Here is a 72,089-nt window from a genome sequence, read left to right as displayed (position 1 = left end):
ACAAGAGCTCTTGTATCGAATAGATACTTTCACAATTTTCTGCAGTTGGTCAACGAGCAACAACAGCAGCAACAGCACCACCTAACAGCATCGGCATCGGCATCGCCATTGTTGACAACTTCAAATTGTAACACACAAATTCTAAGGTGTGTCAAGACGGCCATTTAGATTGTGAACAAGAATTATCTGTCCGTCTCCATGAGCTTGAGGTGTCCAAGTCGACCGCTTGTTGTGGCTGCTGCCGCCGCCGCCGACAGGGAAGGCCAAGAATTTGTCTGCTACTTAATAGAGAGAATGGCTGCGGCGGCACTTAATGATGCCAACTTCTGTCGCACCAACAAATAAATCAATAACACCAACAACAACATCAAAAACATATGCAACATGCAACAAAACTATTCACAAACACATACATAAACAGGTATATACATACATACATATGCTGCTCATGTGTATGCACTTGTTTTACTTTATTTTGAGGCTGATTTTCATTAGATACATACATATTGTTCATTTTTGCAAATTCAAAACTCTTCTCTAATTCATTTACAAAGGGAGAGAAGGACCTTAAATTGATGTAACTTGAGCAACTTTATATTGTATTATCCCTTTTCATGACCTTGGTATCTTCATGTGAATATTACTATCATCTCGTTATCAAAAATGACCTATGTATGTGGAATTACTTCCTTTCTGCATATAAAAGAAGCATCGGCTATAAATATTTACATTAAATGTTGTCATCATTCTTTAGGCTATTGTTGGTCTTTATAAATATTTACATTAAATGTTGTCATCATTCTTTAGGCTATTGTTGGTCTTTAATATACCAAAAATATATTCGCCTCTTTCTTGAAGATTAAAATATAATCAAATGATTAAAAAGATAAAAGATTGTGTTAACATTGAGTTATCTTGCTCTTTATAAGTTTGATATCAATCGAAAAGTTCATCAAAACAAACAGCTTAAAAGAAAACATGAAAACAATATTTTGGAACAATATATTGAAGCAATTGCAAATATTTATTGAAGTTCAATTACTCTACATTATGAAATAAAGTCTTAAGACTAAATGCAGTCAAAATATTCAATCGATGACAAATAGGAAGACAAGTTGAACGTCTTCTTTCCTTCGGAAAGCTCAGGGTTTTGGACGTGTTTTAAGAGAAATAAATAATCTTACTCAACCTTAGCCAGCCTCCTTAAATACTTTGACTATCATAATATTTAGATGCAGGATCCTAATAACTAAATCTTACACAAGTATTCGTTGACTAGGACTCTAATGGCCTTTCTCAAACCCATCTCTATCGTAAGATCCCTGGATTGCCCACTGATAAGCAGAGGAAAACACTTTTAGGTTTTGTTTTGTTTGAAATGAAATATCAAAGATCGATTCAAAGTAAGCGAAATTATTTCGGTTTGTGTGCTATGGAGAACTCCATAAACTCTTATTTATGTTAAGGGTCTTTTTTTATCCTTTCGTATATCTTTAAGTAGTTTCTCTTACTTTTGTTCTTGGACACTGTAACTGTCCAACTATTTCTTTTAAAATCACCATCTAATTAAGTATTAGTCTGGTTACTATTATATGGTTAGGAAAAAGAAAAGAATATTTATTCTTATTTAATCTACATTTGTTTTAAGTAAAGCAAGAGAAGACTCTGAGCAGATAATCACAGCAAAAGATCCTTAAAAGTTCATGCCAGTCATGATAAGTAGAACATCGACTTATTCTAAGACCTAAAGAGATAAACGGATGCCTATTGTACTAACAGATCTTACTAGTCTTATCTAAAAGAAGTCCACTAGAATATTCAGTGTATTTAAATAACATTGGTCTAATCGTCCTTCTCATAATTGGTACTTAAAGAACTTTTTCCACTTCATTTACTCTAACTATGCCATACTTATGGAATATCTCATTAATTTATGTAGAATTGGATTCAATATTATTTAAGGATGTGATTTCCTTATTTAAACTTTTTTATTATTTATTAACAATGTTTCTTTGTGTTAAGAATACATATATTTATTAATTATTATAATGGCCTTAGCGACAAATTTGGGTGTGCGATGTGATCGAGGCGAGAGTACGATTGCGAGTGCTTTCCGATCGACGCTTCTGCTTTATTTTCATGAGTGAGTCGACCAGATAGGTACGGCCGCTGCGTGTCGTTCTGTCTCGCTCACTCGGTACCAAACGATTGCCATGATTATGCCTGCCTGACACTTCATTTCCTACAATCGGCTGTCCTGACAAGTCATTCGACCCGAATGATCCTAGCCAAGGTTTCATGAACTCAGCCACTGTTGAGGTCTTACAAGGTCCTTCACCGTCGCCAACCTTCTCGACGTCGTATCGACCGTGCCTATTCACCTTCGTAACTTTATATGGTCCTAAGTATTTACCTCTCAACTTTAGACCTGTCCCATACTGCGTACGTTTAATCGCCACTAACTCGTTTAAATTGTATTTTCTTTCACATTTCCTGTTTTTGTCGAACGTTCTTTTCATTTCCTGCTGTATTTCATCGATATTCTTTCGAGCCTCCGCTCTAATCTCATCACGACCACAGTCTAATTCTTCTATTAACGAATCGGTTATCAGCTTTCTCATTTTGGGATCATCAGGACTACGCATCTCTATTCCTGTCAAAATCTTAAAAGGTGTAACTCTTGTACTTCTTGGAGCAGTATTATTAATAAATTGTTGCACACGACCTACATACTTGTACCAGTTTCCCTCATTCTCTTGACTTAACTTTGAAATCATTGGAACTATTATCTTATGCATCCTTTCTACTTGGCCGTTGCCACGGGGTACACCTGTTGCTATCAGTAAATGCTGTATATCCTGTCTGTTACATTTAAACCACAATCCCCCCCAAAATATTTCATCGGGTACCAAAAATAGCCCCTTCAAAACTAAGTACTTCCTCGACTCCTGTTCCACGAGTCGGATACAACCATACAAACTTAGAGAACCCATCAACAATAACAAGTATATGATTGTAACGCTTTGTTGTGACCTCCATCGGGCCAACGTGATCAATGTGATATGTCATCAATGGCTGATCTCCTTTACTTATTGGCATCAAATATCCTTCCTTTTTGCCGGTCTTGGCATTAACAATAAGACATTCCACGCAACACTCAACAACACGGACTACCTTCTCTTTTAATTTTGGAATATAATACGATTTTTCTACGATATCCTGAGTCTTTCTAGCTCCAAAATGTCCTTGTTTATGTGCAATCTGTATTATTTCCTTTTCCATCTGCGAGGGAACGACAATAAGTTCTCGATTAGGGTCCTTTAACAATATTTCGTTATCAATGTAAAAATCTTCATATCCTTTCTGTTGAACTAAGCTCCTAATCAATTTAGTCCAATCATCTGACAACTGTGCTTCCCTTAATTTATGGGTTATAGTGTCAGTTAGCAGAAAACAAGATAAACGGCTCAAGGCATCCACATGCCGCATCTTTGAACCTGAACGATGTTCGATCTGATAATCGAAATCTTGTAGGTACATTGCCCAACGTGCTACACGCAACGGAACCTCTTTCTTTTTCATTGTCATCGTGAACGCATTACAATCTGTGACAATCTTAAATCTCAATCCTAACACATATATACGCCACTTTATTAATGCTCCAATAACTGCTAAAACCTCAAGTTCATATGAATCATACTTCTCTTCGCAAGGTTTAGTTTTCCGACTCATATATTGTACCGGATGGAATAAACCATCTTCTGAATCTTTCTGTAAAAGCGCAGCTCCGAAACCGTGTTTCGAGGCATCAGTGTGAATTTCAGTCTCTAGCTTAGGATTGTATAGCTTTAAAACAGGACCTTTGATCAATGCTAACTTCAATTGCTCAAACGCTACCATTTGCAATTCTTTAAACTCAAACTTGTTGTCCTTTCGCAAAATGTCAGTCAAGGGCTTAGCTGTTACTGCGTATCCTTCGATAAATTTACGGAAATACGATGTTAACCCTAAAAATCGTTGAACTGACTTCTTATCATGTGGGATCGGGAATCTTGAAACGGCATCAGTCTTCTCCTTACTTGGCTTAATACTTCCATTTTCAACTATATAGCCCAAAAATTTACTTTACTCTGCAGTATCTGACATTTCTCCCAGTTTATTCTCAACCCATTTTCCGCAACTATCTTCAACACCCTTTTAAGTTTAATTAGACCATCATTCACGCTAACACTTGGTATAATTATATCGTCCATATACACCACTGCATCTCCATTCTTTACTGATTCTCTCATTACTGCCATTATAAATCTGGTAAAAACTGCTGGAGAGTTGGAAATTCCGAATGGTACGTACAGGAATTCATACTGACCATTCTGAGTTACGAATGCAGTGTACTTCTGAGATTTTTCCTCAACAGGAACATGGAAAAACCCGTTTGTTAGATCTAAAGTAGTGTAAACCAACGCACTTTGAAGTTTTTCTAATACGGTGTCCATCTGTGGCATAGGAAAATTATCTCGGACCTCTTTCTCATTTAGCTTTCTGTAATCGCAGCACAGACGCTTTTTCCCATTCTTCTTTGTTACAAGTGCAACAGGGCGCAGCATATTCGGAAAAACTTGGCCTTATTATCTTCTCCTCTAACCATTCTTGTACTATACTATCAATGATTTTCTGATCAGACTCTGCTAGACGCCTTGGATGCTGATAAACTGGCAACTCATCCGTTAGTACAATCTTCATTTCTATTCATTCATTTCTATAGGAGTATTTGTATTTCTAATAGGTTTGTAACTATTAATCAACTTCTTGACTTCACTACCGATTTCTGCACTGATATGTGACAATTCACTCTTGATTTCCAATTTATTCTGTTCTGCACTGTGCATACACATACTTTCAAATTCCTCAAACAACTCAGCACAAGATTTATTCGCGTTACACAGTGATTCTTTTCTGTTGATGCTCACAAACTTTGTACCTTTCTTGGTAACAACCAAATCGACGTGATCTAATATGGTTCTACCCAAAATTGCCTCATATGCCATGTCTTCATCAGGAACGATATGAAACTCGACTTCCATCTCAATGCCATCTATCTTGACAGTTATGCTAAAACTACCGAAGGTCATCACATGACTTCCACCAATGCCTGTAAGAGTCTTCGAATATCCAGTTAGTGACTTAATTCCGAGTTTAACAAACACGCTTTTACGTATGAGACTCAAATTTGCTCCTGTATCAATTAGACCGTTGAACTTAATCGATTTATAAGTTACTTCTTTCAACTCCAAACCCGAATCAGTAAATTTACCTGATGCTTTTATTAATTTATTATCTACAACATTGGTGCTTTCAACTTTGGTGGTATCTTTATCTTTACATTCAAACGAACGATGGCCTGTTTTGCCACATTTAAAACAAGTAAACGTTTTCTTGTTACAGTCTCTCATCATGTGTGAAGGATCACCACACTTAAAACATTTGCGATCATCTTTTGTTGTCGAATTTTTCTCTCTATTATCTCTACCTTGCTTGTGAACAGATGACTCGAATGTTGTTTTCTTTGACGACTTTCTAGGATCATAGGATTTTAAGTAGGTCTCTATTTGAACTTTTAACGCATCCACTGTTCTCGCCTGATACAATAATGCCTTATTTGCTCTCATGTCTGGTATACCTTCTACGAAATACTCAATTAAACTTTCGTCATCCAAATCGATTGGCTTTGCGATTTCCATTAACGAATACAAAAACTCATACAAGTTCTCACCTCTCTTTAACTGTCGATTGCTCAGTCTTCTATGAACTTCTGCTGATGAAACCTTTACTCTAAATTCGTTTTTCAAAGCTACTTTCAGGGACTCCCAACTACAAATATCTCTCTTACTACGTATAAACGATAATGCAGCTCCCTTTAACAATTGTTTTTCATACACAAAAAGCTGTAACTGACTCCACTGTACGGTTAAAGCGCATTCTTCTAGCTCCCTAATCCATTGTACAACATCAATCGAACCTAAACCGCAAAACTCTGAAACGCTTCCCTCCACATCTTTTAGTGTGAACCATGACCTTTGCCCATCTGTGTTCGGGACTTCTCGAATTGTTCTAGCCGAGGCGAAATCTGCCTCCTGCCCGTCATTCTCAATTTCTATTAGATCGTAGTGAGCGAGTAGACGCGTTTGCAGCTCTGCTTTAAGGCCTGTAGTCTCTAGCCCTAACTCTCTCAATTTAGTGCGCAACTCCTCAATACGCAACGTTAGAATCTCACCTCGATCCATTTCACTCAATTACAGTTATATTGCTTAACAAGATTGGTATAGTAATATATAGGTAGTATTAATCAATCAAATTTGTTACGACTTAACAAGATTTACACACTATGTTAATGTAGGTCAAATTGTGTTAGGTTATGGTTTAATTCAGACGATTCTTAGAAATGTGCTCTCTGCAGCTCGCATCAATTTCATCAATATTTTTGCTACCAGTCTGGTTTCGTTGTGCAAGCAAAGTAACTCACACTCAAGACAATAATTAAACAGCTCACCCAACTATAGTCGTCCTGCTCTATGGAGCCACTCAATATCTCTGTAGCAACTGTTCGGTTCGCTCTCTGTTGCCACTCACTCTGTTGTCGCTACTCACTCGGCTGTTTTCCACTCGTTCTCGTGAATTCTCTTTGTCGCTTCCACACCAATTGTCTCAACTTCGTGTCTGCTGCCTTCTCGTTTGGTCTTGTCGGCGTCGTCTGCTTTTGTAACGGTTTCTGTTCTCCGCTTTCTGTTCTCCTTTGGTTTTCCGTTTCCACAGTGAACACTAGTTATCACCAACTTCGTGCTCTCTGTCTGCTCTCTCCGTCTGTCTGCTTCCACAGTGAACACTGGTTATCATCAACTTCGTGCCCTCTGTCTGCTCTCTCCGTCTGTCTGCTTCCACAGTGAACACTGGTTATCATCAACTTAGTGCCACCTGTCTGCTCTCTCCGTCTGTTTGCTTTCACAGTGACCACTAATTTTCATCAACTTCGTGTCCGCTGTCTGCTATCTCCGTCTGTCTGCTTCCACAGTGACCACTAATTATCATCAACTTCGTGTCCGCTGTCTGCTCTCTTCGTCTGTCTGCTTCCACAGTGAACACTGGTAATCATCAACTTCGTGTCCGCTGTCTGCTCTCTCCGTCTGTCTGCTTCCACAGTGAACACTGGTTATCATCAACTTCGTGCCCTCTGTCTGCTCTCTCCGTCTGTTTGCTTCCACAGTGACCACTAATTTTCATCAACTTCGTGTCCGCTGTCTGCTATCTCCGTCTGTCTGCTTCCACAGTGACCACTAATTATCATCAACTTCGTGTCCGCTGTCTGCTCTCTCCGTCTGTCTGCTTCCACAGTGAACACTGGTTATCATCAACTTCGTGTCCGCTGTCTGCTCTCTCCGTCTGTCTGCTTCCACAGTGAACACTGGTTATCATCAACTTCGTGCCCTCTGTCTGCTCTCTCCGTCAGTTTGCTTCCACAGTGACCACTAATTTTCATCAACTTCGTGTCCGCTGTTTGCTATCTCCGTCTGTCTGCTTCCACAGTGACCACTAATTATCATCAACTTCGTGTCCGCTGTCTGCTCTCTCCGTCTGTCTGCTTCCACAGTGAACACTGGTTATCATCAACTTCGTGTCCGCTGTCTGCTCTCTCCGTCTGTCTGCTTCCACAGTGAACACTGGTTATCATCAACTTCGTGCCCTCTGTCTGCTCTCTCCGTCTGTTTGCTTCCACAGTGACCACTAATTTTCATCAACTTCGTGTCCGCTGTCTGCTATCTCCGTCTGTCTGCTTCCACAGTGAACACTGGTTATCATCAACTTCGTGCCCTCTGTCTGCTCTCCGTCTGTCTGCTTCCACAGTGACCACTAATTTTCATCAACTTCGTGTCCGCTGTCTGCTATCTCCGTCTGTCTACTTCCACAGTGACCACTAATTATCATCAACTTCGTGTCCGCTGTCTGCTCTCTCCGTCTGTCTTCTTCCACAGTGAACACTGGTTATCATCAACTTCGTGTCCGCTGTCTGCTCTCTCCGTCTGTCTGCTTCCACAGTGAACACTGGTTATCATCAACTTCGTGTCCGCTGTCTGCCCTCTCCGTCTGTCTGCTTCCACAGTGAACACTAATTTTCATCAATTTCGTGTCCGCTGTCTGCTTTCTCTTTTCCCCTCGAGTCACCACCCTTCTCGAGCTGCTCTCAACTTCAGCCGCCGACTTTTGCCGAAACGGCGCGAAAATTCTGGGTGACGCTCTTCTTGCGTCGTCCGACCGCTCACCGTCTCACCGTCCACTCGTCGCCTCTCGTACAGTCACGCCAACTTCCACTAGTTTTTGAGCTTGTAGTGGTTGCGTCTTTTGAAATTCGTTCACCAACAACCTTGACTTTGTATATATATTACACGTTAATGCATGCAATTTTAACAATTTTCTGTTCATTTGCGAACTTCACACACACACACACACACGATTTTCACTAATTGTCTTGGGCCAGAAATCTCGGTTGAGCCCCCAGTTTGTAGAATTGGAATATTCCTGGTTATTTAATTCAATATTATTTAAGGATGTGATTTCCTTATTTAAACTTTTTTATTATTTATTAACAATGTTTCTTTGTGTTAAGATTACATATATTTATTAATTATTATAATGGCCTTAGCGACAAATTTGGGTGTGCTATGTGATCGAGGCGGGGAGAGGGTACGATTGCGAGTGCTTTCCGATCGACGCTTCTGCTTTATTTTCATGAGTGAGTCGACCAGATAGGTACGGCCGCTGCGTGTCGTTCTGTCTCGCTCACTCGGTACCAAACGATTGCCATGATTATGCCTGCCTGACACTTCATTTCCTACATGTATATTCGCAGTAGTGGACGGGTTTACAAAGTTCGTTAGACTATATACGACAAGGACAACGAGTACCAAAGAGGTGATAGAAGCATTAAAAACATATTTCAGGAGTTATAGTAGGCCAAGATGTATAGTTTCCGACAGGGGTAGTTGTTTCACTTCATCAGAATTCGAGACGTTTTTAGATAGTCAGGGTGTGCAACATGTAAAGATAGCGACAGGATCCCCGCAAGCCAACGGGCAAGTAGAAAGGCTAAACCGAAGTATGGGACCTATGATAGCAAAGTTAGCAGAACCAGACAAGGGAAATCATTGGGACACAGTTGTCGAGGATGTAGAACACGCACAGAACAACACTTTTCACAGAAGCATCAAGCAATACCCCAGCATAATGTTATTCGGAATAGCTCAAAGAGGAAACGTTATAGACGAATTTAGAGAAAAGATTGAAGAATTGGATAGTACAGAAAGCCCAATAGACTTAGAAGAGATAAGAAGATTATGAGCTTCACACATTCACACAAGAATATAACGAAGGGCTCTACAACAGCAAAAGAACTTCAGCAAGAGAGTATAAAGAAGGCGACTATGTTATGGTTAAGAACTTTGACAGCACAGCAGGTATATCTCGTAAGCCTATCCCAAAAAGCAAGGGACCATACGTCATACAAAAGGTTCTAAGGAATGATAGGTTTTTATTAAAAGATGTAGAAGGATTCCAACTTTCCAGAAACCCATATCAAGGAGTATGGAGTGGACAAAACATAAAACCATGGATAGGAGACGTATAAAAGAAATAACATAAGTATATCTTATAATAGTATATGTTAAATTTTAATCCTGAATTGTATAGCGTATATGAACAGTAAGATCAGGAGATCTTATATTGTCAGGACGGCCGAATTGTAGCAGGCTCTCTCTCTCTCTCTTTCTCTCTCTCTGTGACCACTCTGGCATATTTCTCAGAGAGCGAACGATTATGAGATCTGCGAGAGTTATGAGAGAGAGCAAGCGTGGCATTCTAAGCAAAACGGTTGAACAAGACGGTTGTGTAATTAATTCTAAGTTCACCCATTGTGTACCTAACCTAACCGTGAATAAGAACTGTGTTACTAAAAGAACATTCATATAAACCCTCAATTGAACTAAACTAATAAAGATACCTAAAGCTAAACTCCTAGTGGCATCCTATCATAATACTTATACTTAAGCGCCAGCCTACGTGCTGGGAAATTAACCGTTGCATCTTGCGCTTTAAGCTTACATGTTAGGTTCTATGCTTGTTACTAAGCGGCGGACAGAACAGTTTGGTTACAACCAAGGGCGAGTAAGGGCGATTGATTTATAGCGGGTCAACTACCGGCTCGTTCGCTCACCATACACACACCCACTTAGCCTACCATTAGCATAAGAAAACACGTGAAAGAAATAAATGAAGTATCACGTGAAAAGTGAAGTGTTTCTTGTGGGCCCGCTAAAACATCGAACCTTACCGCCAAACTCAACAGGTATATTTAATTGGAAAATTTCGTGCCTAATTGATGAGAATCTTTTGTAGCGCGTTCGAAAAATTGGTTTGACGGAACTGAGCACGCTAAGAACCGAACTTTCATCAAACACAGGGTCTAAAATGCAATTAGACGATTGCAAGTGATGAGTGAAATGAATTCCAGAAATAAAACGAAAACCGCACACATTAAACCTTGAACTCTAGAGTCTTTTTCTGATTTTGACTTTCAACAAAATTATGTGGAAAGAGATATGACAAACACAAACGCAAAAATATGTTGTAAATATTTAGTGGGCCGAGTCTATGCTAATTTAGTTAAACACTTAAACACACTTAACAATGCTTTGCTTTTTTAAAATATATCTTCTTTATGTTAAGAGTTAATCATCAAATTCAAAGTGATGTTTAAAAAACAACTTTGTTAAGTCAAAAAACCTCAAAAAAGTACTTATGCGTTTTACGGAAGTTCTTAAAAGTTTAAATAAATAGTTAAAGACACAAATTACAATTGAGATTTTTCAAATCAATTAAGCAATCTAGCAAAGCAGTCAATAGCCAATTCCATAAGTGCATAGTTGTTAATAATTCAAATTGAATTAGATAATAAAATACAAATAAAATTTTAAAGAACTTAACTATCAATTGTCCTCTTCACGATCACTCTTAATGAAGAGGATTTCAGCACCGCAAACTAAAAAACGATCTTCATCTCTTGAATTCAAAATATGAACTTTATTAACAAACGTATGTGTATATAAGATCGAATGACTATATCATTTAGCTCTCATATAAACGATTGGTCATAAAATCATTGTGGTCGTACACATTGTTTTTACTAAGTAATTAATTGACGCATATATTTATCTATGAATCTGGAAATGTTTTATTAAAACTTGATAACGATATTTTATAGCTCTCATATAACCAAACAATAAAAATATATTATGCTACAGGTGCCGCACTGCAGTAAGTTGATTATGTGGTCCGTTCTTTGACCTGACGAAGAGTAACAGAAAAACATGAAAGGCTATACTAACTTTAGCATGGCCGAAATTGGCCCCGGTTCTCTAGTTTAATTGTTAAAAACTAACAGCTTGAAACTTCAATTGAATCTAGCACCCCCAGACAGGGCTTCACTCAAGACAATAAACAAACAGCATTGATTTATAACCTGGGGTATTTTCCTTGTAAGTTAATACTTATCAAGAAAGAGGGAAAGAGTTTTGTGTTCCTATTTGTTCTACTAAATTCTATAATAAAAGATTTATTATTTTTTTATGACGCAACTTTTCAATATCAATTTAAGAGATATTTGATTTGCCAGATACTTTCACTCAACGGCAAAGTGGGCCAATGTTTAGCTTATGAACATGCCAAATTGCCTGTAAGGCATTCATATATATGTACAAACATATATTATGTGTACATAAGTGAACAGACCGACATGGCAACATGGTGCACTATATGCACATATTCTCTTGCCACACTCGATGACATTCTGCGGCAGCGATATCTTGATTATAGCCAAGTGCCGCAAGCATTTCGCTTGGCCTTTAGATATTTTCATTGCATTCACTTGAGCAACTTTCGCTTGGCTGCGCATTTCAATTGCCCGGTGGCCATAGTGGTTGGAAAGGGCGTCGGGCGCAATAGAGAGGAGGCGTTGTGAAAGCAACAACCCAATGACATAGATTTTGCCGCTAGTAACAATAATTTTTATTATTATGAGACCACCTCGAGTAGCTTGCGCCATGTAGATGAGCTGATGCCACAGCCAGAGCCACACTGGCACACACTTCTCTCAGTTAGCAAATAACATTTCCACAATATGACCTCAAAACACACACACACACACACACACACAAGAGCCAGGACAACCAAAACGAAGGGAAGAGTTAGCAGCAGAGGCAGAAACAGAGACAGACTCTAGTCAATAAAATCGAACAGCTGCCATTAAAATCATTTAAATGTTATTGTCTCTGTGCCCTGCCGCAAGTTATTTCTACTTTGGTCCTGCTGCCTCCCAGTGGCTTTTTCTTGCTGACTCAGAGAAACATAAGGATGTAGCTACTGCCTGCAAGTGGAGCTATAACTGGAAATGAAGCTGGAGACGGAGACTGAGCGAGAGCCAGAGCCACTGCCTGAAGTCACTAGGCTCTAATTTAAGAGTAGATTCAACAAATATATATTAAAAGTTAAAAAAAAAAAAAACTATAAAATATGAACAATCTCTTTTTCAGTCTTTTCAGAAAAAAACCCATTTCTGTACAAAATCTGCATTAAATTCTTTTTCTTTAATTTTTCAAGCCAACAGAAACTAATCAGAAAATTTGAAGCTTTTTTAATAAAAACTTTTGCAAAATTCGTAAAAATCTGTTCTGATTTTTTTGTGTACGATTTTTCAGTCGCATGTATCTTAAAAATGTATAAAATTATAAAATTAAATCTATACAGAAAGTGGGCATTTTATTCGCTTTATTCACAGATATTAAGAGTTTCAAATACTTAATTATAATCTTGACTATAATCTAGCTTGTTTAAATAATCAATTTTCATCAGATATTAGGTAAATGAAGTTTGGCAATTGAAACATTGCGTCATTTGGCCCTTAAAATAGAATGAAAATTTGCATTAAAAATAAAAACAATAAAATAAAAAATAAAGTGTAGCACATTTAGTTGTTGGCAATCGAAACATTTTTCATATTCACGAAATTCATAAATATGAAATCGATGTGTTAAACCTAAATGAAATGCTCTTAGCTTTATGTAAGTTAAGCACTTCTATCATAACAAGGAGTCAAGTACTTATACCATAAAACCCAAGTCCGTCAACACATGCCCATTGGCCGATCCTATTTCATCATCACAAGCAATTCCCATTGGTCAACCCCACCCAGTCGTCACACGCCCATTTGTCGCATGATCGCCTGTCTCAAATAACAGTCCGATAGCTAGGATAAACAACAAGTCACCCCACTCAATCGTCAGATGCCAATTTGTCGCATGATCGCCTATCCCCAGCAACAGTCCGATCGTTAGGATAAACAACAAACCTGATACCCAGAATCACCCCACAAATTTCGGCAATAAACAAAGAATGGTCCTGAACACTTGTGTAAACAAAGAATGGTCCCACGCTCTTAGTGGACTATTGGACTCAGCCAACGCCGCCGCCTGCGACGACGTCAATTATCCAAGCCTTCATCCAACATAATCAAATCATAGAAAATCAGTCTTAAGCCTTAGTCGAAACCATCCGGTAAAACTTCGCTTTAGCTCCGCGGAATTCACTCAGTCAGAATCTTTCAGTTATCATTAAGTTGTAATTGTAAAGTGACTTTAAATAAAAATTATATTTTTTTATACCGTGAGTGAAGGAAGTGTTTAATTGGCGCCCGAGCAGGGACCCTGCTAAATAAAACTTGATCGAGTGTTAGTGAAAGATATCAGTGGTCGTGACCGAGAAAACGCGTTAAATGCCTTAAAGTGTCAACGAAATAAAAACACTATATTGAACTACACTAAGAATCAGACAGGGTCAAATTTATCGCTGCAATTTCCTCCAAGATCCGTTCAGAGGAAAACTGATAACCCAAACGTGTTTGACCAGGAGCGTTAGTACCTTCAACGTTGGAAAAGCGAGCCCTCCTACAAGCCGATCAGTACAAGCACCGAAGATGTTATTAATAATGTAAGTTAAGCAAAATAATTCTAAGTGAAAGAAAATCAAGAAAAGAAAAAAGAATTTGTGTAAACACAGTGAGAAAAAATTTTGTGAACCAAAACCAAAAGTTTAAATTTAAAAAGAAAAAAGAAAAACACAAGCTAAAATATTTATAAAATCCTTAATTAAATTTTTTCTCACTCAAGAAAAAAGAATCAAAAATTGAAAAAGAAACTAGTAATAAGTAATCCCAAAAAAAAAAGGGAAAGAAATAATTCAAAATTTAAAAAAAAAAAAAAAATTTTTTGTAAAAAAGAGAATAATTATTTAATATTGAAAAATTTGCATAATACCACAAATTAAGATTTAAAAAAATAAATTTTGAAAAAAAGAGAATAATCATCTAATATTGAAAAATTTGCATAATACCACAAACTAAGTATTTAAGTACCAAAAACCATTTCCACCAAGATTAGCGGACATACCGCTATACCTTTGTCAATATAAACTAAAATCCAATTTTCGCGGCATTATATCGTTCGTGACGTCATAACATTCGCGATATCGTAACACTTATTTCCTTGAAAGAAACCTGGTTCGAAATATTTTTTCCAAAATGACTAATGACAACTGGGTTAAAGCAGCAGTCCTCCAGCAGGGTGGTAGTCAGGCAGCAGCTTCCGATGCTCCGACAGCATCCACCTCAGGTGCAGCAGCCGTAAATAGAATAGAGGCACTGTCGATACAAGGATTAGATGTAGCTATCCAAACAATTTTGTCATCTCAGCTACAGGAAATAGTGAAACAATTAAATTTTTCCCAGCCAGGACACATTTCCTTTGGGGACCAGACAGCTAGCGTCCAGGATAACTGGCATGAATTAGACAAAGTGCCAGATATCGTAAAAAATCTTGACAAATTCTCAGGTAGTCGTGAAGAATTCTCAACATGGTTTGCTTCCGCCACACGTTTGATGGAATTGTATGCTCCCATTCAGGGAACACCCAAATACTTTGCAATTCTGGTAACCATTCGAGGCAAAATTACAGGCCATGCGAATACACTGTTGAAAGTATATCGCACTGCTTTACATTGGGGTGCAATCTCTCAGTGTCTGTTATCTGAGTACTCAGACAAACGAGATTTAAGCACTCTAGAATATCAGCTATTCACCATGACCCAGAAAGGCGCATCCATTCATCAATTTTACTTCGCCGTTTACCAACAGATGTCTTTAATACTAGACCAAATCGAAACACTGGGTTACACTCCCGAGACTATGGAAGCCATGGCAAAACAGGTCAGAGATAGGGCTCTAGATACCTTCATCAGAGGTCTTAACGGAGATCTATCAGACAGAATGAGCTTAGCTCAACCCAGAGATCTGAGGCATGCATTGCAACTGTGCGAGATGTTGGACAATAAAAGGGCTAGGAACAATATCAGCCATCGTGACACTCGTCCACCAGTAGGACCAAAACCCCCGCATTATGCAAAAAATTACTTGCAACCTCAACAATCATACATACCGGCAATTCCACCAAAACCTTATAATAACAACAACTTTTATAATCAAAAACCAATGCAAAACGTGTTCATTCCCCAAAATAAATTTCCTTAAACGAAAAACCCCATGTTTTTCAATGCACCACCGAGGCCATTTGCTCCGAAGCCTCAGCCGGCACCAACTCCTATGGATGTCGACGGCTCTATTCTAACAAAAAAAGTTGACTACATGAACAAGCCAAACGCTAATTCACCACAACAATTTGCTCTCAAAAGAGTCAACCAGTCCACCGGAAATTTTCCCAATAAAGTTCAGAGGCAATTCCATATCGAAACCGGTATGTCAGGTGAACAATATATCACCATACCGCCTCAAGAAGAGCATTACTCCGATATGTCCGATTATCAGTCTGCTTACCAAGGCCAAGAAGACCTTTACGAATTAGTCCCATATTCTGAGGTTCGTGAATATCAACAGCAGGAGGAATATTTTACCTCACAAGGTGACAACTCAGAGTTAGTCCCGCAGAATAAAGAGGAAACCAAATCACAATCACAGGAATCTCAACAGCCACAAATTGAGGACACCGTTAATTTTTTAGGTTAAAGTGTTCCTCTTTGCCGTACTTTGTTGTCCGGGACAAAGACGGAACCGCATACAATTTCTTAATAGACACCGGCTCCAACAAAAACTATGTCCAACCAGAAATAGCCAAAAACGTCAAAACAAATGAACACAAGTTTTACGCGAACACCGTAAGTGGTAGCATTCTAATCACTAGCCATATCCATTTGGGTTTATTTAACGAGCCCAACAAACCTATAACTTTCTTCTTATTACCTAATTTGAATCCGTTCCATGGGATTCTAGGTAATGACACACTAAGAGAATTAAACGCCATTATTGATATAGGGAAAGATCTATTATTTGTCAACAACTCTCACGTTGTTAAAGTAAAGCAGATGCGAGCTCATCAGGTCCATACGATCGAATCAGAGGAGCTCACCAATCAGCAGAAACTAGGGTTAAAGGCACTCCAAGAGGAGTACGAATCGCTTTTCGCAGACCCAAATAAGAAGTTGACTTATGCTACTAATGTCCAAGGAGAAATCCGAACGACAACAGACACTCCAGTCTACACCAAACATTATCCGTACCCAGCTTCTCTCAAAGAAGTAGTAGAAGACCAGCTACAAGAATTACTACGAGATGGTATAATACGACCCTCACGGTCGCCCCATAATTCCCCTGTATGGATAGTCCCTAAAAAGAGCGATAGCCTTGGGAATAAGAAATATAGGATGGTCATTGATTACAGAAAGCTCAATGCAGTTACAGTTTCGGATAAGTATCCTATCCCTGAAATCGGAGAAATGGTTGCGCAGTTGGGCAACAATAAGTATTTCTCTGTTCTTGATCTAAAGAGCGGATTTCATCAGATTTCCCTTAAGGAATCTGATATTGAAAAAACAGCATTTTCTGTAAATGGAGGGAAATACGAGTTTACAAGACTCCCCTTTGGTCTAAAAAATTCCCCATCAATATTCCAAAGAGCTCTCGATGACATCTTGAGAGACCTCATCGGAAAAATTTGCTATGTCTACATTGATGATATAATAATATTCAGTAAATCTGAGGAAGAGCATTTCCGACATCTAGCTCTAGTATTTTCTACCTTGTCCAAAGCAAATATGAAGGTCCAAGTAGATAAATGCTATTCCTAAGACACAGTGTTGACTTCCTAGGCGTAGTTATCTCAAGGGAAGGAGTTAAAACCAATCCAGAGAAAATTCAAGCCATTAAAAAGTTCCCCATACCAAAGAACCTAAAACAACTAAGGTCCTTCCTGGGATTAGCTAGTTATTACAGAAGATTTATCAAAGATTTTGCTAAGTTAGCTAGACCCTTGACGGCGTTATTGAGAGGAGAACATGGCAGAGCTAAAAAGAATGTCTCAAGCAAGATTGAAATCCGATTCGGTGAAGCCGAACTCGATGCCTTTGAGAAAGTAAAAAATGCACTAGTATCACAAGATGTGATGTTAGCATACCCTGATTTTAAACAAGAGTTCCATCTAACCACTGATGCTTCAAACTTTGCATTAGGAGCTTCTCTAGAACAGAACGGTAGACCCATTACATTCCTTTCCCGTGCGTTATCCAAGGCCGAAGAAAATTATGCTACAAATGAAAGAGAAATGCTAGCAATAGTATGGGCATTGGATAAGTTAAGGATGTATTTATACGGCAAATCCAAAGTGATCATTTACACTGACCACCAGACTCTCACTTATGCTCTCAGCCCGAAAAATAACAACACAAAGCTGAAAAAATGGAAAAGTTACCTGGAGGAATATAACTACGAGTTGAAATATAAGCCGGGTAGCTCAAATGTGGTAGCAGACGCACTCTCTAGAAACCCTACCAGCATAAATGCTAGCAGTACGTCAGCTACAGCCCATAGTGATGAAAGCTCAGGTCATGAACTCATTCCAGCAATGGAAATTCCCATCAATGTCTTTAAAAACCAATTGTTTATCCTCACTGGTGATAACGAATCCACTACCTTTGAAATACCGTTCCCTACATATCATAGACATACAATAGTGAGAAGCAATTATTCCGAAGAAGATCTTGTAACCATCTTGAAAGAAAAAATGGATCCTAGAATAGTTAATGGTATTTTTTACTTCTGAAAGTATCATGGGAAAAATCCAAGAAATATTTCCAGAGCATTTTAGGAATTACAAGGCAAGATTCACGCATATTCAAACTATAGATGTCCATGATTCTTCAGATCCAACAACAAGATATCATAATAAAAGAACACCTCAGAGCACATAGAAATTCCGTTGAAAATAAAAAACAAATTTTATCTGAATATTTTTTCCCCGGTATGAAGAAAAAGATAGAAGCAATAGTAAACTCTTGCCAAACGTGCAAACTCTCTAAATACCAAAGACACCCTCCGAACCAAGAAATACAACCAACCCCTATTCCGAAATATCCAGGTGAAATTATTCATATAGATTTATATTCCACCCAAAATAAGATTATTTTAACCGCAATAGACAAATTTTCTAAATACGCGCAAGTTAAACTCGTAAACTCAAAAGCAGCAGAACATCTTAAAGTACCCTTACGTGAGTTGTTAATAGCCTTCGGTATGACAAAAACCGTGGTGATGGATAACGAAAAGGCTTTAAATTCTGCATCAATAAAATTTCTTTTGAATAATCAGTTAGGTATACAAGTCCACACTACTCCACCATATACTTCGTCTAGCAACGGCCAAGTAGAAAGATTTCATTCAACATATACAGAAATAATGAGATGCTTGAAGCTAGAGCACCCCGAAATGGAATTCGAGGATTTAATATTCAAAGCCGTTGACGAATACAATAAAACCATCCATAGTACCACCAACAAAAAGCCAATAGAAGCATTTTTTGGAACAAATTTAATCCATACTCCAGAAAAATTAGCACTTGAAAGGGAAAAGATTGCAGAAACCATTTTAAAGAAGCAAAATAAGGACCTAGATTACCATAATAAAACAAAAAAAACCCGTCAAAATCTATGATCCAGGTGAAATCATCTACGTTAGGATTAATAAACGGCTAGGCTCGAAACTAACGTCTAGATATAAAAAAGAAATAGTAGCCGAAGATCTTAATACCAAGATTAAAACCAGGTCAGGAAGGATAGTTCATAAAAACCACTTGAAGTATTGATAAACATCCTCTTCCGACAGATTGCTCATGTTACCACTTTGCTGGGGTCACACAACCATATTAGACTATACTAAGTCAAGAGTGGTCATGTTGGAAACCGGGTTAGCCGCGCGCCAGAACGGAACGTTTAAAATCATTCACGTCATCGAATTAGAAAAATATCAAATGGCCATATCCGTTCTAAAAGAAGTCGTTAAGAATTCATCAAACCTTAGTCCGTATCAACCTTTTTTTGGCCTATGAGATAACTCGGATACAGAATGAATTAAGGAGGCTTCAGCCGATGAAATTCAGAAACAAAAGATCGCTTGATATACTTGGCACGGCTTGGAAATGGTTAGCGGGCACACCTGATCACGAGGATCATAAGATTGTGGTAGATAAGATCAATGAACAATTGGAAAACAATAATCGGCAGGTCATTATTAATAATCTAATAGAGAATAAGATAAACGATTTAATTAAGATAACTAATACCATATTAATTAGAGGTAAACCCGAATATAATAATAAGACAGAAGAAATCGAAATAACCAAATTTAAATTGAGTCTTTTAAGAGAAGAAATAACAAATATTATTTACGCAATTGATTGGGCTAAGGCCAATACCGTAAACTCATTAATACTGTCCTCTGCTGAAATAGATTTTATTGACACAATTAAAGAAGAGAGCCTAACATTTGTAAACATTGAAGAACTAATAGAGTTTGCCGAGGTCAGCATAGCCTCAGACGGTAAATCACTCCTTTATATTGTTAGCCTACCCAGAGTAATTAATGAAATTTGTAAACAAATCCTTGCAATAGCAATTAAATATCAAAAATTTATAGAAGAAATAGACTATGAGAATATCATGAAATGTAACAAGAAATACTTCGGGTTAATCAATAAGAATAAATGTAATATTCATAATGGTAAGACAATCTGTAAACTGGAAGATCTGACTAATTTAGAAAACAGTAAATGTGTAGGAGCCTACTTGCAAAGAAAGAATCCACAATGTAAGGTCATCAACAACCAGCACGTAAAATCCCATTCGGAAATAATGCCCGGTACCTTGCTGCTGAACCAATTCCAAGGAGACATCAACATCAATGGAGAAAACATTACCCTAGAAGGCACCTTCATAATTCAAGCGGAAAACGCGACAATCGTCATAGAAGACTCCTGGTATATTGTGAAGACACGCTTTGAAGTCGAGGTTCAACCGCCGCTGTTGCAATTACTATCAGATAAGCAGCAAAGAGGTGAAAGGTTATCTCTGGAAATGATCAAGGAACTACACATCAATAATACTAATAATCTGGAGAGAATCCAAAGAAACAACTTGATTATGTCTTCGTCAAGCTGGATTATTCTAACCCTTCTGGCAGCCGCAGTGATAATATATTACATCATCAAAAAATTCTGCAGCCACGAAACAGGCAACCATGGTCCACCAATGGAAGTCTCAATCGCGCCAGTTCAATATGTTGTTGCGACCGAGGACGTCCGCACTTAAAGGGGGAGGAGTTAAGCACTTCTATCATAACAAGGAGTCAAGTACTTATACCATAAAACCCAAGTCCGTCAACACATGCCCATTGGCCGATCTTATTTCATCATCACAAGCAATTCCCATTGGTCAACCCCACCCAGTCGTCACATGCCCATTTGTCGCATGATCGCCTGTCTCAAATAACAGTCCGATAGCTAGGATAAACAACAAGTCACCCCACTCAATCGTCAGATGCCAATTTGTCGCATGATCGCCTATCCCCAGCAACAGTCCGATCGTTAGGATAAACAACAAACCTGATACCCAGAATCACCCCACAAATTTCGGCAATAAACAAAGAATGGTCCTGAACACTTGTGTAAACAAAGAATGGTCCCACGCTCTTAGTGGACTATTGGACTCAGCCAACGCCGCCGCCTGCGACGACGTCAATTATCCAAGCCTTCATCCAACATAATCAAATCATAGAAAATCAGTCTTAAGCCTTAGTCGAAACCATCCGGTAAAACTTCGCTTTAGCTCCGCGGAATTCACTCAGTCAGAATCTTTCAGTTATCATTAAGTTGTAATTGTAAAGTGACTTTAAATAAAAATTATATTTTTTTATACCGTGAGTGAAGGAAGTGTTTAATTTGTATATCCATCTCTATTTTATGAATATCCAACGAATTAATCAATCAAAATGAACATTCCTTTTGCTGGATGTTTCAGCATGGTTTTGTGCAACATTTATATCATGCAATCAAATAAAGCTTAAAAAGTATCATCTACAAAAAATTGCATATAGAAATACAATTTACTGGCACAAAATGTTGGCAAAATGAGAAGAAAGAAAACAGCAAAAATGGGCATACGGGCTACCAGTAGATCGGTAAATAAAGAAATAAAACTAAAGTGAAACACGAAATTTGTGGCAAATTTGTTTTTAATTTTCCGCTCTACTTAAAACTGAAAATTGCAAAGAACAAGTCAACAAGGAAATGCGACGAGTTAGATAAAGAAGCTGCTTACTAACGTAAGGAAAATTGGAAAAACTCACTATCCCTTTCTACCTCTGTATCATCCATGCGATAGACTCAAACAGATGGAGGCCGAGTGAGAGGGGGAGGAAGAGAAGGATAAGCTAGCAAGTATGTGCGACTTTTGCTTTAAAAAATCGAATTTGCATATGCATTTGGCTCCTTTGTAAGTTGCAGACAACAACAAACAGTACAGCCAGCAAAACAACGAGCAGAACCTGCTAAAAGTCAGCGAATCCTCTAGCCTGGCCATGAAAATGGAATTTTTGTAATCCTGTTTGTTGCTGGGTGTTTTTTAACCTTTGTCAGCACTTTATTTTTTGTTGCTATCATTTTTTGCTTATGAAATTGTTCATAGATAGACGCAAAGAAGAAAATATTCTGTTGGCTACCACAAATATGCAATGTGGCATGAAAAGGAAATTATAACAAATTTTGTCAAATATTCATTACATACATACACACATACCGAAGTGGCTAGAAGTTTCTAACAGTTACCTTGAATTCAAATGGTTCACATTTGGAAACCCATTTAAAAGGGAACCCACAATTCGAATACTCTGTATATGATCTGCTTTGCCTCAGTCGGACCTCTAGAATTGTCAATTTTGATGCAACATCCACCCAAAACCCACACCCATGACAGGCAAATGAAAAGTAAAGGACCTCAATGTGGCTGAGCTTCTGTTGCAGCTGCAAGTTGAACCAAAACTGGCAAGCAAACACTTTGGCAATTTGACTTTTGGTCAGCAGTGTCAACAGCATCATCAACACACACACACATTATACAAACGATGGCACACACTCCCATTCAACGAAATGGAGTTGGGGATAAGCCATGTTTGATTCATTCATTAATTTTACCACAAATTTTTGCAATTAAAGTTTGCTGTTTGCTTTATCTGTGTTTTGGCTTAACTTGACTTGACTTGACTTTGCATGGCTCGGATGGACTAGCGTGAGTTGCGTAGTGCCGATTTGGGTTAAGAATGGATGAAACATGAAGTCAATAAAACTTTGTCGCTACTTAATGCGAATTTATAGTGTAAACACACATATACATACACAAAGAAAGACTGTGTGTAGGAGAGACAGACATGGTCGTGGAGTAAAGGGGTAATATTTAAATAGAAAAGGTTCATATACAACAACAAAAACAGCCAAACAACAACAAAATTTGATTGTCAACTTTCTTAAGCTTTAAAAATTTTACTTCCTTTAAAGTATCAGATATTTGGCTACGCCCATGGGAATACAGATAGTGAGAGATAGTGAGAGATCCGTGGCAGGACAAAATTGTGTTACCAACAATTGCATAACAATTATTTCAAGTTTTCCGCAAATTGTAAAAAAAAAACTTTTTATTGTTATTATGAACAACAGCAAAAGCAAAAACAAATATATGTAAACGTTCTGGGAGGCCGAATTGCGGTATATACATATACATATATACATTAATTTGTTTCTCTGTATGTGTGTGTGTATATAAAACAAAATGGCCGCACATCCTTTTGCCAGCGCTCATTTTGGCACCCCAAAAATTATGCAAAATTGTTGTCGTTGTCGTTGCCGTTGCTGTTTTGTTTAGCTTTTGATTTTGTTTGTGCATATGACTTTGCTTGGAGGTCGCCGGGTGTAGGAGGCTGACAGACTATCCCAATGGTTGGGTAGATGGTTGAGTCGGTTGCTGGTGCCTCAATTGCGGTCCGTTTTGCGGTTTCCGTTTGTTACTTGCAATTTTCCTTTTGCTGGTGGCCAACAACAACAATAACAGCAGCAGCAACATCAACTGAAACAGAAACAATAACTGCGGATGTCTGCCATCAGCTGACAACTTTGCTTGGACAACTTTTACAACTTGGCTCCGGCATTTTGCTTTTGTTGTTGACTTTTGTTGGGGGCTGATGATTTTTTAATTGCATACGCTTTTTCGGTTTTACCCACAAAGTTCCCTGAAGTTTTTTTTTTTCTCCAACATCTCCCGCTGTCTTTTCTTGCTCCTCTTTTTCGCTTCATTAATGTGGTTATGTTCATCATTTTCCTCCAATTGTTTGTGGTCTAATGCTGTTTAAAAATAAAAATAATAATATAAATTTGTTGACCTTAATACCAAAGGTAGCAAATGTTTCAACTATTTTTATGGTATCCAGCGCCTTATTCGTTGTCACGACTTTTAAATTAACTCGACGTAACTCGAATGAAATCTACATTTCATCAAGTTCATTTGATTTTTCACCTGCGTATCTTTTGTGTGCATATGCATAAAAAGTAATCTTTGTCACCGTGGATCAAATTTGTTCCAATACTCAATCCGTCTGGAGAAATTTAGATATACAAACTGTAAGCAACACCTACACAAATTGTTTTGTCTAAATAAAAACCTTTAAAATATTATAAGAGAACCTTAATAGGGCATTCCTCTGTAATTTTTCTGCGCGAAATATGAATCAATATTTGAGCCAACACTGAAAAACCAATCTGTGGTCTTTCGGATTGTCTTATTTAGTACACTATGCTCTATTTCGATAACGACTACCAGTATGTTATCCCTATTAGGAATAAGATTGTCTCTAATATCAATTATATTTGGTAAGTTTTTAATTTGAAATGAACATAAGTTAAGTAATTTACAAATAATAATACTCCAAACTACATTAACTATTTATTTTATAATGTAAACACTAGGAATATTTTAAATAAGCCCGCTCCTCGTCTCAGTGAATTTCCCCGATAACCGAATTTGGGCACACTAAAAGGGTATAATACGCTAAGGCGGGGTACGGGCTCACTCGCTTGGATATAGTCAATAAGACCGCATGTGCACTTAATTTGAAAATAAAAAAATCCGGAAATATAGAATCAATCCCAAGGGATTAATTACTTTAAAAAGTAGAGAGTTTACAAATCAGGTGTGGGGTTTGCCCTAAAGAACGTATTTTCATGAAATACACCGAGATTATTAAATTAAACAAAACCGCATTGTTTGAGTTGCTAGCGGCCAAGGAGTACCTTGCGACAAAGAAGCGTCAATTTACCAATTGCGAGCATTGGTAAAACAAGTCATGGCACAGAATCAGTCTGGAGAGAGTGATGTACCCGAAGAGCAGGCAGTCAGCCCAGCAGTGTCTGCAAATGTGCTTGCCGGACAACTTGTGGATGTTGGTCCGGAGCCTCTTATTGAGCAGCGCGGCGTGGGAAACATTGAGCAGCCAAGTACACCGGATCAAGTGGGTGCTAACCAGTCGCCGACTATGTCTCGTGAGACCTCTGTAGGGCCAGACGCGAACGTGCATGTACGTGAAAGCGCACAAGCGAGCGAAACCGACGAATTGTCTTCGATTCTTAGTAGCATCGAATTGTATACAGCACGTAAAAACCTGGCGGAGCTAAAAACACGTGTTATGGAGCTGGAGGAGAACTTAGGCGGACCGGAGTATAATTGCCGCATGAACTTGAAAGATGTCGAAACTACTGTACCTAAATTCTCTGGTGATGGTGATCTGTCCGTTTAGAACCGTTTATGTCGAAGAAGTTAACGACAGCTCAACGAAATTATAGCGTGACAGAACGCGAGTGCTTGGCTGCTTTGGAAGCAATAGAAAAATTCCGCTGTTATCTTGAACTACAAGAATTCGAAGTTATAACCGATCACGCCAGTTTAGTTTGGTTAATGCGACAATCGGACTTAAGAGGAAGACTTGCGAGATGGGCGATGAAGCTGCAAGGGTACAAGTTTGAAGTAAGTCACCGAAGAAGTCAAGATAATGTAGTACCAGACGCATTGTCCAGAATGTTTTCGGAAGATTTGTGTGCTTTGGAGGAACTCCGCCCCTTAGTCGATTTGAACTCACCTAGTTTCAATGACGACGAATATCAACAACTGAGAGAGAAAATTGAAAAAGAACAAGACAGATATCCGGATTTGAATATAATGGATCAGTTTGTATATATACGCACGGAACATGATGATGGAACAGAGTTCAGCCAAATCAATATTTGGAAACTATGGATTCCACAAAGTTTATCAAAGAAGTTATCAAAAGAGCGCATGAAGATAAAATATCTGCACATGGCGGGATGGCAAAAACTTTGGAGCTCATACGTCGTACATTCATTGGCCCGGCATGGTGATACAAGTGCGCGATTATATCCGGAATTGCGAGACGTGCAAGTCAACGAAAGCTCCCAACCAAATCTTAAAGCCACCGATGGGTAAAGCTGTAGTATCAGAGAGACCTTTTCAACGATTATATATTGATCTTTGGGACCATATCCGAGAAGCAAACGTGGCCACATCGGACTTCTGATAGTGGTTGATCATTTATCTAAGTATCATTGGCTTCAACCCCTTAAAGTATTTAAGAGCAATTTGATTCAAGAGTATCTGCAAGATAATATATTCTTTCGATATGGAGTTCCCGAGATATTGGATAGCGACAATGGTTCACAATTCAAGGCAAGCGAATTTAATGCATGGTTAACGACATTGGGCATAAAACATGTGTATACAGCAATTTATTCCCCACAGTCGAATGCCTCTGAGAGAGTGAACAGATCTATCATTGCAGCAATCCGCGCCTATCTCAAAGAGGACCAGCGCGAATGGGATCTACATATACCCGCTATAAGCTGTGCACTAAGGAATTCGTATCATCAGAGTATAGGATGCTCTCCTTTCCATGCTTTGTTTGGCTTTGACATGGCCACACATGGTTCCCAATACACTCTTCTCGAAAGGATAAATATGCTAAATGAACCGAATAACGTATTACGAAAGGACGATCAGTTAGCACTACGGCGTAATTTACTCAAGAAGAATATAGCCCAGGCAGCGGAGCATAATGCAAAGGTATATAACTTGAGAACCAAGGAGGTTACTTTCAAGGTTGGACAAGAAGTCTTTAGACGTAATTTTGGTCAAAGCAACTTACAAAAATGTGTTAATGCCAAATTGAATTTGCTATGGTTAAAGTCTCGAGTAAGAGAGAGACTAGGAAACTGTTATTACGTGTTGGAAGATTTGAATGGCAAACTGTTAGGAACTTATCATGCTAAGGACATTAGGCAGTAACTGTCTTTTTCAGGTTAATACTCCGAAGCAAGCTCTAGTATTATCCTGTGGTTGTAGTGCCCAGTTTCTGCCGTTAGTTTTATTTTTAAAAATTAAGGCGTTAATTTGAATTTCAGTAAGGGTTGGGTAAGTGCGTCGATAATAATGATCAGCTGAGCTTAGAAGTTCGATAGTTCTACTAGTGCAACCCTAGCGAATAGGTATCATGCGCGATCGCATGCATTGGTCACACTCTTTTCTGACGAACTTCCGCCCTGGCTAGACGCCTAAACCACGCCGCTCCTCAAGAAAAAATATATAAATTTAAATCTGAAATTTTCTCGGCCATCAAGCCTAATGATTAACTTTATACTAATTTGGAGCAGAAAGGACAACTATTATTATAGAGTTTTGTGAATCTTATTATCGTAAGTTATATTTTTTGTGGATATTTGAATCATTGTAAATTTCTAACAAGTTCGTTTGAAAATTAGCCATAATTGATTTGTATTTTGGAAACCTGGAAAAAGGAATCACAGTTGGAATTCTGTAAATTTTACAAAAGATATTTTTCTGTTGAGACACGGCTCAAAAGCTGCACACCGTGAAGGGCACAGAGACTTTTTGAGGAAGTTAATTAACTTGGAATAGCCGCCCGAATCGGATACGGGCAGAGAACATTTTTTCGTTGCGGATTGAGAGTCCCGTGGACCGAATTTGTTGCATAGGAATGCCAGTCGCTTGATTTAACCTAATATTTTATTCCTAAGCATCATCCAGCGGACGACGAAGGCCTTCGACGGACCGGACGGATGGGTAAGTCCTAAGTTCTAAACCATAAATCATAATCGATCTGGTATTTTCCCTGTTTTTTTTTTATGCAAAAAGAAAGAGAGTTCATTGTCAATTAATCTGCAAATAAGAAAAACCATCTCGAGTACAGTAAAGTTAAAAAAGTATTGGAAGTATTGAAAAGAAAAGGAAATTGTCAATCCTTGTGTTAAACTTAAATCACTATCGATAATCGCCTTTGACTGTGTGAGCAGAGTCGCCATTTATATTTGAAATCATAATTTAAATTGAAGATTTACAAATTTCAATTGACATTTTTATTTTTGAATATCTATAATTTTATATATATCCACCTTACAATTAAGATTCAACAAAACAAAACATATTATTCCCAATTTGGCTTTTGGATGCCTGAAATGATCCAAATATTTAATTTGAGTATCGTTTATTATAATAATCATCATTTTAGTTTAGTTTACTTGGATTATGTTTCCGACTTATCGAAGTATTTTAGTATTCCGTAACCCTCATTGGTTGGGTGGGTTAAGACGCAAAGCTACAATAACATCTTAGTAGCTTCCCTATTCGTGCGATACTAATATCCCTTTTTTTTCTATCTCTTAGTTCATTTCTTTCAATTGAGTAATTGTGTAATATTAGTGCAACTGGGACTTTGTTTTATTTTATGTAATACGGGTGTGTTGAGAACATGTTGGTCCAAAGAACCCCCCCAAAGACTGTATGCTAGCCGACAGCCAGAAGTCCCAACCGGATCCAAACTTCTCGTATGTGTTGGCTTCGGCCTGATTTGTGGTGCTCTTGCCTATCGTAACATCTGATGTACAGGGACTGCAAGAGAGAGGCCACCTATTTAGGCCGAACCCGACCACCTCTTTGATCAAGATAGATTTATTTTTTTTTGACTAAGAGGGGATGTACATGATCTGGAATTATTTCCGGTTGTGTACATTACAAATTTCTAGGCCGTTTTTACTCACAATCAATCAGTTTTATTCAACATTATTTCTTTATACATTTATCTTTTAATTACCACATAACTACACTCTTCTTATTCGAGCAGCCACGAGGAACACACCCGGTCGACACAACTTGACGCCATAAAACTCTTTTCTCAATTGATATGGATGGTTTGTCATCGATATCGTTGATAAACTTTAAATTATGCACCTCTGAACTGGTTCAGTACAATCGACCACTTCTCGTCTCTCGACCCATTCCCACATATATATATATATATATATATATATATATATTTGTGGTTAGGGTATTTAAAGGTCGCATATAGTTTTCTTTGCAAGCTACAGTTACAGTCGAAAAAAAGAGACAGGGACACGCGAGCGGCGAGTAAAAATGAGAGTTGACAGCTCGCCGTTTGATTTGGTGCGTGTGTGTGAGCTACGAGCATTCTCTTGCCATTTCTCTCTCACTCTTACACACAGCTTTGATTCAACCGTTTTTTTTTTTTGTCATTCCTTCATTCCGACTGATTTGCAAGTACAGTCGCGCGTTGAGTTTCGTGTTAGTGTATTTTTTTTTTTTTTGTGCCTAAAAAAAAAAAAAAAACAGAGGGCCGGGGCTAACTTTGACCGCGTCAAAGTTTGTATACCCTTGAACCTTTTTTGGTAACTCTTTCCTTATCTATTAGCCATCAATGTGGAAGAACGTTTTATCTAAAAAGACTTATGCTTGCCTACTGTTCACGCCACCGGGTAAACAGCAGAGAGTGAGGGGTAGGGTTTTTCCCAAAACCGAATTCGGTCATACTGAGGAGGGTGACGAAGGGGTTCTCCTGTAAATCGCCATATTCAATCTAATCAGAGTTTTTCACCCGAACACCTGTTCCTTCTCTTCAGAATTTTCTATCTCGAAAATTTGTATACTTTTAACCCGAAACATTTCGTGTGTGTCGGCCACCTGTGCATTTAATAAAGCATAAGTTTTTTAACCGAAGTTATCGCGCGTTATTAATTGACCTCGCTCACCCATAAAAAATTGGCACCCGCCAACCACTTGTAATTTATTTGGATCCTTCCGCCCCTCCACGAACATTGGTCCTTCGAGCCGGATATCCTTCCGCTATTCCAGCTTGCATCGGCGGAATCCCTGATAGGTACAACATTTCTTATTAAAAATCTCATTCACATTATATTCCATTACAAACTTAAAAAGTGTGAGGTTTCCCGCTCTTCCATAGCGACCTACACACTTTTGTATACTTGTATGTACATACCTGACCTGTTCCAAGGGTTACATGGAATTTCCCGATCATTTTTGTGTTTATGAATTTTTTTTTTCCATTCTTCGAAATTCTGATTGTCCAAAAGTCCAATTGCATAGCAATACATACATATGTATGTACATATATACACACATATACATTCCTCCTGCAAGTAGAGGTGCTTAATAATCGAGAATTTATAAAGTGCCACTTACCTTTACTTAAAGTGTACAGCACACTCCACGGACTGATCATTAGTCCATCGGCATAAATTATTTATGTCAAATAATTTTTACATCCATACATACTTATGTATGTACATATGAAAAGGTAGTACCGTCGGGGATAATGGAAACGATTGTGGATAACGAATAATTTTTTTTACACATGTAATACTTTTGCCGCGGTAAGCACACATTTACACACATACATATGTCCACATACAATTTGAATTCACCCACACAAAATTAATTGCAGCCACTCCGATTGGCTTTCCGCAATTTAATAATTCGAAACCTACATAATTAAAGTAGGGAAATCGTGATCCTCGTTAAACAGTTTACAATTAATTAAACTCACAAAACATAAACAACGGCAGAACAGCTGACTCTCGATCAGTGCTGACACTCAAGTCTCATCAGTGCTGATTTTTCTTATTGTGCAAACATATTTCAATCGACTGATTGAATTTAATTCGCAAAATATTTTCTAAAGAAAAATAAGTACAACTTTATTTATATGGAATTAATATTTTGGCTTGTCTTGGTGCATTTTGATCTTTTCCTCAGAGATCCATGAAATTGATCTTGTCCGTTTAATGAAAACTAATTCCGAGTTTTTTTTCCTTATTGAAAAGTTATCGGCACTCCCAATCCTACTGGTCTCAATTTTTCTATACTTTTAAATACTCTTCTAAATTTAAACATTTTTCCACATTGTATAAATTTTAATATCCAAGTGATTATATATCCTTATAATTATTCACACAACTGCGAGGAAAACTATAAATCCTTCTAATTTTATTTATGCTATCTATGCTTATTCATTGTGTTCATTAAAAAGAGGGAGACATTTCTTCTTCTCACTCCTCCTCTATACTTAAATTATACAGTCCACTTACGGCTTCGTTTCGATCTCCTCGCTTGAGAGCTCTAATTCCACGAAGTTATTTGTTTCCATTCGATTCGTAATAGCTCAGAGAACACTCTACGATGTCTCTTTCCGACTTTGTTGCCGTGTGCGAGACATTAACGGCGTTCGAGACTCGCGAGGCCCTGGCTTTAGCTGACGATGTGCCACTCGTCTCCATTAAAATACACTTAGACCAGCTTAAGTCACTTTGGACAAAAGTCGAGGCAGAGTTTTCACGATGCTATAAAGCCTTGACGGCTCAAAAGAACGAAGATAGTCCGAAGCACATAGCTGCAATTAAAGCTAAACATGAATATTGTTATATGGTATATGTGCGAGGCGGGACTTTGTTTGGAGAGCGAATCGAGCAGTTGTCCGCGAAAATAGCTTCCCCACCAGTCAGGCTCTCCGTCGATTCCACCCACCAAAGCCACACAGTTCCCCCGTGCGAAGTCGAAATCTTCAACGGAGACAGCCTGGCTTGGCCTACATTCCGTGATTTGTTTACCGCGATTTTTATCCATAATCCAAGCCTAACACAAGTGGAGAAACTTTACCACTTAAGTTGCAAAACTCGCGGTGAAGCCAGAGCCATTGTTTCTAGGTCACCCTTGACCAATGAATGGTTCCAGTCCGCGTGGGATAACCTCACTGCGCGATACGAAAATAATCGATTATTGATTATGAGCCAAGCCAAGCAGCTTCTACAGATCCCAGCTGTAACACAAGAGTCTGGCAAAGCGTTGAGAGAACTGCAGACGTCAATTCAAGGTTGCTTAACCGGTCTTGAGCTTTCCGGGGCTTGTACAGACAATTGGGGCATCCTTCTCACAGCAATCTGAACGAGCAAAATGCCCAAATCCACCCTTCTGTTGTGGGAACAGTCCGTTCCAACTAAGACCGCCGTCTCATCCTGGGACGACCTGAATCGATTCCTAACTGATCGCCACCGTGTACTAGAGGCCACAGATGTCCTTCAACCAAACTCTAGCGGTCAGACCTTTCCATCCGTAAGCCGAAAACCTACGGCACGAGCTCAGGCCTTTTCCGCTCAAGTGTAAGAGAGCTCAGCACCTGATGCTTGTATAATTCCGATTCCTGCGTCCTCCGATTCTTCCAGCAGCCCTCATGTAAACGTGGGAAGTTACTTCGCCTCCACTCGCAACACTGGCCTCCTGGGTACTGCAAGGGTAACTATTCATCATCGTGGCAAGCAGTTTCAAATCCGCGCTTGTGCTGCTTGGTGCTGCCTAGTGTAGCTGAAGCACTTCCGTCCCGCGCCGTCCCGAATAAGGTGAAGCAGGATTCGCTTGACCTTCCGCTCGCTGATCCGCAATTTCACCAAAGACCTCCTGTGGATATGGTGCTTGGAGCCGAGCTTCTTCCCACTATCCTTGGGGAACGAATCATCAAGACTGTTGGTGATTCTTTCGTGGGGTTCGAGACGATGTTCGGATGGGTTCTCTGTGGATCCGTTACTGGAAAAGAAGGTCTCGGTCCACCTCCTCCAGCAGCCCGAAAATGTCTCTAAGGACAGCAGCACCTTCCGATTTAGAACGCAGTTCCAATTGCTTCAGGTGCCGCGTTTGTCAAGGGGCACACGCGCTCCGTCAGTGCCGACAGTTTCGAGGACTACGAGCTGACGACAGGCTACGGGTAGTCTTGAGCAACGGATACTGCCCGAACTGTTTGGCTCATGAGCATTCCAATGGTTCCTGCAGGAGCACAGCAGGATGCCATCGATGTGGCAAGCAACACCACACGCTCTTGCACATCGACAGCTCTGTCGCGTACATCCAACCCAAATAGCAAAGACCCGAAAAGCACCCGCCTTTCATTCGGGCTTCTATCCAGAGGTCTTCAGCCATCGTGCCGCCTACTCCATCTGCATCCAAAGTTCCCCCTCCATCTCCACCCGGGTCTTGGCGATCCAGAACGCTGCCATCCCCCATCCTTAGACATGTCCAGCGAGGCAATTGCAACTTGTTGCAAGGGGGGCGGTATGTTCACGCCACCGGGTAAACAGCAGAGAGTGAGGGGTAGGGTTTTTCCCAAAACCGAATTCGGTCATACTGAGGAGGGTGACGAAGGGTTCTCCTGTAAATTGCCATATTCAATCTAATCCGAGTTTTTCACCCGAACACCCGTTCCTTCTCTTCAGAATTTTCTATCTCGAAATTTGTATACTTTTAACCCGAAACATTTCGTGTGTGTCGGCCACCTGTGCATTTAATAAAGCATAAGTTTTTTAACCGAAGTTATCGCGCGTTATTAATTCATCCCTCGCTCACCCAGAAGAAATTGGCACCCGCCAACCACTTGTAATTTATTTGGATCCTTCCGCCCCTCCACGAACACCTACAATCGTAGGAAATAACGAAGATATTGATCATAGTTACTGTTTTCCACCGATCGTTCCTATGGGGACTATATGATATAGTCACCCGATCTTTATCAAATTTGGCACAATCATTAACAGATATATTAAACTAACAACTGTTTAATTTGAAAGCAATCGCGTTAAAAGTAACGAAGTTATTTACAAAAGGCACTGTTTGCGACCGATCGTTCCTATGGGAGCTATATGATATAGTCATCCGATCTTGATCAAATTTGGCACAGTAGTTTACAGGCGTAATAAACTCTCTAATATTAAGTTTCACGATAATAGCACAGAAATTAAAGAAGTTATTGAGAAAAGTCACTGTTCGTGACTTTGGGGTTTATATGGGAGCTATATGATATAGTGGTCCGATCCGGCTGAATCCATGAGATATACAACCCCTGCAGTATATACAAGCCTACGTGCATAATTTCAGCTCTGTAGCTCTTACGGTCTAGGAGGAGTTGATCCAGACGGACGGACGGACGGACGGACGGACGGACATGGCTATTTGACCTCGTCTCGTCGTGCTGATCAAGAATATATATACTTTGTATGGTCGGAGATGCTTCGTTCTATGCGTTGCACACTTCTGACCAAAATTAATATAACCTTTTTGCAAGGGTATAAAAAAAAAGAAAAGAGTTTTCAAAGTGCGCGTGTGTGTAAAAAAAAAAAAACGATGATGCTCGTGTGCATTGGCTCTCACATGTGTGATGCCGCATCCGATCGTGTGAGTGTGTATGAGCGTCGCTGACTCTCGTGTATGTGTGCGCTCATGATACGAATTGGCGAGATTAGCCTGAAAGTGCCAGAGTGTGACGCTTACGTCACATACGTCACATATGCGTGAAGAGGAGACTCATACACATTCGACACTTCTGTATGGGTAGGGTATGCATGGGTATATCGCCTAGGTTTAACACACACATGAGCAAAAGAAAACTATTCGTTTTTTTGCAGACTCGATTGATTATTTTTTTTGTTGAGTACAGTGAAATTAAAACAAAAATTAAAAAAAAGTAAGTAAGAATATCGGCAGAGTCTCCGGCAGGGTTTCTACAGAATTATCAGCAGAGTCATCAACAGAGTTTTCAACAGGATTAATAATCTCATCAACAGCATATTTCAGAGAGAATTATTAATGGAGTCAGCTACTGAGTTACCGACAGAGCTAGCCATAGAGTCAACAACGGAGCTATCGACAGAGTCGGAAATGGAAATTAGTTTTATTAAAATTTTTTTTTTTGATTAATGCAAAGGACATGAGGAAATTCGGCAGCAAGGACCATTACTTTCCAAAGGATATTCTAAACATTAATCGGAGTAAACGCTTATTTTCTTTGAACAACATCACTTCTCCAATAACTATATTCTACATTTAAGGATTTTCCCAATTCAAATAAACAAACCGGATCTAATTCTATCAACAGGCAAGACCTTTCTTATATATTCGAACCATTGCAAAGGTTTTGTTCAAAATATTTAAACCGAAAACCACCACGAAAGTTTCCCTCGCGGCGGTAATTCTCATTTACTCGTCACCGTTACTTACTTTTCTTTGAACAAACATACATATTTTTATATTTTCTGACCCCTCCCCTGCAGAATTTATTAAAAATTAAATAAAATATATATACGCATTGGTCAACTTGCACATCCATATCATAGTCTATCGGTTTATCGTAGCCATCTTTACCTAGTATCGCGTAGCCTACTGGGCGAACTCCGATATCCTTTGGCGTTAATTGGATAAACCATCGTCGCAAAGCCGAGTTGGAAGTCCTTTGTGACGAATTCGGATTAGACACCGGTGAAATAGTGGAGGACCCTAAGAAATCGTCTCCGCGAGTTCGCCTCAAGGGAGGATCATCATCCTGAGGTATTGAATCGACTTGCCGAAATCGAAGCCCAATTTAGTGCCGGGGACAAGAAACTAGATGTAAAACTACAGTCTAGAGCACCGTCGTCTACTCCCGAAGGAATTGTTTTTTAACTACCGGTGCCACAAGACACTAACTATCGTTCTGAATCGCATTCTGGTTCTCGTTCTGGTTCTCCGACACCTTTCGGTATGCCTGGCTCAAAGATCAACATCGAACCCAGTGAGCGAAATCGAGTCCATGAATCTATGGTAGGCCGTACTACTGGCAGCTATGCCTCGATCGCGGAACGTATAACTAAATGGGGGAATTGCCTTTAGCGATAGCGATTGCGACATATCCTATCTATTTCATAGAGCAAATAGAGAGATAATATACGCGCTAGTTACCAACCCAACACCCTGGTCACTAAATTGGGGAACGAGACCCAGGAAAGAAGACGTGGCATCGACTCTTTTCTGTTCCCAGAACGATTGATAATTTATATATGATGATCATACATACACAAAACATACATACACAAAACATACATAGTATTCCAAATTGGAAATTTGTCTATATCGTTTTTTTTACTCCATATTGTAAACATTAGGAATATTTTCAATAAGCCCGCTCCTCGTCTCAGTGAATTTCCCCGATAACCGAATTTGGGCACACTAAAAGGGTATAATACGCTAAGGCGAGGTACGGGCACACTCCCTTGAATATAGTGAATAAGACCGCATGTGCACTTAATTTGAAAATAAATAAAATCCGGAAATATAAAATCAATCCCAAGGGATTAATTACTTTAAAAAGTAGAGAGTTTACAAATCAGGTGTGGGGTTTGCCCTAAAGAACGTCTTTTCATGAAATACACCGAGATTATTAAATTAAACAAAACCGCATTGTTTGAGTTGCTATCGGCCAAGGAAGTACCTTGCGACAAAGAAGCGTCAATTTACCAATTGCGAGCATTGGTAAAACAAGTCATGGCACAGAATCAGTCTGGAGAGAGTGATGTACCCGAAGAGCAGGCAGTCAGCCCAGCAGTGTCTGCAAATGTGCTTGCCGGACAACTTGTGGATGTTGTTATTGAGCAGCGCGGCGTGGGAAACATTGAGCAGCCAAGTACACCGGATCAAGTGGGTGCTAACCAGTCGCCGACGATGTCTCGTGAGACCTCTGTAGGACCAGACGCGAACGTGCATGTTCGTGAAAGCGCACAAGCGAGCGAAACCGACGAATTGTCTTCGATTCTTAGTAGCATCGAATTGTATACAGCACGTAAAAACCTGGCGGAGCTAAAAACACGTGTTATGGAGCTGGAGGAGAACTTAGGCGGACCGGAATATAATTGCCGCATGAACTTGAAAGATGTCGAAACTACTGTACCTAAATTCTCTGGTGATGGTGATCTGTCCATTCACGTATGGATTCGTGAGCTGGAGAAAGCAGCAAGAGTGTATGTACTGAGTGATGCCCAATGTTGGTCGTTGGGCAACCGACTGCTGGAGGGATCTGCTAAAGCATACATGACATATGAAAAGACTACAACCTGGAGCGAGCTGAAGGATGCCCTTGTGAAGGTATTTGGCCTACAAATGACAAACTACGAGATTGCTAACCAGATGAGGAAGCGCTCAATTGGCAAAGGAGAGTCACTCTTGCAGTATTTCATCATTATGCGAAATATTGCTCAGCAGGGCAATTTTGAAGACACCGATGTGGTCAAATACATTGTTGACGGACTACAAGATCGAACCGGATTGTCAGCTCCTTTGTATTATTGTACTTCTCTGAATGAATTGCGAGAGAAGATGATGCGTTTTCAATCAGTTCAGCCACCAGCCAAAAACTACGTTCCTCAGGCTCGTCAGACTTCAGACCGTTTGCAGGCCATTACGCCTGCTGCAAAGGATAAGAGATGTTTCAATTGCCGCCAGATTGGTCACTTAATGTTTGACTGTCCACGCCCGGAGAGACCAAAAGGAAGTTGCTATCGGTGCTTCAAAGTGGGCCATCAGTACCGGAATTGTCCAATGCGAACCCAGATCGCCGCCATGAGCTCTAGTGAAGACCCGGACACCATTGATGATAAGTCATTTATTCAATTAGTAAGTTTAAGAATATCTTGTAAAGAGGGATGCACTGATGTTAATAATATTTTTGCCCTATTAGATTCCGGAAGCCCAGTAAGTTTTGCCAGTAGAGCGTTGATGCCGCATTTAGATTGCGATAAATTAGTTAAAAGTTCTTTTCATGGACTGAGCGGTGGCTCTATTCTGACTTTTGGAACAGTCAAATGTTTAGTTCTGTTTTGCAAAAAATATTATGAAATTCAATTTTTAGTTATTCCCGATAATATTATGCCGACGCAACTACTTCTTGGTAGAGACGCCTTGAATAAAATAGGTCTTAAGTTCTCATTGATTGAAAATGTAAGAAAGTATGAAAAGAATTCTGCATCATTAAAGAGTACCATTGCTTTTGTTTACAAATCCTTCTGTGCATCCCTGTTTACTAAATATCCTAAGCATAATACCATTAGTAATAACACCACTGATCTAGATAGTAATTGTAATAACCCTAATGTAAACACGAATGCATCCCCGTTTCGAGAATGGCTAACAGAGTTGCAAACTGTTTGTGCAACGCTGTCAGATACCGGGAATACTACTGTTGGCAGTGAATTTGGATTAGGCGCGATGCGTGAGTGCCGAGACATTGTGCATGAGCATTACATTGACCGATTTTCAATTAATTACGGGTTGCCTAAATATATGATGAGAATATGTCTGACAGATACAACACCATTTCATAGTAGTCCTAGAAGGTTATCATATTATGAAAGAGGAATCGTTTCTAAAACGGTTAGTGAGTTGTTAGCCAATAATGTAATCCGACCAAGCAACTCCCCCTATGCGTCCGCCATCGTCCTAGTGCGAAAAAAGGATGGCAATATACGAATGTGCGTTGATTATCGAGGTTTAAATAAGAAGACTGTGAGGGATAATTTTCCATTGCCTTTGATAGAAGATTGCCTAGAATACCTGGAGAGCAAGACCGTTTTCTCCGTCATAGATTTGAAAAGTGGCTTTTACCATGTAGGCATGGAAGAGGATTCAATTAAATACACAGCATTCGTTACACCCGATGGGCAGTTCGAATATCTGAGAATGCCTTTTGGTCTAAAGAACGGACCAGCTGTATTTCAGAGATTTATATCGAACATACTTAGTGATATGATTAGAGATCGAGAACTTGTAGTATATATGGACGACATTATTCTTGCCACCCGCACTGTAGATCAGCATCTTAAGTTGTTAGCAAAACTGTTAGATCGTTTTATTCAGTACAATTTAGAGCTCAATTTGAAGAAAAGCATTTTCCTACAGAAGAGCATAGATTATTTAGGATATGAAGTCAGTGAAAAGGGAATTTTACCAAATAATACACATTTAAAAGCTATTCAAGAATACCCAGAACCACTTAACAGCAAAGCGTTACACTCGTGCTTAGGCTTATTCTCTTATTTTCGCAAATTTGTTCCGAATTTCTCCAGCATAGCTAAACCGTTAACTGAGTTGCTTAAACAAGGTGGTCCATTTCCGATGAACAAAACCGCTAAAAATGTATTTCTTACATTAAGATCCGCCTTATCCAGTCCGCCCGTATTAGCTATCTTTAACCCTAACTACGAAACTGAGTTGCATACTGACGCCAGTTCAAATGGCTTCGGTGCCTCTTTGATGCAAAGACAGACTGATGGCAAAATGCATCCAGTCTCTTATTATTCCCGAAAGGCGACAGCCGCCGAGTCCCGTTATCACAGTTTTGAGCTTGAAACTTTGGCCATAATATATGCCGTGCGCCGATTTCGCGTTTATTTAGAACACAGACCATTTTTGATCGTTACCGATTGTAATTCATTGGTCCAAACCTTGAGTAAAAATCAATAAATCCCCGCATTGCGCGGTGGTCGTTGGAATTGGAAAACTTTGATTATACCATTGCTCACAGACCCGGTTCAAACATGGGCCATGTAGATGCATTAAGTCGGCAAACCGAGTTGTTAGAGAATATTGTAGAAGGTGATTTTGATCCTTGCGATTTATTAGTGAAGAGAGACCAGAATGCCCCAATTGAACCTTGTGAACCGCATATTACTTTTGAGGAAAGTTGCGTAAAACCGTGTGAGATAGACCCGTGTGAGATAAAACCGTTTGAGACAAAACCGTGTGAGATAGACCTGTGTGAGAAAAACCCGTGTGAGAAAAACCCGTGTAAGATAGACCCGTTTGAGAAAAACCCGTGTAAGATAGACCCGTTTGAGAAAAACCCGTGTAAGATAGACCCGTGTGAGATAAACCCGTGTAAAATAGAACCATGTGCTCCTTTAGGGAAGAATTATTTAGGACCGTTCGGGACAAACCCGTGTGTTCATTTAGCGAAGAGTTGTTTCAGACCGTGTGAGCTATGTTTAGAAAGAAGTCGGCTAAAACTGGTTAAGAATAAACCTTGCGTTTCTTTAAATGAAAGTTCTGTTGATCCGAGATTGAGTAACCAAATCGAAAGAAGTGACCAGCTCGATCGAAATGAGTCGGCAAACCTGGTTGGTGTAGTGGGTGCGTCTCCGCAAGATGTTGATTTATTATTGCAGTCAGAACAAATAAGAGATCCGGATATCCGTAAACTAAGAGAAAAGTTAGAAAAATCCAATGATGTTGGATTTGAGTTAATAGATGGTATAGTGTACAAAAGAAATGCTAAGGAAAGACTGTGTTTGTATGCACCGGCTCGCATGCAAGGGGAATTAATAAGAAGGTGTCACGAGAAACTAGGTCATTTAGGCGTTGAGAAATGTGTAAACAATTTGAAAGAAAAGTACTGGTTCCCATTAATGAATCCAAAGGTTGAGTCGTTTATAAAAGATTGTCTGCCGTGTATTCTACATAGTGTTCCAAGAACTATACATAATAGAACCTTGCATAGTATTCCGAAAAGTCCGATTCCATTTGATACTATCCATGTTGACCACTTAGGTCCCTTACCGAGTGTTACATCAAAAAGAAAGCACCTTTTGGTAGTGATTGACGCATTTACAAAGTTTGTCAAATTGTATCCCGTAAATTCCACTAGTACCAAAGAAGTAACCGCCGCGTTAGAAAAATATTTTGATTATTATAGCCGACCAAGAAGAGTTATATCCGACAGAGGTACGTGTTTTACGTCGTTTGAGTTTGCTGAGTTTGTAGAAAATCGAAATATTGACCACATTAAAGTAGCGACTGCTGCCCCTCAAGCCAATGGGCAGGTCGAACGTGTGAACCGTGTGTTGACCCCAATGTTGGGAAAGCTGTCAGAACCTTTTAGCCCAAGCTGATTGGTATAAATTAGTTAATCGTGTCGAGTTCGCTATTAATAACTCAGTGCAGTGTAGTACCGGTAAAACTCCGTCAATGTTGTTGTTTGGTTGCGATCAGCGAGGCCCCTTAGTAGACGAATTAACCGAGTATCTTGACGAGAAATTTAGTTCAGAAAACCCCTGTAACCTTGAGGCCACTAGGCAAGAGGCAAGTGCGAAAATTCAATTATCGCAGGAGCGCAATGAAAAGCGGTACGCCTTAAGGCATAGGGCACCATTATCCTATAGAGTCAATGATTTTGTTGCCATTCGCAATGTAGATGTCACTCCCGGGTCGTGCAAAAAGTTCGCTCCTAAATACCGTGGTCCTTATAAAATAAATCGAGTTCTTCCAAATGACCGTTACGAAGTCACCGATATTGACGATTGTCAACTTACTCAATTGCCCTACAAAGGTATCTTAGAATCAGCCCGACTCAAGCCGTGGATGCATGCGTGTGATAAAACTGTGAGTTTCTGTTTGTAATATGTATCTGATAAGCAGTATTTATATGTATATTGTATGTATTGTATATATGTATATTTATTAATTTATTTATTTATTTAAATGAAATTAAATTTGTATAGTCTGGCCATAATTTGTGTTCCATATTAGTTTCATTGAATACATAGTACTGTTTACTGTTCTTTGTCCATTGTCGGGCTGCGTCAATAGGGGCAATTGTTGGTGTCGCCGCCGAGTTGGAGCGGCATAACTCCCAGCGTTGCGGCAAGAGGAAATTCTTGTGCTGCGAGGGAAATTGCCTCTAGAACGCGCGGCCGAGTTAATGATGAAGCGGACGCCGTAGCAGTGATCGCCTTGCTCCAAGACAAAGGGCCGATCTCGCAATTGCCAGTGGCGTGTGCCACTTGCAGCATGTCTCCACCTAAACGTGTGAGTAGGCAGCAGCAAACCGAACTGGTGAATTCACCGTCTAAGCGGGATAAGCTGTGTCACCATTCGAGGACTCAGGTCGTCACCAAGCGAGGCCACATTAGAAGAAGACGCAACAGAAGAATCGCCAACACCCACAGAAGTCGTCTACACGGCTTCAGACGGCGCAGTACCAGCAGGGGCAGCAACAGCTCCATCAGCAGAGCCAATCCAGTCAAAGTGGATCACAGCAACAAGCCATGCAGCACCAGCAGCTACATCCGACTGATGTGGAGCAGCCTAGGGCACAGCAAAATGCCCAAAGCAGCCAAGAATGGGTAAAGGTGGGCCCTTCGAGGTCCTCCCGCAAGCCTAAAGCGAAAATCAGTGGGAAACTCCAGAAATCCCGCCCGGAGGCGCTACTAATTCAGGCGAACGAAGGCTTGAGTTATAGCCAAGTTTTAGAGCGCGTGACGAGGCGCACTGACGGGCAGCTGGATCACGTCCGTGAGCACGTAATGCGAGTTCGACGCACCGCTAAAGATGGCCTTCTTCTGGAACTCCGGAAATGCACAGCGGACACAACCCAGTCCCTTAAGAAGGCGATCAGTCAAGTCCTTGGCGAGGAGGCAGGTGTGAAAGCTTTAACCCGCCATAAGGCTGTAGCCATTCACGGCATGGACGAGCAAGCGACGCCCCAGGAACTAGTGGCTAAGCTGGCTGACCAAGCCAAAGTCGAGGCGACGTCGCTTAGAGTAAGAAGCTTCCGGTCTAGTTTCCGGAATACGATGTCAGCCGTGGTCTGTGCTCCCGAGGCAGTGGCATTAAAACTCCTAGAGGTGGGCAGAGTTCGAATTGGATGGGATAGCTGCCGAATAAAGGAACTAGAAGCGCAACCTGCGCGCTGTTTTAGTTGCCTATGTGTTGGGCACATCGCCGCAAACTGCCCAAGCGACACAGATAGGTCAAATTGCTGCTTCAGGTGTGGCAATCCTGGTCACAAGTCTGCAGACTGCTCGGCCGCCGTCAAGTGTTTTTTATGTGCCGAGATGGGCTTGAGCCCCTTAAACCACATAGCGGGTAGCCGCGCGTGCCCATCCAGTGGTGCCCAGAGGATGCAGAAAGACGCCAAATGACTCAGCCCCATTTGAAGTTCTTGCAGTTGAACCTGAATCACTGCATAGCGGCTCAGGACCTGCTTCAGCAGACTGTGCGTGAGTTGTCGGCGAATATAGCTCTACTGAGTGAGCCCTACAGAGTAGGAGAAAGTGGTCGCTGGGCCAAGGCAGCGTGCGGCAAAGCAGCAATTTGGTGCTGCGGTAGTAACGTGCTAGTCATGCAGGACGTCCTATCTGCGGACGGCTTTGTCAGAGCGCGTATCGGCAGAAACTGGGTGTACAGCTGCTACCTTGCACCCAGCCTGTCACTGGAGCGTTTCGGAAGCATTCTAGACAGCATCTCGAACGACGCAAGAGGACGCCAAGGTCTCATCATCGGTGGGGATTTCAACGCGTGGGCCACCGAGTGGGGCAGCACCCGTACTGACGCCCGTGGCCGTATTCTTCTTGAAGGTTTTGCCAACTTAAGCATATCTCTGCTTAACGTCGGCACACAACACACATTTCGAAGGGCCGGCACAGGATCGGTGGTGGATCTTTCCTACGCCAGCGACAGTATTGCTGCTTCGGCTGTTTGGAGCGTAGGCGTGGCATACTCTGCCAGCGACCATGAAATTGTGACATTCTCCGTAGGCAGAAACAGGCAACCGACAGCGCGAACGTTACCGCTTCGGAAATCCTTCAAGGTGGACGCTTTCAACCCGCTTTTGTTCGCTGAAAGCCTGGAAGGACTCACGGAGTGCCCCAACACAAACGCAGAAGAGGCTGCAAACCTGATCATGTCGAGACTCGATGAAGCGTGTGTTGCCAGCATGGCCCAGCGAGGGTCATTCTCGCGCCACCACACCCCAGTCTGCTGGTGGAACGAGGCAATCGCTGATGCCAGAAGGGCTTGTCTTCGAGCGAGACGGCTATATCAGCGGGCTAGACATTCGCTCAACTTCGAGGCTCTCGGTCTGGAGTACAGAAGGCGGAGGAAAGCCCTTAAGGTGGCGATCAGGGATAGCAAGCGAGAATGTTTCCTCGAGCTATGTGATTTGGCAGAACAAGACCCTTGGGGCAAAGCCTACCAGACGGTGGTCAAACGAGTACACGGAAACAGGCAGTCATCCCCATAGCCCCTGTGTGCTTTCGTTATCCTGTTTCACCATTTGGATGGTGATACCGCCGGCAGAATTCCGAATGCTGCGGACTTTCTCTCTGTACTTCTGCAGAGAAACATTTGTTGTGATCAGCTCTGTGACTTGCTGCTGCTTGGTTGCATCTTCGTATAGTTAGGACACCAGATCCAACACTAGTTCCAAACGAATTGGCCACGTCATTTGCTCCAATGCCAAAGGCCAGGATAAAGGCTATTAGAAAGCCAATAACGACCATCCATAGTAACTCCGGCGAATAGGGATCCATGTTTGTGTGCTGAAACTATTACCAGCAACAACACAAAGCCAAAAAAAAAAAACCACCCAAAACTTTCCTATTTATATATATAAATCAAACCCTATCACTCTTTCGCTATATATATATATATATATGGTATATAACTGTCGCTGCACTAACTAAATATATTGTACGCTTTCTATGCTCTCTCTCTCTCTCTCCTCTGACACACTAAAACTGTTAAAATATGTGCAAAATAAAAACCTGTTGGGGGTGGATGGATGGTAAAGATTTAACTAATTGATTTGAATTTTTGATGAAGAGGTAGATAGATGATTTGGATAATATTTGTTTTTGGTTTTGTTTTCCAAAGGATCTTGTGCAAAAATAAAGTTTTGGGAACTTATACAAATACTACGTAATAATAAACGATAGTCGAATGAACTAAACAAAAAAATCTTAATTAGTTAATAAATTGAGAAATTCTTTTCAAATATTCTCTAAACAGCCATATTTGCGCTTAAACTTCATTGTTGTTATTTTCATAATTGAAAATTGAAGTACAACTTGCCGAAAATGCAAAATGTAAGTCACTAAAATACCCTGGGATTTGTGAAGCCTCTCTCTCTCTCTCTCCCTCTCTTTCTCGTTCTCTCTAAATCTCTGAGTCTGTCTCTTGTTTCTTCCTTTGAAGCTTTCTTCCTCTGTCACACTGGGACCGAAAACTGTAACTGCCTAAAAGTATGTAATAATTAATAATGTTAAAACCTATTTTTATAATTCACCACAGAAAATAAACTCTCACATGCACATATACAAATATAAAATAAAACTCAATCTCCCTTTCTCTATCTCTTACACACACACTCTCTAACTTAACGGCTTTAAGTTCTTTCTGTTGGTAGTTGTTGTTGTTGCTGTTGTTATAGACGCAATTTCTCAAGCTCGTTGTTGATTATACCAATTCCACTTTGTTGTTGTTGATGTTTTCTTTTAAAAAGTTTTTAATCCTTCGTTTTTAGTTGCTTGGATTAAAACAATAATCAATTGGATGGTGTTTGTTGTTGAGTGGAATTAGTGTTTTGTTGCTGTTGTTGTTGTTGTTAAGTTTCTTGTTATGTTGAATAGGCGTTAATTGTTGTCGAGTTATTGGTAAACTGTAAATTAAACTGGAATTAATAAGTAATGCGAAAAAATGATTTGTTTATTCGATTGAATTCTCACCTGACGTTTAGGACAGTATATTTGCATCCACCACTGAGAATTATTCACCATGTCTAGGAAAGTAGAATAAATGATGAGGAAATTTCGTAAAATTCATAAAAGTCAAAGGACTCAGTTTGCCCGCTAATGTATGCAATAGACAATCAAACAAATTGCCATTAAACATTTTAAATGTTCTCTTTTGTCGAATATTGCATACTTTAAGGGGTAATTTTTCACCATTATACATTTTCAGATCCGTTTTTAAAAGGATTTATAGATATAGGACAAATCAAATATAATATAATAAATATGTATACTTATATATATATGTAAGTAACGTTTTGATAAGATTCTATTTGTGTTTTGTTTCTCTTAGCTTGTCCTTTGTTGATTAAGTCATAGGCTTGTATTTGGTAAATGCTTATTAACTTAATTTTAATCCACCATCAGAAATATGGCCATGCCCTAAAAATTTCCTTTTCAAAGTTTGAACGAAACATGTTTCATGACATATTTCTCACCACTTCATTTATGTATATTTGTTTTATGTACATATATATATATATCTATAAACCTGCATATGTTCGTACATTTGTATGTTTGTTTAACGATAATAAAAACCGCACTTGAACGTTAAGCAGCGCAGCTGGAAAACGCTTTGTTAGTGTGCACGCAGGAAAAATCTAATTGAAAATGATCAGATGGCCAATTTTGAATTTAGCATTTGATTTGCGTGTACGAAATCTACAAATAACCGGTTACAATCGGTTAAAAAAGAAATTCTACCAGGCCTCTCTCCACCCCATAATCATTAGGTCATTAAGAGTTTTTCCCTCACAATTGGTTAGGTTATTCAAATGAAATGAATTGCTCGCCAATTCCAAAGAAAATGTTCACAATTGAAATGGTAATTGTCTATTTGTTGATTGTTAGTTGATGTTGCTATTATTCTCTATTCATTGATATAGAACAATATAATATACATATATCACATACCAAGCAATCTTATGGCATGTGCATCACCTTAATGAATCAATAGCTTTTAATTTAAGTTAATTTTACCCTTGTGTATCCCCACAATTCCAATGTATGTAGGTATGTTCATTATGAAAAACAAGAATCTTATAAAACACAGACTAAACAAAAGCCATTGTTGTCCACAAGAAGGACCAAGGAGAGCTAAAAGGAGGGAGGTATGTACATACATATAGTCAGGGCAATGTCTTAGCCAACAAGGTCATGAGGCTTCATGTTTCCTTAGCTGACGTCTAAGAACAGCGCTAAAAACAAGAAAGAAAATAACAAAAATAAAATAAAATAAAAAAATTTTCATAATTCCATGAGTGGGTGTTTGTTTGGGTGGTTAGTTGGATGTGTTGATTGAGTGTCTATTTCACCACTAACTTTATTTACTTTGCTCATCCAGCTCATTCAACGTGTTATCCCTTTTCTCTTTCTCAACATATTTAATATTTCTCACGTTTGTACATACATACATACATATGTACATACATACATACATATGTACATACATACATACATACAGGTTTACTTTTGAAGGGTCACCCTAAAACCTTTACTTAGAGCTCGTAATAGTCCTGCGACAAATTGTATAGATGTACATACATACATAAGAATCTACATTTGAGTGTCCCAAAAAAGTATACATAGTTCTAATTGTAAGTCCTAATTAATTAGCATTGAATGAGAAAACGTTGTGAGTCGTTTTCGTCTAAAGAAGGACCAATTATCTTTGTGAAAGATAACCGATTAGTTCTGTGAGGAAGCTGATATATCAGGATTCATGGCTTAGATTTTCAGATTAGTTGGACACATACATACATACGTACATATGTACATACATACATATATGTTTGTATGTGCATCATTATAATATTAATAATATGCTTCGTACAGTTTGACAATCACTGCATGCATGCTCTCAAACTGCACTAGCTCATGCAATTTCATTCCTGCAATAAATTACAGTTATTGCATTACGAAATGGGTCTATAATTGGAATTAACAGAACTGAAGAAAGAGTACGCGAGAGAGAAAGAGAGAAAATAGACTCATGCCATGACATGCCATGTAGTTGGGGAAATGGAAAATGGATTGAATTCAAGTGCAGCAGAGTGTGATAGGCGGACACCGCCGACTGAGGTGGGCCGATTAAACGTTGGAGCACGAAAGGAAGGGGCAGGCAGGGTAGTTGGTCGGTCGTGGTGGCAGTGGTCGTAAATGAAAATGTTGATTTACCTACTATGCACTATCGTCATTGGCAACCTTGACATTGCCTTGTTGCAAAATTGCATTTAATATTGATTCAATTTTTGCCAGCCAATTCCTTTGTGAAGTTTTTATTTAAAACTTTTTGCTAACAACCAAACCAATCATACATACAACAACAACAATATTCGTTCGTTTGTTTGTTGTTCCGTTAAAGCCAGCCCTTGGGCCAACAATTCCACTTGTTGTTGCCAGATAGGGTGGTAAATATGGTGGTTGGTAAAACACCAAACCTTGACAAGTTCAAGGTCGTCATCAACATCCCTTTAGCACATTAAAAAACCGACTCATTTTTCGTACAAACTTGAATCCACCCCTACATCCCCCACCTTCCTGTTACTACCTCCTTTGATCAATGAAGCGCAAAGCTAATAACTGTTTCAAAATCATTTGTGGGAAATGCTTACCTGAACAAATAATTAACAAGCACGTGCAAGAATACGTTTGCATGTGTGTATTACTAACGCCCGTACGAAGAGAATAGAACAGAACGAACGAAAACAGCTGCAAAGTAGCCATTGACTAAATAAAACTTTCGGAAGAAAAGGTGAACAAATAAATCCAACGAAACTAGGGACAAAGGAGAATTGTGCAATAAGGTGTATTAATTTATTGATTAATACAAAGAAACAAAAAACTGTGTGGCACCAATAAAACAAATATTGATGTCCGCCCAAGAGTGTTTTCACTGTTTTCACAAGTGAATGAGGACGACTGTACATCACAATGTCCTTCAAATATTTAATATTCCTGCTTCCTATTTCAATTTCCTGTTTAACCCTTCATCAATTTGTCCTACATGTCCACATCTCTTTCTCTTCTTTTTTAGCTTTAGCATGAGAAGCTCTGAGTAGGCATGCACAGAAAGACAAGCCGAAAGGATACACAAACCGTTATCTAAACATGATCATATGAATGTTTTGGTTAATGTGAAATTTTAGCTTATTGCTGTTCTCGTTGTACAGTTTTGTTTAGTTATTGTTAAACACGAGAAAGAGCTTGTTTATCGGCTGATATAGAAAAAGGTGCGGGGGCAGCAGTAAACAAGGAGGAAACAAGCAAACGTTGAAAGAAAAGAAAAAACACATTTATGTACATACATATGTATGTATGCATGTAGGTACACACACACACACACAAATGTATTTGACGCCGCCGAAAACAACAACAAAGCATTAAGTTCTCGCATTGAATTTCTTATGGAAACAAAACCAACATTTACAATACATACACACATATGTACATACATATGTATGTATGTATGTACATACATATGTACATAAAAATGATGTCCGTTCAACCCGCTTAGCAAACGAAGGAGAGAGAATACCCAAAAAACAAGAAGACCAAAAAACAATGAACTCAAAACGAAATTGGGATGTGAAGCAGAAAGAGAGCCGAGCCGGTAATAACCAGATATTTTAAACCAATTGAGAACAAAAAATTAATCAGAAAGCAGCAAGACAAAAAAAAAACTGTACCGTTAAAAAATATACATAACTTACAGTCTCAGAGTCACTGAAATGATGTTCGAAAATAATTAGATGTGAAATAAGATTTTATTTCAGGTGCTTCTTCGTTTTAGCCTGCACGACCTTGTGGGGTTGCTACCGTTTAAAACCGCCCACCGCCGCTCATGCTGCTGGTCCATATTTTGTTTACCCCCCAAACAAATGATATCATTTCTTGCAGAAATTTCTTGCCACTTTGTATACCCTTTACGACACGAAAGCGAAGGGAGTATACATGTGCACACATACATACATATACATACATGACTAACTAATGATTTACTATGATTCACTATAAGAGTTCTAGCAGATCCTTTGAGAGGAAAATTTGGGAAATATCCACCTCTGACCTTTTAAACTGGTAGACAATTTAAATATACGAGATCAACTTACCTACCAATATGAGCGACTTCAAAACCGACTACAAAAATTCAAATTTTTGATCCTATCTACATATTTTGTAAGGCCAAATATTCATGTACATAGATGCAATATCTAAGACAGTTTTAACTTCTTCAAAGGATCAATCAGCATCATTCAATTCCGTAAGCAGGAAGAGGAAGAAACACAATAGGTAACAAAGGTAAGTTTGTATTATTCCAATTGTTTCACCAACTTTCTTACATACATACATATCTACATATCTCTGATGAAGAGTCAACACATAAATACATACATATGTATGTATGTATGTACATGCCCATAACTTTAGCTTTTTTTCTGTAGTATACTATCGAAGAAGAAAATGCCAATGAAAGGGAAAAAGGATGCAGGGTATCGTTGTGCGTCCCCCCAATTAAGCTCATGGAAATTTTGCAATTGGAAATTGAACATACATACATACATACATACATACCACAGAACATACTTTTCTTTCCTTTTCTATTGTTTGACGTAAGCGTAAGGAAATGAAATATGAAAATGTTCTATACATTTATTATACCAATGTATGCGTGCATGTTTGTATATACATACATACTTATGTATGTACATGTAAATATATCTGTTTGTACATATGTACATACATACATACATACATATGTTTGTAAATAATTGCAATTTTCGCACAACGATTCGAAATTCGAATTTCACTTGCATTTTTTGTCGCTTCTATTTTGCATATTCAATCTTTGGTTATATTTAGTATTAAGGCGGCTAAACTGTACGCAACAACCAGCAAAAGAAAAAAAACTGGCAAAAAGTTTTTTTCTATCTCCTCTTCTTTTTTTTTTTGGCTGCTCTCCTTCATTTGATTTGTACAACAAAGAGTGCACAGTGGGTATAGATATGAAATAATGCCGATGGAAAAAAAAGAACAAAATTTCGGGGAAGCTGTAAAACAAAAATAAATCAAAAAGTGAAACTGACTTTAAGGTTCTGGAGGAGGAGGCCATAGGTCGCGGTGGGTGTGTGGCCAATGCGAATATGTACATACATAGATGTAGCTAGTGAATCATGCTGCGGCAAGTGGCTTTTTAGAGGGCATCGAGACATTGGTCTACGTCTGTCTGGAATGTGCGAGAGAAGATGAGCAAATAATAACGGGGCATAGGCGTGTTGTGAGAGGAAAGTGGAGTGTGCGCAGGGAATATAGAGTAGCTTGTTGTTGTTGTTGCTATTGTGACTGTGGCTGATGCTGCTGCAGCCAGCTGCGACGCTACAACAACAAACATGAAAAACAGCTGCACATGATTTTTACAGTGAATGTCAAACTGCACCCAACTGTACCAAAGAATGTATTTCTTCGAAGAAGAAAATTATGGAAAAATTTGTGAAATAAAATTACCAATTTGTATATTTGACAAGCCCTTTACCACCCTCCTCATCACACTCCCAACCGCCCACCTATCTTCGTTCCTCTCCCTGCCACCACACACACTTTGTATAATACAGTTTATTGATTTTTCTAGACCCACACCAAATTTGTTTCTTTTTTAAAAATTGTTTTTAAATAAAGTTCATCAATTGAAAATCACTGCAATTACATGCATACACACACACACACGCACAAAACATATTCACATACCATACACCCACGCGGGTTGGCAAAAAAAAAAAGTGAAAAAAAACACGCGGCGCCAGCCAGACTTCCAGGATACACAAGGATAAGGCAAAATGTAACAAGCTTTTCCTATTGCCCAAGTAAATCCTATGTACTTGATTTTAATTACTCCTAAAGTGGTAAAAAAATTTATTTTACGCTGCTTATGCAGCTGCTGGTGTCTGTACTCACTTGTATAGCAAAACTATTCAAATCAATATTTTATTTATTGAAACTATTTTTAAGCGGGACGAACTCGCGCGCACCAGCAACCCGGCTTTACTTGCAAAATATCGATAATTCGCAATGTTATCGAGTTTCTCACAGTGTTGAAAAGGGCAGACAGATAAATTTTTTAATCGATATGATAAACATCGTTATTAAATATCGATATCAAGTGAGATGACATTTACTTTTCGTTATTGTGTTGTTTTGGCCAAATATTAAAAATTTCAGTAGTTTTACCCGCAAATCACACAGACACCAACAAGACATGTTCCAATTCAACGGCTTCAATATGGTGTTCCCCGATGGTCGCATCTTTAAGGCCACCTACAAATGTTTTTCGGTCTCAATGCTCCCGGGAAATGAACGAACTGATGTGGAAAAGGGTGGCAAGAGTATGTTGGTATCAACAGGAAAATCTATCCGTTAATTTAATCACAACATTGTATTTCAGTTATCATGCCACCGTCCGCTCTTGATACACTAACTCGATTAAGTGTGGAGTATCCAATGCTCTTCAAACTAAATAATACCAAAAAGTCGCGAGCCTCTCATGCTGGAGTCCTGGAGTTTGTAGCCGACGAAGGTAAATGCTATCTACCCTATTGGATGATGGATAATCTGTTGCTAGAGGAGGGCGATATATTGGATATTGAAAGTGTTTCTTTACCCGTGGCAACCTTCTCCAAATTCCAACCACATAGTACAGATTTCTTGGACATTACCAATCCAAAAGCAGTACTAGAGAATGCGCTACGAAATTTTGCTTGTCTAACAAAGGGCGATGTTATTGCTATCAAGTATAACAAAAAAGTGTATGAATTGTGCGTGTTGGATACACGACCAGGCAATGCAGTAAGCATTATTGAATGTGACATGAATGTCGAATTTGAGGCACCCGTTGGTTACAATGAGCAAAATGCAGCTAGCGGCGCAAGTAGTCAAGGAGGAGATGGTGCCCAAGGTACGAGTGTAGGACAGGGCGAGGTTAGTGGGACTGGTCAAGGGACTGCTGGCGTCCTTGAAGAAGTGATAGAAACTTTCCAAGGATCCGGTGTTCGACTTGATGGCAAAAAGAAGAAGGACAGCCAAGTCGACACTCCCGTATTGAAAAAAGTCTTGCCGCGCGGTGTCCCAGACTATGAGTTCCAATTTGGAAAGCTACGATTTGATCGAAGCATTAAACCCATCAGTGATCGTGTTCAAGAGGAGGGCGCAACCGGTGGTGGTGTTGGTTCAGCGGCTGGTACCGATTCGGAAAGTTTCCGTGGAACAGGATTCTCGATGAAGAAGACGCGCAAATAAATAAAAATTTTTACATATATAGTCTTTAAGCGTATGTATTTAGATGTAGCATATTAAAAGCCAGAGGCGCAGGAACATACATCGATGTTTGTTTATCATAGGTTCAATGTTAAGCGCAACTCTTGCTCTTTGGTCGCTGGCGGTGGAGCTATTGTTGTCATAGGCGGCAGGCGGCGAATTTTACGTCCATGCTTGCCTTCCTTACGCTTCCATAGACCTGATCGTGGTCTATTACCCAACTCTCGCATTCGCTGAGCGCTGCCCACATGTTCCTTATTATGTTCGACGTTGGATAATCTTCCAACTGTCGCCATGCAGGTTCGATCAAATGCGAATTCTCGCTTGGATGGCAGTTGAACAACTACTTTGTCGTCAAATTTGCGTAAAATTGTGCCAAACGTTCCAGCCGCATGAATGAGATGGCAGGGCTGATTCGGATTCTTTTCCAGACAATGAATTCGAGTGCCAACAGGTAAAGCACCGAGTGGATAGGCATCCCCATCATTGGGACGAACTGAAAAGCAAAAGCATGCAAATGTTATTACACCTGAATGGCACACTGCTCAGAGTTCTGACCTGGAATGCGAGGAATTACCCTCGAAGTTTTTAAAATGTCGCCCGCTTTCATATTCTCCGTGGCAAGTATGTATTTTAATTCATCGCCCACCGCCACCAGAGCTACTTTCGCTGTTCGACAGCCATCGTTTAGCACCTCAACAACTCGTTCTTCCTGCGCCGAACCCTCTGTGGGGCCATCGCGAACCCATTTGATCCAACGGTATTGTTGCTTAATTCCACCGCCAATGCCCTTAGCCACCACGCGACCTGAGATCGGGTCACGACCAGCTAGATGTGTTATTTTCAATGGCACCACTGTATACTCCTCAGGGAAATGGACAATCCTGCGAAATTGTTGCCCTGCTCCGGGTGTCGGTTTTTCAACTACTTTTGTTTTGGTGCGCAGCTGTTGTAGGGCGACTGGCGCTACAATTCGCTGGGATTGCAATGTAAGTGAACAGTTAAACAGGCGGGTAAGATTTTGCATTTTTGTTCATTTAATTTAACTCTAAGCTGTTACAAAACCGTGGGAACGGCTAAAGAAATTGTATTAGAGATGGTAAAAAATAGAAACCACATTGATGTTTTCGATTGTTTCTAGAGAAAACATCGATGCAATCGATGGGGTTCCAGCTCTAATTAGTATTCCCCGTTTGTCGTTTGCGGTCGGTCACACTGGTTGCAATAAGAATTGAAAAAACCGCATTAAAAAAACTCTGGAAAAAAGTGCACATATTTGGCTTTAAAATATTGTTAAAATATTAGTATAAACAAAATAATAGTAATTAAGTTGTGAAGCAAAACCGCTTTTACTATAAAACAACAAAGGTACGCAAGTCGAAAATGTGTGAAAAAAAATAAACAAGAACGACGGAAACATAATATACACACACGCTGCGAAAAACGTGTTGTGTGCAAAAAAAAAAGAAAAGAAAGAAAAAGAAACGAATGAAATAAAAAGAAGAGCAACGGTGAGAAGAGGTGAAGAAAAGAACATAAAAAGAACTAAAAAAAAACAACAAAAACAGTTTTCAGTTTGATAACCAAACGCAAAAATAAAAACAGCAAAACCAAAAAAAAATTCATAATAAATAAAAATAGAAGAGGAGAGGCAAGCAAGAAAGAAAAAGAAGCATAATATAAATAAAAAGAAGAAAAGGAGAAGAGAAAACTCGATTGTTATTTTGGAATCTTTAAATATATATACATATATATGTATTATTGTTATTTATTTTTATTTTTTTTTTTGTAAATGTGTACCCCTTAAGTGTGTGTACATATTTTGATGTTAGGTGGAAAAAAGCGGGCGGCAAAGTTTACGCAATCGCCTTGTGAAAAGTGTGCTTTTTGTGTGTTTACGCTTTTGTCTGCTATACCCCTCCCGCATCCCCTACTAGCATAATCGCCTGCGGCCCGCCCCGCCTTGTCCCTCACGATTCGCGCCTCTCTCTGCTGTGTTCCCCCCGTTTGGCAAATGAGTGAGAGACAAACAAGGAATATATACATACTTATGTACATATGTATGTATGTTTAAAAAGTATGTATACAACGAGGCAAGCAGGTGGAGTCGTCGCCGTTGTCGGTTGCTAGCTGAAAAATCAACGAGCGGCATTTTTTTACGCATTTCCAATACGCTGTTGCCTTTGTGTGTATGTGTTTTCGTGTGTGTATGTATGCGTTTGTTTGTGTATGAGTGTGTGTATTTTGGTGTTTTTATTTATTTATTGTGTGTTTCTCTTTCGCTTTTTGCTTCTCAACTCAGATCGGCTGTGGTCTTGTTGGTTATCCGTTACCAGCGAGAGCGAGTGACCGAACATACATACATGTGTATGTATGTCAGTGCTGCCATATTTCAAACGAAAATCCTGCTAGATCAATGAAAGATTATTTTGCACAGAAAAGGCTATGTAAAAGCAACACAACTTAATGTAAATGTAAATGTATGTACTTATGTCTGTACAATACATACATACATATGTATGTACATATGTGTAATACGTAAACAATTTTCAAAAATTGTATTACTCTGAAAATTCACCGAAGACCTGAGTGCCCTAAGACCACAAGTATACAAATACAAAACAAATTAGTATTGAAAGTTCAACAATGTAAAAGGAGGAAAAGAGGTGGCAGGGGGGAAAAAAGGAAGAAATCGGTTATAGAGGGAGAGGGGAGAAAGAACGACCCGCGGCGGCGGAACCTATCTGGTCGACTCACTCATGAAAATAAAGCAGAAGCGTCGATCGAAAAGCACTCGCAATCGTACTCTCGCCTCGATCACATCGCGCACCCAAATTTGTCGCTAAGGCCATTATAATAATTAATAAATATATGTATTCTTAACACAAAGAAACATTGTTAATAAATAATAAAAAAGTTTAAATAAGGAAATCACATCCTTAAATAATATTGAATTAAATAACCAGAATAATTCCAATTCTACAAACTGGGGGGCTCAACCGGGATTTCTGGGCCAAGACAATTAGTGAAAATCGTGTGTGTGTGTGTGTGTGAAGTTCGCAAATGAACAGAAAATTGTTAAAATTGCATGCGTTAACGTGTAATATATATACAAAGTCAAGGTTGTTGGCGAACGAATTTCAAAAGACGCAACCACTACAAGTTCAAAAACTAGTGGAAGTTGGCGTGACTGTACGAGAGGCGACGAGTGGACGGTGAGACGGTGAGCGGTCGGACGACGCAAGAAGAGCGTCACCCAGAATTTTGGCGCCGCTTCGGCAAAAGTCGGCGGCTGAAGTTGAGAGCAGCTCGAGAAGGGTGGTGACTCGAGAGGAAAAGAGATAGCAGACAGCGGACACGAAGTTGATGATAACCAGTGTTCACTGTGGAAGCAGACAGACGGAGATAGCAGACAGCGGACACGAAGTTGATGATAACCAGTGTTCACTGTGGAAGCAGACAGACGGAGATAGCAGACAGCAGACACGAAATTGATGAAAATTAGTGTTCACTGTGGAAGCAGACAGACGGAGAGAGCAGACAGCGGACACGAAGTTGATGAAAATTAGTGGTCACTGTGGAAGCAGACAGACGGAGAGAGCAGACAGAGGGCACGAAGTTGATGATAACCAGTGTTCACTGTGGAAGCAGACAGACGGAGAGAGCAGACAGAGAGCACGAAGTTGGTGATAACTAGTGTTCACTGTGGAAACGGAAAACCAAAGGAGAACAGAAAACGGAGAACAGAAACCGTTACAAAAGCAGACGACGCCGACAAGACCAAACGAGAAGGCAGCTGACACGAAGTTGAGACAATTGGTGTGGAAGCAGACAAAGAGAGATCACGAGAACGAGTGGAAAACAGCCGAGTGAGTAGCGACAATAGAGTGAGTGGCAACAGAGAGCGAACCGAACAGTTGCTACAGAGATATTGAGTGGCCCCATAGAGCAGGACGACTATAGTTGGGTGAGCTGTTTAATTATTGTCTTGAGTGTGAGTTACTTTGCTTGCACAGCGAAACCAGACCGGTGGCAAAAATATCGACGAAATTGATGCGAGCTGCAGAGAGCACATTTCTAAGAATCGTCTGAATTAAACCATAACCTAACACAATTTGACCTACATTAACATAGTGTGTAAATCTTGTTAAGTCGTAACAAATTTGATTGATTAATACTACCTATATATTACTATACCAATCTTGTTAAGCAATATAACTGTAATTGAGTGAAATGGATCGAGGTGAGATTCTAACGTTGCGTATTGAGGAGTTGCGCACTAAATTGAGAGAGTTAGGGCTAGAGACTACAGGCCTTAAAGCAGAGCTGCAAACGCGTCTACTCGCTCACTACGATCTAATAGAAATTGAGAATGACGGGCAGGAGGCAGATTTCGCCTCGGCTAGAACAATTCGAGAAGTCCCGAACACAGATGGGCAAAGGTCATGGTTCACACTAAAAGATGTGGAGGGAAGCGTTTCAGAGTTTTGCGGTTTAGGTTCGATTGATGTTGTACAATGGATTAGGGAGCTAGAAGAATGCGCTTTAACCGTACAGTGGAGTCAGTTACAGCTTTTTGTGTATGCAAAACAATTGTTAAAGGGAGCTGCATTATCGTTTATACGTAGTAAGAGAGATATTTGTAGTTGGGAGTCCCTGAAAGTAGCTTTGAAAAACGAATTTAGAGTAAAGGTTTCATCAGCAGAAGTTCATAGAAGACTGAGCAATCGACAGTTAAAGAGAGGTGAGAACTTGTATGAGTTTTTGTATTCGTTAATGGAAATCGCAAAGCCAATCGATTTGGATGACGAAAGTTTAATCGAGTATTTCATAGAAGGTATACCAGACATGAGAGCAAATAAGGCATTATTGTATCAGGCGAGAACAGTGGATGCGTTAAAAGTTCAAATAGAGACCTACTTAAAATCCTATGATCCTAGAAAGTCGTCAAAGAAAACAACATTCGAGTCATCTGTTCACAAGCAAGGTAGAGATAATAGAGAGAAAAATTCGACAACAAAAGATGATCGTAAATGATTTAAGTGTGGTGATCCTTCACACATGATGAGAGATTGTAACAAGAAAACGTTTACTTGTTTTAAATGTGGCAAAACAGGCTATCGTTCGTTTGAATGTAAAGATAAAGATACCACCAAAGTTGAAAGCACCAATGTTGTAGATGATAAATTAATAAAAGCATCAGGTAAATTTACTGATTCGGGTTTGGAGTTGAAAGAAGTAACTTATAAATCGATTAAGTTCAACGGTCTAATTAATACAGGAGCAAATTTGAGTCTCATACGTAAAAGCGTGTTTGTTAAACTCGGAATTAAGTCACTAACTGGATATTCGAAGACTCTTACAGGCATTGGTGGAAGTCATGTGATGACCTTCGGTAGTTTTAGCATAACTGTCAAGATAGATGGCATTGAGATGGAAGTCGAGTTTCATATCGTTCCTGATGAAGACATGGCATATGAGGCAATTTTGGGTAGAACCATATTAGATCACGTCGATTTGGTTGTTACCAAGAAAGGTACAAAGTTTGTGAGCATCTACAGAAAAGAATCACTGTGTAACGCGAATAAATCTTGTGCTGAGTTGTTTGAGGAATTTGAAAGTATGTGTATGCACAGTGCAGAACAGAATAAATTGCAAATCAAGAGTGAATTGTCACATATCAGTGCAGAAATCGGTAGTGAAGTCAAGAAGTTGATTAATAGTTACAAACCTATTAGAAATACAAGTACTCCTATAGAAATGAAGATTGTACTAACGGATGAGTTGCCAGTTTATCAGCATCCAAGGCGTCTAGCAGAGTCTGATCAGAAAATCGTTGATAGTATAGTACAAGAATGGTTAGAGGAGAAGATAATAAGACCAAGTTTTTCCGAATATGCTTCGCCTGTTGTACTTGTAACAAAGAAGAATGGGAAAAAGCGTCTGTGCTGCGATTACAGAAAGCTAAATGAGAAAGTGGTCCGAGATAATTTTCCTATGCCACAAATGGACACCGTATTAGAAAAACTTCAAAGTGCGTTGGTTTTTCCATGTTCCTGTTGAGGAAAAATCTCAGAAGTACACTGCATTCGTAACTCAGAATGGTCAGTATGAATTCCTGTACGTACCATTCGGAATTTCCAACTCTCCAGCAGTTTTTACCAGATTTATAATGGCGGTAATGAGAGAATCAGTAAAGAATGGAGATGCAGTGGTGTATATGGACGATATAATTATACCAAGTGTTAGCGTGAATGATGGTCTAATTAAACTTAAAAGGGTGTTGAAGATAGCTGCGGAAAATGGTTTGAGAATAAACTGGGAGAAATGTCAGATACTGCAGAGTAAAGTAAATTTTTGGGGCTATATAGTTGAAAATGGAAGTATTAAGCCAAGTAAGGAGAAGACTGATGCCGTTTCAAGATTCCCGATCCCACATGATAAGAAGTCAGTTCAACGATTTTTAGGGTTAACATCGTATTTCCGTAAATTTATCGAAAGATACGCAGTAACAGCTAAGCCCTTGACTGACATTTTGCGAAAGGACAACAAGTTTGAGTTTAAAGAATTGCAAACGGTAGCGTTTGAGCAATTGAAATTAGCATTCATCAAAGGTCCTGTTTTAAAGCTATACAATCCTAAGCTAGAGACTGAAATTCACACTGATGCCTCGAAACACGGTTTCGGAGCTGCGCTTTTACAGAAAGATTCAGAAGATGGTTTATTCCATCCGGTACAATATATGAGTCGGAAAACTAAACCTTGCGAAGAGAAGTATGATTCATATGAACTTGAGGTTTTAGCAGTTATTGGAGCATTAATAAAGTGGCGTATATATGTGTTAGGATTGAGATTTAAGATTGTCACAGATTGTAATGCGTTCACGATGACAATGAAAAAGAAAGAGGTTCCGTTGCGTGTAGCACGTTGGGCAATGTACCTACAAGATTTCGATTATCAGATCGAACATCGTTCAGGTTCAAAGATGCGGCATGTGGATGCCTTGAGCCGTTTATCTTGTTTTTCTGCTAACTGACACTATAACCCATAAATTAAGGGAAGCACAGTTGTCAGATGATTGGACTAAATTGATTAGGAGCTTAGTTCAACAGAAAGGATATGAAGATTTTTACATTGAAAACGAAATATTGTTAAAGGACCCTAATCGAGAACTTATTGTCGTTCCCTCGCAGATGGAAAAGGAAATAATACAGATTGCACATAAACAAGGACATTTTGGAGCTAGAAAGACTCAGGATATCGTAGAAAAATCGTATTATATTCCAAAATTAAAAGAGAAGGTAGTCCGTGTTGTTGAGTGTTGCGTGGAATGTCTTATTGTTAATGCCAAGACCGGCAAAAAGGAAGGATATTTGATGCCAATAAGTAAAGGAGATCAGCCATTGATGACATATCACATTGATCACGTTGGTCCGATGGAGGTCACAACAAAGCGTTACAATCATATACTTGTTATTGTTGATGGGTTCTCTAAGTTTGTATGGTTGTATCCGACTCGTGGAACAGGAGTCGAGGAAGTACTTAGTTCTCTTGAAAAGCAGGCCATAATTTTTGGTAACCCGATGAAAATAATTTCTGACAGGGGATCAGCGTTCACGTCCAATGCGTTTAAGGAATATTGTAACAGACAGGATATACAGCATTTACTGATAGCAACAGGTGTACCCGTGGCAACGGCCAAGTAGAAAGGATGCATAAGATAATAGTTCCAATGATTTCAAAGTTAAGTCAAGAGAATGAGGGAAACTGGTACAAGTATGTAGGTCGTGTGCAACAATTTATTAATAATACTGCTCCAAGAAGTACAAGAGTTACACCTTTTAAGATTTTGACAGGAATAGAGATGCGTAGTCCTGATGATCCCAAAATGAGAAAGCTGATAACCGATTCGTTAATAGAAGAATTAGACTGTGGTCGTGATGAGATTAGAGCGGAGGCTCAAAAGAATATCGATGAAATACAGCAAGAAATGAAAAGAACGTTCGACAAAAACAGGAAATGTGAAAGAAAATACAATTTAAACGAGTTAGTGGCGATTAAACGTACGCAGTATGGGACAGGTCTAAAGTTGAGAGGTAAATACTTAGGACCATATAAAGTTACGAAGGTGAATAGGCACGGTCGATACGACGTCGAGAAGGTTGGCGACGGTGAAGGACCTTGTAAGACCTCAACAGTGGCTGAGTTCATGAAACCTTGGCTAGGATCATTCGGGTCGAATGACTTGTCAGGACAGCCGATTGTAGGAAATGAAGTGTCAGGCAGGCATAATCATGGCAATCGTTTGTTACCGAGTGAGCGAGACAGAACGACACGCAGCGGCCGTACCTATCTGGTCGACTCACTCATGAAAATAAGCAGAAGCGTCGATCGAAAAGCACTCGCAATCGTACTCTCGCCTCGATCACATCGCACACCCAAATTTGTCGCTAAGGCCATTATAATAATTAATAAATATATGTATTCTTAACACAAAGAAACATTGTTAATAAATAATAAAAAGTTTAAATAAGGAAATCACATCCTTAAATAATATTGAATTAAATAACCAGAATAATTCCAATTCTACATGTATTTAAATTATAAAAGTGGTTTATTTTAGCATTTAAAAAATATACATAAAATCAATTAGATTCACAAAATAGCTAGTTTTAGCATTTAAAAGGCTCAAATAACAACAATGCTGTAAATGTGCAGTTATATGTTTATTTATACATATGTATATGTGTAAATACATACATATAACGTTTGTATCAGTCTGTGTATGTTTGCCTTTTGTTATTCTCGTTAATTTTATTTTGGTTTTTATTTTGCATGTTTATGCATGCAAGCTCGATCGATTGAATGAGGGGGAGCCATGTGGGGTTAGGTAAATAACAAAAACAAAAAAACAAATAAAAAGCACATACACCAAGTGAGAAAAACAGTGTTGCCATCAGATACAATTTGTCAAAGATAAACATTCGATATACAACATTCGTTCATATGTATACATATAAACATATGTATGTACATACAAAATACATACATATGTAAATAATAAAGAGGCAATTTTTCCATTGCCAATGCAATCATATTTTTAAATATTTTTATTGGAAATCAATGATGATGGTACATTTGTGTCAATTTCAGTACATGCGGAAAAAGCACCTTTTTCATTTGGTGTGTTTCGCTTAACTCACAATCAGTGACAACTCTGGCAATGCTCTGCTCTGAGCCAGACAACACAAACAAGCTCATTTGTTCACGCTCCACCCCTCACCCATGAACGCCACCCACTTGTTTTAACGGTGTTGTGGTCGGGGAAATTTCCTTTATCTCTCTTTTGCTTGCAATTTTAGATTTGAAAAATTTTGAAACCAACCAGAGAGCGTGAGAAAAAGAGAGCTGTTGCTTTTACACCGGCAAGTGAGCTGAAATTGAGCCCGGGAAAACAAATGCCGCATAAAGCTTGAGCGCACGCGCACATTTCTCTCTCTCTCTTTTTCTCTTTGTTTTTTGTTCCTTCCCAACAACCACTTGGCGCAAAACAAAAAAATAAAAGAAAAATATGGATTATATACACACACATACATATGTATGTATGTACGAATGAATGTGTATGTGTATTTACTCACGTAATCATAGTAGTAGTTGTGTTATTATTTTTCTTTCTCGCTTGTGCTGTTTTTATTGTCATCGAGCGTATATATTTGTGTTTGTGTGTTGTGTGAGCGGCTGCGGTAGCAAAACAGAGTAAGGCAAAAACTGAATATCAAAATGCGAAATGGGAAGCGTTGATATGTACATACATACATACATACATATGTATGTATGTAGAGTCGGGAGGTGCCAAAGGCAAACTATTGCTAGTGAGCAAAGCAGAGCAGCTGCCCGAAGCTCTGCCAGAGCTCCAACTAATGCGTTTGCTGTGTGGGAGGATACAAATACATACATAGCCATATGTATAATTTTTTTTGCAAAATATCTACTAATGTACATATCCATATGTATGTTTTATAGTGTGTCTGTATGTGTATGAACGTATAACGAAAACAAAAAGAAAAAAAAACCTTGAGGGCAAATCAAAACTGAAAAAAGAAGTGTAAATAAAAAAGAATCATATTGCACACCATCGTATACCCTTACCAAGATATAAACAATACAAAAAATGCTTCTTTATGAACATAAACATAAACAATAAACATAACTTTTTAAACAATTAGAATGTTCTGGAAAAAAAGTTTATAATCAGTGTTGTTTTTTTGTTAACGTGATGGTAAAATGAACATTTTTACATATTTCAATTTGTTTATTGAAATGAAAAACTAAAAAAAAAAGTTGCTTATGTTATAAATATTTCCCTCTGTTTCTATTTATGTGTGTGTGTGTGTGTTGTGTATGTGAGTAGGCAAGCAGAATACAAGTGGGATTACCTCTCAATGGCCGCCACTACAACAACAACAACACTAGCAACAACCACCGGCAATAGCATCAACAACAACAGCAGCAACAACAACATCATCATCAGCAGCAGCAGCAACAATAATAATAATAGCAACAACAACAACAACAACAATCACATTGTAACGGTACACACCGTACTAAATACACCCACCAGCATTGCAGGTGCTGCTGTTAACGTTAACGTCGACGCAGCAACTGTTGCCATAGCCAAGGATATGCTGCAGTTGCATCATGGCTCGGCATCTGCGTTGAATAACAACAACAATAATAACAACAGTCCTGAATTGGCCGCTAGCAACAACAACAATAACAGCAGCAGCAGTAGCAATAACAACAATAATAATAACTCAGTAAACCACCCACCTTCCACATCCTCCACCAACACCAACACCGCCTCCTCCTCCTCCGTGTCATCTGGATCTGCGGAAATCTGGACCTCCATATTGCGAATTACGCTTCAATCAGGAAGTGCTCCACGAGGCAACGCCGTCATCCCCATCAGACACAACCACTGTACGCTCCATCGTCAGCAGCCTATTTCCCGACGCCCCGGAGTTATCGCATGTGTCTCCCTTGGGGACACACCTTCAAGTGGAAGAATGCTCGCTTGCTGAGGTCATCGAGACGGTGAGGCGTCAAAAGCCAAATAAAGCCCCGGGTCCCGACTCTATCCCCAACATCGCACTTAAACTGGCAGTAACGATACACCCTCATGTATTCACGGAGCTGTACTCAAAATGCATAAGAGAAGGAGTCTTTCCCACCAGGTGGAAGTTACAAAACCTTGTGTTGTTGCCCAAGCCCGGAAAACCACCAGACGAGGCATCCTCGTATAGGCCCATTTGCCTGTTGGATACAGCTGGCAAGGTGCTGGAGTCGATGCTTTGCTCGAGACTGGAGTCGGCGATATTAGCAGGCGGGGGCTTATCCGAGCACCAGTTCGGATTCAGAAAGGCCAGATCCACAATCGACGCAATAAACCGTGTGGTTCACTTGGCAGCTGAGGCAATCGACGGCTCTAGATGGAAAGGCTGCAGTAAAGAATACTGTATCGTGGTGACGCTCGACGTGAAGAACGCGTTTAACTCAGCAAGGTGGGATCGCATACTGGACGCGCTGGGAACATTCAATATCCCAAGCTACTTGATGAACTGCGTGCGGAGCTACTTTCGCGACAGGAGAATCCGATACTTAACGGATGATGGCATGGAAGAAAGAGGGGTATCGGCTGGTGTTCCACAAGGATCCGTCCTGGGCCCCTTGTTATGGAACATCATGTACGACGGAGTCCTGCGCCTTGAGTTCGAGCAGCACACACACATTGTCGGGTTTGCTGACGACGTCGCTCTGGTGGTTTCGGCCAAGGACCTTCACGTCGCCGAAGAGCGTTGTAGCGTGGCGATAGCCAAAGTTGGCCACTGGCTATCGGCCGCAGGGCTTAAATTGGCAGCGCAAAAGACCGAGGCGGTGCTCATTAGCAGCAGGAAGCGCGTCGAAACCGCAAAAATCAGAGTAGGTGACTCCCTCGTGGTATCCAAGCGTGCCATTAAATACCTAGGTGTCATGCTTGACACTAGATTGTCCTTCAAGGAGCACTTAGAATACTGCAGTAACAAGGCAGCTGCGTCGGCCCGGTCCCTAGCCCGTATATTGCTGAATACGCGTGGCCCGAAGCAAGGACGGCGCCTGCTACTATCGAGCGTAGTAAAATCCACTGCCCTGTACGCAGTTCCTTCGTGGATTAAAGGTGTGGAGGTTAGGAGCTACAGGAGGAGCCTCGAGTCAACTCATCGTCTAAGTGCTATTAGGGTGTGTAGCGCTTTCCGCACCATATCCGATGACGCAGCCCTGGTGATCGCTGGAATGATGCCCATCGATGAATGTGCGGCAATTGCGTCGGCCACGTTTGTAGCATCAAGGCAATCAAGTGGCAGCAACATAACCCAACCAAGAGGACAGGCGCGACTCATGGCATGGCAGCACTCCATGCGCAGATGGCAAGAGAGGTGGGACTCCTCGCCCAAGGGACGGTGGACCCATGCACTAATCCCGGACATCACACAATGGGTGTCGAGGAAGCATGGTGAGGTTGACTACTACCTTACTCAGCTCATGAGCGGCCACGGGTGCTTCAGGAGTTACCTGAAGAGGTTCCACCACGATGTCTCTGACGAGTGCACATGGTGCGGCGCTGGCTTCATAGAAGATGCGAGTCATATGCTGCAACACTGCCCAAGATTTGACGAGGAAAGACAGCGGTTGGAGAGGGTCATGGGCGAGCCGGTGACGCAGTGTAACCTCGCCGGGATGATGGTCGCAAACTCTAACGTGTGGCAGGCGGCCGCCGCATTCGCCGCACACGTGATGAAGAAACTTAGGCAGTTGGAGAGGGAAAGGTCGGCGAATTAAAGAAGCTCACGGTCTGCGAAGCAATACCGACAAGTCGTCCCGCAGTAACCGTAATCCTTTTTTCATTATGCCCGACTTCGTATGTTTGTTCCCTTGTTATGTTATTTGTAATTATGTTAGCAATGTTTTAAATGAAATAAAAAAAAAAAAAAAAACACACACACACATGCACAGATCCGAAGTGAGGGAGTGAGAAAAGTGCGGACGCGTTTTTTTTTTTTTTTTTTTAATTCATTTATTTAGATGGTGGGATACAGTATAGCAGTATAATAGGTTATAGAAATTTAACAATAAATATTACAAGTAATAACATAGGCTACATATGTAAGAAAAAAAAAGAAAGAAAAATAGACAGAATATAGGAAAGAGAAAGTTTGTTACTGCTGGTGGCTTGTGCATTTGGGTGTAGGGAACATTACTTTCGGGACTAGCCAGTGGGCCATTGCATCGAAAGCACAGAAATTCCCTACTTACCCTACCCTAGCCCTCTCGCGTTCTAGTCTGCGAAGCTCAGCTGCCGTAGACGCCGCATAGTCGCTGCATGCTCTCCAGTTAGATTCGCTTTCTAGCATAATCGAAATTAGATTGCCCGCGTTAATAGTTGCACCCAGCTGTGTTCCCAGCCGAGTCCGCTGCTCCGCAAATCGGCCACACGTAAATAGTGCATGGCTAGCATCCTCCTCAATGTCTTCGGTGCACCAAGTGCATAGCGCACTATCGTCGATCTTAAAACGATGCAGATAGCTGCGAAAGCAGCCGTGCCCGCTTAAGAATTGTGTCATCGGGAACGACACTTGGCCATGCTTTCTCTCTATCCAGCCTCTTATATTTGGAATTAGCGAGTGAGTCCATCTTCCACTCAATGCATCATCCCACCTCCTTTGCCATCTGTGAATCGTGCGCTGCCTTGCTTCTGTGCGAGCGACCCTTCTAGTTGCGTTGTTGCTGCGTACTGCCAAGAACACTTCCTGATCCTCTAGGGCTAGTAGATCAATTGGTGGCATGCCCGCAATTACCAATGCTGCCTCCGTGGATACCGTCCTGAATGCACAGCAGACTCGTAGGGCACTCAATCGATATGTCGCTGCCAATCCTCTGGTGTAGCTAGGTGTTGCTGCTGCTCTGGCCCATATGGGCGCGGCATATAAAATAACGGATTTAAGAACCGTCATGAGGAGCTGCCTTCTCCATTGTTTGGGGCCCCTGGAGTTGAGCATGATGCGTGAAAGTGCCCTGCAAGTGCCTGCAGCCTTTGTATTAGTCATCGCCAAATGTTCCCTGAAACTTAGCCTGGTATCAATTATTACTCCAAGGTAGCGCAATGCTCGCTTAGACGCAACCGTTTCATCCGCAATTTTGATTGATGCTGTCTCCACTTTTTTTCCTGCTACTGACTAGCACCGCCTCCGTTTTTTGCGCCGCCAGCTCCAATCCCATTCTGTCCAGCCAGCTTTTGACTATCAACACTGCCTCATTGCAGTTAGTTTCTGCCAGGCTCAGATGCTTCGCCACTACCACCAGTGCAATGTCGTCGGCGAAGCCCACCATCGTGCATCCTGCCGGTAGCGTCAAACGAAGAATGCCGTCATACATTACATTCCATAATGTCGGCCCTAATACCGAGCCCTGAGGGACTCCGGCTGAGATGTGATGCGTTCTAAGCCCGTCATCAGTATTGTACAGGAGAGTCCGGTTGCTGAGATAGCCCCGTATGATACGTGTTAGGTACATTGGCACTCCAAAGCCTTCCAATGCAGATAGAATTTTATTCCAGCGGGCAGAATTAAAAGCATTTTTGACGTCAAGTGTGACTATCAGGCAATACTCCTTGTCTCCGCCTTTCCATCTCGTGCCTTCAATTGCATTTGCCGCTATGTCTACAACTGTTTTTATGGCATCGACAGTCGAGCGTGCTCTGCGAAACCCGAACTGAAGCGGAGCCAAGTCCCCCACCTCTCTTATGGCCACTTCCAGTCTGTTGCAGATGACTCTTTCAAACACTTTGCCTAGGGTGTCGAGCAGGCAAATGGGCCTATATGCTGAGGGATCATCTGGTGGCTTATCAGGCTTGGGAATAAGGACCAGTTTCTGAATTTTCCATCTGCTTGGGAAAATGCCTGACCTCATGCATAGGTTAAAGAGTTCTGCGAACGCCTCGGGCTGCAGGGACACCGCTAGCTTAGTGGCGCGGCTTGGTATACCATCTGGGCCTGGCGCTTTGTCGTCTGCGATACTCCATGCAGCATCAATTACCTCTCTCGCGGTAATCTCTGCCTCATATTCTGCTGGTGTCGCCGATGGATCTTGCCTTTCTGCTGGGTCATGCACTGCAGGGAAAAGGCTGGATACGATGCGGCCGAGTTTCTCAGAATCTGTCGGAGCTTGCTGCTTGTGCCCGTGAAGCTTTTTTACAATCGTATTATATGCCTTTCCCCAAGGATCTGTGTCGGCCGTGTCACAAAGCTCGAGAAACAGCGTACGCTTGCTGTCTTTGATTGCTTTTTTGAGTATTTTTCTCTTAGCCTTATACTGCTGCCTCAGTGTTTCCGCATTATCGCTGCCTCCTGATCGAGAATATTGGCGACGCGCTATGTGGCAGTCTCTTCTAGCTGCGGCGATATCGTTAGTCCACCAGTACACGGGTGTGTGGTGTCGCCGATATGTGCCTCGTCTTGCCATACTCCTGTTGCATGCTTCTGTGAGGCAAGTTGTCACCGCCTCTGCTGCAGTCTCCGGGTCATTTGTGGTGTTAATGACCAGCGATTCAGCGAATAGCTGCGGGTTTAGCGTCTCCGCTTTGTACCCTTTGCACGAGTTGCGCGTAGTTGCTGCTCGGTTGCTATTGGCTCCTATGTCGCACAAAATGCCTTCATGGTCACTGCCGGTGTAGTGGTTGCTGATCCTCCATTTTATACTGTTGAACAGCCCGCTGCTGGCAAATGACAGGTCAATTATCGACGCAGCACCACCCCTGTTGCATGTGTGTTGCGATCCCTCGTTGAGCAGAACCACATCGAGGGATGCTAACGCCTTAAGAACGGCCCTTCCCCTCCAGTTTGTGCTTGCGCATCCCCAATCCACAGACCAGTCGTTAAAATCGCCTGCTATGACCACCTTTTCGTGGCCTCTGGCGTCGTCAATTAGGGCATCTAGAATGCTATAATAATCATCGGCAGTTAGGCTGGGGGCCAGGTAACAGCTATATATTCGTACGCCAGATATCTCTGCTCTAACGAATCCAACAGCTGCGTGATTATTTTCCAATAGACATGGTGAACTTTCACATGCCCAAATTGCTGATCCTCCATCCAGCGACTGAATCCAGCCTCCACTACTCATGCGGCGGTAAGGCTCACTTATCAATGCAGCCGCTACCCGTAACTCCCTGACTGACTGAGTCAGTAAGTCATGGGCGGCCCTGCAATGATTGAGGTTGAGCTGCAGTGCTCTAAACATCCCTGATTTTGTTTAATGCCTTCAGGAACGCCGGACACATCCTGCTTAGCGTTTTATGTGAGACATTTTGCCCCCCCGCTCGGGTACAGAGGATGCACAATGGTTCTTCGCAACATTCGCTGGCACGATGGTGCTCTGTGCTGCCACAATTGAAGCACTGTTGAGATGCGTTAAATTGGCTGCCACAGTTTTTGCTGCTACATGCCCGAACTCCAAGCATTTAAAGCATCTGAGTGGTTCTACCTTGATCCTCACTCTACAGACTGACCATCCGATTCGAATTGTGCCCTCGCTAAGTAGCTTTTCGGCCAGCTCGGCTGGTAGTCGTTGTGTCGCTGTCTGCGTGTTGCCGTATGCCTTTCGTAGTCTTGGCGCCGCATCTGCTGGAATATCTCCGTCTTGCGATGCGAACACTGCTTTGAGCACATCGTCTGGCGTGTAAGCCCCCAGAATGTCCTTAATTTCTACAACGATCGACTTTTTGGGAACTCGGACTACTGCGCTATCGCCGAGTGCATCTTGTATAGCCGCCTTTAGCCCCTGTGTGCTTTCGTTATCCTGTTTCACCATTTGGATGGTGATACCGCCGGCAGAATTCCGGATGCTGCGGACTTTCTCTCTGTACTTCTGCAGAGAAACATTTGTTGTGATCAGCTCTGTGACTTGCTGCTGCTTGGTTGCATCTTCGCAGTTTATAAATATGACGTCTGGTCTTGGTCTCTTGTTTTTCTGACCTACAGTCTGCCATTTCTGCTGGGTGCGTTCACCATTCAAGGCCTTGTTAGCCGTCTGAGGCATGGTCGACGGGTCAGCTACCGCGTCTCTCACAGTATCAGCATACGAAGGTCTATCGTGAGCCCGCCTCTTCTTCATTGGTGAGTTTCTAGTTGATGGCTGTTCCTCGCGGGGCCTCTTCGGAGTGACTTTATTGCCATTTTGTAGGCACAGGTCCACATTGGGATGATTTCGAGTCGGTTTCGGCTTTTCAGAATCTGTCGGAGCTTGCTGCTTGTGCCCGTGAAGCTTTTTTACAATCGTATTATATGCCTTTCCCCAAGGATCTGTGTCGGCCGTGTCACAAAGCTCGAGAAACAGCGTACGCTTGCTGTCTTTGATTGCTTTTTTGAGTATTTTTCTCTTAGCCTTATACTGCTGCCTCAGTGTTTCCGCATTATCGCTGCCTCCTGATCGAGAATATTGGCGACGCGCTATGTGGCAGTCTCTTCTAGCTGCGGCGATATCGTTAGTCCACCAGTACACGGGTGTGTGGTGTCGCCGATATGTGCCTCGTCTTGCCATACTCCTGTTGCATGCTTCTGTGAGGCAAGTTGTCACCGCCTCTGCTGCAGTCTCCGGGTCATTTGTGGTGTTAATGACCAGCGATTCAGCGAATAGCTGCGGGTTTAGCGTCTCCGCTTTGTACCCTTTGCACGAGTTGCGCGTAGTTGCTGCTCGGTTGCTATTGGCTCCTATGTCGCACAAAATGCCTTCATGGTCACTGCCGGTGTAGTGGTTGCTGATCCTCCATTTTATACTGTTGAACAGCCCGCTGCTGGCAAATGACAGGTCAATTATCGACGCAGCACCACCCCTGTTGCATGTGTGTTGCGATCCCTCGTTGAGCAGAACCACATCGAGGGATGCTAACGCCTTAAGAACGGCCCTTCCTCCTCCAGTTTGTGCTTGCGCATCCCCAATCCACAGACCAGTCGTTAAAATCGCCTGCTATGACCACCTTTTCGTGGCCTCTGGCGTCGTCAATTAGGGCATCTAGAATGCTATAATAATCATCGGCAGTTAGGCTGGGGGCCAGGTAACAGCTATATATTCGTACGCCAGATATCTCTGCTCTAACGAATCCAACAGCTGCGTGATTATTTTCCAATAGACATGGTGAACTTTCACATGCCCAAATTGCTGATCCTCCATCCAGCGACTGAATCCAGCCTCCACTACTCATGCGGCGGTAAGGCTCACTTATCAATGCAGCCGCTACCCGTAACTCCCTGACTGACTGAGTCAGTAAGTCATGGGCGGCCCTGCAATGATTGAGGTTGAGCTGCAGTGCTCTAAACATCCCTGATTTTGTTTAATGCCTTCAGGAACGCCGGACACATCCTGCTTAGCGTTTTATGTGAGACATTTTGCCCCCCCGCTCGGGTACAGAGGATGCACAATGGTTCTTCGCAACATTCGCTGGCACGATGGTGCTCTGTGCTGCCACAATTGAAGCACTGTTGAGATGCGTTAAATTGGCTGCCACAGTTTTTTGCTACATGCCCGAACTCCAAGCATTTAAAGCATCTGAGTGGTTCTACCTTGATCCTCACTCTACAGACTGACCATCCGATTCGAATTGTGCCCTCGCTAAGTAGCTTTTCGGCCAGCTCGGCTGGTAGTCGTTGTGTCGCTGTCTGCGTGTTGCCGTATGCCTTTCGTAGTCTTGGCGCCGCATCTGCTGGAATATCTCCGTCTTGCGATGCGAACACTGCTTTGAGCACATCGTCTGGCGTGTAAGCCCCCAGAATGTCCTTAATTTCTACAACGATCGACTTTTTGGGAACTCGGACTACTGCGCTATCGCCGAGTGCATCTTGTATAGCCGCCTTTAGCCCCTGTGTGCTTTCGTTATCCTGTTTCACCATTTGGATGGTGATACCGCCGGCAGAATTCCGGATGCTGCGGACTTTCTCTCTGTACTTCTGCAGAGAAACATTTGTTGTGATCAGCTCTGTGACTTGCTGCTGCTTGGTTGCATCTTCGCAGTTTATAAATATGACGTCTGGTCTTGGTCTCTTGTTTTTCTGACCTACAGTCTGCCATTTCTGCTGGGTGCGTTCACCATTCAAGGCCTTGTTAGCCGTCTGAGGCATGGTCGACGGGTCAGCTACCGCGTCTCTCACAGTATCAGCATACGAAGGTCTATCGTGAGCCCGCCTCTTCTTCATTGGTGAGTTTCTAGTTGATGGCTGTTCCTCGCGGGGCCTCTTCGGAGTGACTTTATTGCCATTTTGTAGGCACAGGTCCACATTGGGATGATTTCGAGTCGGTTTCGGCTTTTCAGAATCTGTCGGAGCTTGCTGCTTGTGCCCGTGAAGCTTTTTTACAATC

General features: G+C 40.7%; 4 protein-coding genes and 1 long non-coding RNA gene across 5 annotated transcripts; 3 read left to right on the top strand and 2 right to left on the bottom strand.

Moving 5' to 3' along the window:
• The first annotated feature begins 36,213 nt into the window (after positions 1-36,213).
• LOC137579580 (uncharacterized) lies at positions 36,214-37,646 on the top strand. Its single transcript, XM_068293360.1, has 2 exons — positions 36,214-37,392; positions 37,457-37,646. The coding sequence occupies exons 1-2, from the start codon at positions 36,268-36,270 to the stop codon at positions 37,472-37,474; spliced, it is 1,143 nt and encodes a 380-aa protein (XP_068149461.1). The 5' UTR covers positions 36,214-36,267; the 3' UTR covers positions 37,475-37,646.
• A 3,913-nt stretch (positions 37,647-41,559) lies between these two features.
• Positions 41,560-43,792, top strand: LOC137579582 (uncharacterized). Its single transcript, XM_068293361.1, has 3 exons — positions 41,560-41,655; positions 41,718-42,404; positions 42,659-43,792. The coding sequence occupies exons 1-3, from the start codon at positions 41,560-41,562 to the stop codon at positions 43,790-43,792; spliced, it is 1,917 nt and encodes a 638-aa protein (XP_068149462.1).
• A 1,102-nt stretch (positions 43,793-44,894) lies between these two features.
• On the bottom strand, positions 44,895-51,386 carry LOC137579579 (uncharacterized). The gene is made up of 3 exons (XR_011032854.1): positions 51,291-51,386; positions 45,276-45,328; positions 44,895-45,208 (listed from the first exon to the last, which is right to left on the bottom strand). It is a non-coding gene; the product is annotated as an uncharacterized lncRNA (long non-coding RNA).
• Positions 51,387-51,483: 97 nt separating this feature from the next.
• Positions 51,484-52,707, top strand: LOC137579577 (ubiquitin fusion degradation protein 1 homolog). The gene is made up of 2 exons (XM_068293358.1): positions 51,484-51,718; positions 51,778-52,707. The coding sequence occupies exons 1-2, from the start codon at positions 51,592-51,594 to the stop codon at positions 52,626-52,628; spliced, it is 978 nt and encodes a 325-aa protein (XP_068149459.1). The 5' UTR covers positions 51,484-51,591; the 3' UTR covers positions 52,629-52,707.
• LOC137579578 (large ribosomal subunit protein uL2m-like) lies at positions 52,648-53,745 on the bottom strand. Its single transcript, XM_068293359.1, has 2 exons — positions 53,205-53,745; positions 52,648-53,142 (listed from the first exon to the last, which is right to left on the bottom strand). Exons 1-2 carry the CDS (start codon positions 53,671-53,673, stop codon positions 52,724-52,726), a joined length of 888 nt encoding a protein of 295 aa, XP_068149460.1. The 5' UTR covers positions 53,674-53,745; the 3' UTR covers positions 52,648-52,723.
• Positions 53,746-72,089: the final 18,344 nt, after the last annotated feature.

Source organism: Drosophila tropicalis, unplaced genomic scaffold, assembly GCF_018151085.1.
Source record: "Drosophila tropicalis isolate 14030-0801.00 unplaced genomic scaffold, ASM1815108v1 contig_713, whole genome shotgun sequence".
NCBI lineage: Eukaryota > Metazoa > Arthropoda > Insecta > Diptera > Drosophilidae > Drosophila > Drosophila tropicalis.
Note: the sequence above shows the minus strand (reverse complement) of the source record. Positions and strands in the feature narration are given on the sequence as shown.

Coding starts and splice junctions, on each gene's coding strand:
- LOC137579580 (XM_068293360.1), top strand. CDS start 36,268: ATGGCACAGAATCAGTCTGGAGAGAGTGATGTACCCGAAGAGCAGGCA.
- LOC137579582 (XM_068293361.1), top strand. CDS start 41,560: ATGTCTCCACCTAAACGTGTGAGTAGGCAGCAGCAAACCGAACTGGTG. Junction 41,656..41,717: donor GTCACCATTCGAGGACTCAG/GTCGTCACCAAG, acceptor CAACACCCACAG/AAGTCGTCTACACGGCTTCA. Junction 42,405..42,658: donor AACTCCTAGAGGTGGGCAGA/GTTCGAATTGGA, acceptor GTGCCCATCCAG/TGGTGCCCAGAGGATGCAGA.
- LOC137579577 (XM_068293358.1), top strand. CDS start 51,592: ATGTTCCAATTCAACGGCTTCAATATGGTGTTCCCCGATGGTCGCATC. Junction 51,719..51,777: donor TGTGGAAAAGGGTGGCAAGA/GTATGTTGGTAT, acceptor ATTGTATTTCAG/TTATCATGCCACCGTCCGCT.
- LOC137579578 (XM_068293359.1), bottom strand. CDS start 53,673: ATGCAAAATCTTACCCGCCTGTTTAACTGTTCACTTACATTGCAATCC. Junction 53,143..53,204: donor GGTAATTCCTCGCATTCCAG/GTCAGAACTCTG, acceptor TTTGCTTTTCAG/TTCGTCCCAATGATGGGGAT.